Here is a 72,089-nt window from a genome sequence, read left to right as displayed (position 1 = left end):
CCCCTCTAAACCTCCCGCCCTTTACCTTGAATCTATGCCCCCTAGTTATTGACCCCTCTACTAAGGGAAAAAGCTCCTCAGCATCCATCCTATCTATGCCCCTCATAATTTTGTACACCTCAATCATGTCCCCCCTCAGCCTCCTCTGCTCCAAGGAAAACAAACCCAATCTGCCCAGTCTCTCTTCATAGCTGAAGCGCTCCAGCCCTGGTAACATCCTGGTGAACCTCCTCTGCACCCTCTCTAACGCGATCACATCCTTCCTGTAGTGTGGCGACCAGAACTGCACACAGTATTCCAGCTGTGGCCTAACCAGTGTTTTATACAGCTCCATCATAACCCCCTTGCTCTTATATTCAGTGCCTCGGCTAATGAAGGCAAGTATCCCATATGCCTTTTTTACCACCTTATCCACCTGTTCCGCCGCCTTCAGGGATCTGTGTACTTGCACACCCAGATCCCTCTGACCCTCCATCTTGCCTAAGGTCTTTCCATTCATTGTGTATTCCTTTGCCTTGTTAGTCCCCCCAAAGTGCATCACCTCGCACTTTTCCGGGTTAAATTCCATTTGCCACTGTTCCGCCCATCTGACCAACCCATCGATATCGTCCTGCAGACTGAGGCTACCCTCCTCGCTATTTACCACCCTACCAATTTTTGTATCATCCGCGAACTTACTGATCATACACTTTACATTCATATCCAAGTCATTAATGTAGACCACAAACAGCAAGGGACCCAGCACCGATCCCTGTGGTAGCCCACTGGCCACAGGCTTCCAGTCACAAAAACAACCTTCGACCATCACCCTCTGCCTTCTGCCACTAAGCCAGTTTTGTATCCAATGTGCCAAGGCACCCTGGATTCCATGGGCTCTTACCTTCTTGACCAGTCTCCTGTGCGGGACTTTATCGAAGGCCTTACTGAAATCCATGTATACCACATCCACTGCGTTACCCTCATCCACACACCTAGTCACCCCCTCAAAAAATTCAATCAAATTAGTCAGACATGATCTTCCCTTGACAAAGCCATGTTGACTATCCCTGATTAATCCTTGCCTCTCCAAGTGGAGACAAATTTTGTCCCTCAGGACTTTTTCCAATAATTTTCCTACCACTGATGTTAGGCTCACTGGCCTGTAGTTCCCCGGTTTTTCCCTACTACCCTTCTTGAATAATGGTACTACATTAGCGGTTCTCCAGTCCTCTGGCACATCCCCTGTGGCCAGAGAGGTCCTGAATATATGTGTTAGAGCCCCCGCAATCTCCTCCTTTGCCTCACACAGCAGCCTGGGATACATTTCATCCGGGCCTGGGGATTTATCCATTTTTAGGCCAGCTAAAACCGCCAATACCTCCTCCCTCTCGATGTTAATATGTTCGAGCATATCACAGTCCCCCCGCCCTATTTCTATGTCTACATCGTCCTTCTCCATAGTGAAAACAGATGCAAAAAATTCATTTAGAACCCCTCCTACATCTTCCGGCTCCACACACAGATTGCCACTTTTGTCCCTAATGGGCCCTATTTTTTCCCTAGTTATCCTCTTACCCTTAATATACTTATAAAACATCTTCGGATTTTCCTTTATTTTGCTCGCCAGTGTTATTTCATGGCCCCTCCTTGATCTCCTAATTTCTTTTTTAAGTATCCCCCTGCACTTTTTGTACTCCTCTAGGGCTTCCTCCGTCTTTAGCCTTTTGTATCTTCCAAAAGCCCTCCTTTTTTTCCTAATCCATTCTCGTATATCCCCTGACATCCAAGGTTCCCTGTGGTTTTTGGAACCACCCTTGACCTTTACGGGAACATGTTGCCATTGTATGATCTCAATCTCCCTTCTGAAAGCCTCCCATTGCTCCGATGCGGATTTTCCTACAAGTAGCTGATCCCAGTCCATTTTGGCCAGATCCTGCCTTATCCTATTAAAATCGGCCTTCCCCCGATTTAGAACCTTTATTTCTGGCCCATCCCTGTCCTTTTCCATGACCACCTTAAATCTTACCATATTATGGTCACTATCACCAAAGTGCTCCCCTACTAGCACTTTTTCCACTTGGCCGGCCACATTCCCTAGAATTAGGCCCAGTACCGCCCCCTCTCTTGTAGGACTTTCTACATGCTGGCTCAAAAAGCTCTCCTGGATGCACTTTAAGAATTCTACACCCTCTGAGCCTTTCACACTCTGACTATCCCAGTTAATATTGGGGAAGTTGAAATCCCCCATTATTATTACCCTATTATTTGCACATTTCTCTGAGATTTGCCTACATATCTGTTCCTCTATCTCCCCCTGACTGTTTGGAGGCCTATAGTACACTCCCAGCAAAGTGCTTGCCCCCTTTTTGTTTTTAAGCTCCACCCATATGGCCTCATTAGAGGACCCTGCTAATATATCATCCCTCCTTACTGCAGTAATTGACTCCTTAATTAATATTGCGACACCCCCTCCTCTTATACCTCCCCCTCTGTCTCGCCTGAAGATTCTGTACCCCGGAATATTGAGCTGCCAATCTTGCCCTTCCCTCAACCATGTCTCCGTGATAGCAACAATATCATACTCCCATGTGTTTATCAACACCTTCAGTTCATCCACCTTATTTGCAAGACTCCTTGCATTAAAATAGATGCCATTCAGCCTTGCCCTTATATATTTGCCCTACCAAGCTGACTTGTTTTTTTCTCTATAATTGGCAGCACATCCCCCCCCTATTTCAGCTCCCCTCTGTATCCCATCCCCCTGCCAAGTTAGTTTAAACCCCCCCCCCAACAGTGCTAGCAAACCTCCCCGCAAGGATATTTGTCCCGCTCTGGTTCAGGTGCAACCCGTCCGACTTGTACAAGTCCCACCTTTCCCAGAAGCAGGCCCAGTGATCCAGGAAAGTAAAACCCTCCCCCCTACACCAACTCTTTAGCCACGCATTCATCTGCTCTATCCTCCCATTCCTATACTTACTAGAACGTGGCACTGGGAGTAATCCAGAGATTACAACCTTTTGAGGTCCTGCTCTTTAATCTGTTACCTAGCTCCCTAAATTCTTGATGCAGGACCTCATCCCTCTTTTTACCTATGTCGTTGGTACCAATGTGGACCACGACCACTGGCTGTTCACCCTCCCCCTCCAGAATGCCCTGCAGCCGCTCAGTGACATCCTTGACCCTGGCACCAGGGAGGCAACAAACCATCCTGGATTCACGTCTACGGCCACAGAAACGCCTATCTGTTCCCCTTACTATAGAATCCCCTACCACTATTGCTCTCCCACTCTTTTTCCCCCCTTCCTGGGCAGCAGGAGCACCCCCAGTGCCAGGAAGTTGGCTGCTGCTGCCTTCCCCTGGTGAGTCATCCCCCTCAACAGTATCCAAAGCGGTATACTTGTTTGAAAGGGGGATGTCCGCAGGGGTTCCCTGCACTACCTGCCTGCCTTTGTTGCTCCGCCTGATGGTCACCCCCTGTGCTGCCCTACCCTGAGGCATGAACAACTCGCTAAACGTGCTATCCACGAGCCTCTCAGCATCGCGCATGCTCCAAAATTCATCCACTCGCAGCTCGAGCACCGCAATGCGGTCTGCAAGTAGCTGCAGCTGGATGCATTTCCCGCACACATGGTCGCCAGGGACACTGGCAGCGTCCCTGATTTCCCACATGGAGCAAGAGGAGCAGAACACGGGTCTGAGCTCTCCTGCCATGAATTACTCCTTTAATTAATTTAAAAATTTATTCAATACCCCAGTTACAGGTATACTCTAGGGCGCTTTATTTACCAACTGTCCCCACTACACCAGAGACCCTAGAAATTTAACACCACAGAAGTCAAGCTTGTATTGAAAAGAGAGAAATACTCACCAACCAATCACTTACCTGCTCCCTGGTGACGTCACACACATTACTTTTTACCTCTCTCCTCTGCTGTTGATTTGGTAGGCCTCTGCCTTCGCGCCGGTTTTTAAGCCGGGCTCCTCCTCCGCTGCTGCTCTCCCCCGAACTGATCGGGCCTCTGCCTTGGCGCCGGTTTTTAAGCCGGGCTCCTCCTCCGCTGCTGCTCTCCCCCGAACTGGTCGGGCCTCTGCCTTCGCGCCGGTTTTTAAGCCGGGCTCCTCCTCCGCTGCTGCTCTCCCCCGAACTGGTCGGGCCTCTGTCCTCGCGCCGGTTTTTATACCGGGCTCACCTCCTCCGCTGCTGCTCTCCCCCGAACTGGTCGGGCCTCTGCCTTGGCGCCGGTTTTTAAGCCGGGCTCCTCCTCCGCTGCTGCTCTCCTCCGAACTGGTCGGGCCTCTGCCTTCGCGCCGGTTTTTAAGCCGGGCTCCTCCTCCGCTGCTGCTCTCCCCCGAACTGGTCAGGCCTCTGCCTTGGCGCCGGTTTTTAAGCCGGGCTCCTCCTCCGCTGCTGCTCTCCCCCTCGATCAAACCCCTCCTGATTTTGAGCGCCTCTATCAATGTGATGTGGGAGTCAGTGAGCGAGCTGGAATCGCTGGCATTATGTAGAGGGTGAGGTTATAATAGCCCATGGGTGAAATTTGGTGAAATCTCTCTGCGGACACACACACAGATACAGAGCCAGCAGTGAGGTGTAGACTGATGTGAGAATGGAATGTTAATGGCTGGATGAACATCTGGGGAACAGCTGGGGAGGGTGAAAGGAGAATAAGCCTCTGTGTAATCAATATCTGAAGCAGATCAGGAAGTGAAGGTTGTGAGGGACATCTGTGGCCATTGCTGTGTGTGGAATGTCCCGAGATCAATATACAGACAGTGAGAGGACTGGGCAGTGAGCGAGGGGTCTGTGTGATGACTGACACCCTTACCTATTAACCCTGCGGACTTACACACTAATCACACGGAGTGGGAACGGAGCCACAGACTAACCTCAGGCTCACCTTCGATCAGCTCTTTAGCAAATCTAGCTGGTGTGACCCAGGGCTGGTGTGAGTGCTCAGAGGATGCAGCCCGCCAATCTCCATCACTTCATTGTTCCTGAGTTTGAGTGAGGTCCATGCCATCAACACTCCATGTGATGGGTTGGATTAGTGTGTTTATGGAGACAGATTGTTAATCAGACGTCTCTCTAACTCTCTTTGTTTCTGTTTCCCTCTCCAGGCCTCCCTGACACCGTCGCGAGTGGCCGTAAGTAGGACCTACGCTCTCTGACCTGTGACCTGCTGACCCAGAGCCCATTTCAGTATCTGGAACAAACCCTTCCCCTCAAACCCCCCTCATCTCTCACTGACCGAGGAACAGGTGTAGGTGTGAGCAGGGGCTGAGTGTGAGCAGGGGCTGAGTGTGAGCAGGAGCTGAGTGTGAACAGGGGCTGAGTATGAACAGGGGCTGAGTGTGAGCAGGTGTAGGTGTGAGCAGGGGCTAAGTGTGAGCAGGTGTAGATGTGAGCAGGGTCTGAGTGTGAGCAGGGTCTGAGTGTGAGCAGGTGTAGGTGTGAACGGGCTGAGTGTGAACAGGTGTAGGTGTTAACAGGGGCTGAGTGTGAGCAGGTGTAGGTGTGAACAGGGGCTGAGTGAACAGGTGTAGGTGTGAACAGGGGCTGAGTGTGAACAGGGGCTGAGTGTGAGCAGGTGTAGTTGTGAACAGGGACTGCATGTGAACAGGTGTAGGTGTGAGCAGGGTCTGAGTGTGAACAGGTGTAGGTGTGAGCAGGGTCTGAGTGTGGGCAGGTGTAGGTGTGAGCAGGGTCTGAGTGTGAGCAGGTGTAGGTGTGAGCAGGTGTAGGTGTGAGCAGGGTCTCAGTGTGAGCAGGTGTAGGTGTGAGCAGGGTCTGAGTGTGAGCAGGTGTGGATGTGAGCAGGGTCTGAGTGTGAGCAGGTGTAGGTGTGAGCAGGTGTAGGTGTGAGCAGGGTCGGAGTGTGAGCAGGTGTAGGTGTGAGCAGGTGTAGGTGTGAGCAGGGTCTGAGTGAGCGGGTGTAGGTGTGAGCAGGGTCTGAGTGTGAGCAGGTGTAGGTGTGAGCAAGTGTAGGTGTGAGCAGGGGCTGAGTGTGAACATGTGTGGGTGTGAGCAGGGTCTGAGTGTGAGCAGGGTCTGAGTGTGAGCAGGGGCTGAGTGTGAGCAGGGTCTGAGTGTGAGCAGGGTCTGAGTGTGAGCAGGGTCTGAGTGTGAGCAGGGTCCGAGTGTGAGCAGGGTCCGAGTGTGAGCAGGGTCCGAGTGTGAGCAGGGGCTGAGTGTGAGCAGGGGCTGAGTGTGAGCAGGGGCTGAGTGTGAGCAGGGTCTGAGTGTGAGCAGGGTCCGAGTGTGAGCAGGGGCTGGGATCAGGAGTTTGCTTGTTCCTGTATCTATGGAGTAAATTATAATCTCCTCGAGCGGTGCAGCAGATACGAAGCAGGGAAGTTGTAATATTTACGATACACATCTTAGCTGAGAGGAAAGTGCTTCTTAACTCTGTCAGTGAGAACATTCAGTGGGAAGTATATTTGTAGAAAGCTGTTTGGTTGCTGAGACCGAGATCAATGGGGACCTGTTGTAATCCCGTTATCCCAGATAAAGGAATGGGAGCTGGGTGAGTGTCTCGGCCTGAATCTGTTCCCCTTTGTTCCTGGATTTTGCATCAACTCGTTCCCGTTTATTTAACCGTTCGCATGCTGTCCATGTCATTCCAAACCATCCGTCACAGTAAACCCCCAAACCAGCATCCAGACTGACCGGGAGCAGAGTGACCATAAATCCCCACACTGAGCGGGAGTGACCATAACTCCCCATACTGACCGGGAGTGACCATAACTCCCCACACTAACCAGGAGTGACCATAACTCCCCATACTGATCGAGAGTGACCGTAACTCCCTACACTGACCGGGAGTGACCAAAACTCCCCACACTGACCGGGAGTGATCATAACTCGCCATACTGACCGGGAGTGACCATAACTCCCCATACTGACGGGGAGCAGAGTGACCATAACTCCCCATACTGACCGGGAATGACCATAACTCCCCATACTGACCGGGAGTGACCATAACTCCCCATACTGACGGGGAGCAGAGTGACCATAACTCCCCATACTGACCGGGAATGACCATAACTCCCCATACTGACCGGGAGTGACCATAACTCCTCATACTGACCGGGAATGACCATAACTCCTCATACTGACCGGGAGTGATCATAACTCCCCACACTGACCGGGAGTGACCATAACTCCCCATACTGACGGGGAGCAGAGTGACCATAACTCCCCATACTGACCGGGAATGACCATAACTCCCCACACTAACCAGGAGTGACCATAACTCCCCATACTGATCGAGAGTGACCGTAACTCCCTACACTGACCGGGAGTGACCAAAACACCCCACACTGACCGGGAGTGATCATAACTCGCCATACTGACCGGGAGTGACCATAACTCCCCATACTGACGGGGAGCAGAGTGACCATAACTCCCCATACTGACCGGGAGTGATCATAACTCCCCATACTGACCGGGAGTGACCATAACTCCTCATACTGACCGGGAGTGACCGTAACTCCACATAATGACTTGGAGTGACCATAACTCCCCATACTGACCGGGAGTGACCATAACGCCCCACACTGACCGGGAGTGACCATAACTCCCCACATTGACCGGGAGTGACCATAACTCCCCACACTAACCAGGAGTGACCATAACTCCCCATACTGACCAGGAGTGGGGGACTGGGGCACTTTGGGCATCTATGAAACGTTACACTTTGACCCCAAACCTGCCCCTTTCCTGCCCAGGGACAGCCAGAACCTACACAAAGTTAACTAAAGATAAACTAGTTCTAATGTCTGGCGATGAATCTCCATTTTGTGCTGAATTACTGAGCGTGTTGTTGCTGGATTGAGTCACGCTGAATAATAACAGGGAGACTCAGTCACATCCTGCATTACACAGTTTGCCTTTGAAACCCTCAACCTACTCGAATGTACCGAAATCCCATAATAACAGCCTGTCACCGGCCTCACCTCATTAAATCATCGGCTCCGCGGACCAGATTCCCACTAATTAGTGATCGACCCGCTTCGAGCTACAACACAGGCAGTGAGTAGACCCGGAGAAGCGACTGATTGAGTCGACATTGGCTCCCGGTCCAGCGACACCTCCAATTTATAATTCTCATCCTCACGTTCAAATCCCTCCATGGTCTCACTCCTCCCTGTCTCTGTAACCTCCTCCAGCCATAAAACCCTCCGAGATCTCTTCACTCCTCCAGCCATAAGACCTTCCAATGGTCAAGAATCTCATCACTAGAGGTTGTGAACCCAGAGCAAGGTAGGAGCTCTCATATAGTGTTCGCTCAGTACTGCCCCTCTGACAGTGCAGCGCTCCCTCAGTACTGCCCCTCTGACAGCGCAGCACTCCCTCCGTACAGCCCCTCCGACAGTGCAGCGCTCCCTCAGTACTGCCCCTCTGACAGCGCAGCACTCCCTCCGTACAGCCCCTCCGACAGTGCACCGCTCCCTCAGTACTGCCCCTCCGACAGTGCACCGCTCCCTCAGCACTGCCCCTCCGACAGTGCAGCACTCCCTCAGTACTGCCCCTCTGACAGTGCGGCGCTCCCTCAGTACTGCCCCTCCGACAGTGCGGCGCTTCCTCAGTACTGCCCCTCTGACAGCGCAGCGTTCCCTCAGTACTGCCCCTCCGACGGTGCAGTGCTCCCTCAGTACTGCCCCTCCGACAGTGCAGCGCTCCCTCAGTACTGCCCCTCCGACAGTGCAGCGTTCCCTCAGTACTGCCCCTCCGACAGTGCAGCATTCCCTCAGTACTGCCCCTCCGACAGTGCAGCACTCCCTCAGTACTGCATTAGTGTCGGTCTGGATTATGGGCTCGGGTCTCTGGAGTGAGACTTGAACCCACGACCTTCTGACTCCGAGGCGAGAGTGCTGCCCACTGAGCCACGGCTGAAAGGCCCCTAACTTGGCAGTACTGTATAAAACCCGGCACAGGACTCTATAAACCCAGGATTGGGACCATCCATTGCCATCTGTCTGATTCACTGCAAACTGTAACTAGCCGGGAGTCTGATGTTCTCCCCTCACTGCTAAAAGCCTCAGTGTTCCCTCCCTCCCATTCCAGCCATTTCCTCCCCACCTCTCATTCCTGCAGCATGTGACCCTCTCGCAGTCTGCGACCCGTCTACGTCCTGTCTACGTGCCGTCTACACTCTCTGTCTTTTCCTTGCAAGACTGCGAATGCTTTGGCCACTCGAACCGGTGCAGTTACCTCGAGCTGCTCTCCACCGCCATTTGCGTGAGCTGTAAGCACAACACTAGAGGGCGACACTGCCAGTTATGCCGGCTGGGCTTCCACCGAAACCCTTCAGCACAGCTGGACCACCACAACGTTTGCCTCGGTCAGTTCCTGTTACAATCTCCGCTCTCGCCTCCTTCCTTCACCCTTCTGCTTTCAGCCCGAAACAAGATAAAGAAACAAAGAAAATACCTTCGATAGGGCTGAGCAAAAGGGTGTCGGAAATCAGCTCCCCTTTCCCCAGTGACTCGGCCCCAACCCAGCCTTTCCCTAGCGATGAGGCCTGGTCCAGCCTTTCCCCAGCGATGAGGCCTGGTCCAGCCTTTCCGTAACGATGAGGCCTGGTCCAGTCTTTCCCTAACGATGAGGCCTGGTCCAGCCTTTCCCCAGCGATGAGGCCTGGTCCAGCCTTTCCCTAACGATGAGGCCTGGTCCAGCCTTTCCCTAGTGATGAGGCCTGGTCCAGGCTTTCCCTAGCGATGAGGCCTGGTCCAGCCTTTCCCTAGTGATGAGCCTGGTCCAGCCTTTCCCCAGCGATGAGGCCTGGTCCAGCCTTTCCCCAGCGATGAGGCCTGGTCCTTGCTTTGTTGAGGTGAATCGAAAGCCCTGTGCTTTGCCGATATAATCGTTGCCTCCCTGTCTCCAGTGTTTTTCAGGAATTTGTATGTTGTTTGTAATCTCGGTAAACGACCACACAGAATTACACAGAATGTACAGCACAGAAACAGGCCATTCATAGGAACACAGAAACAAAAATCCATCAATCTCAGTTCTGAAATTTCCAATTGACCCCCAGATTGACCCCCAGCCTCAACAGCTCTCTGGGGGAGAGAGTTCCAGATTCCCACTGCCCTTTGTGTGAAGAAGTGCTTCCTGACATCACCCCTGAACGGCCTGGCTCTAATTTTAAGGTTCTGCCCCCTTGTTCTGGACTCCCCCCACCAGAGGAAATAGTTTCTCTCCATCGACCCGATCAACTCCTTTAATCATCTTAAACACCTCGATTAGATCACCCTTTAACTCAGGGGAATACAAGCCCAGTCTGTGCAGCCTGGCCTCAGAATTTAACCCTTTTAGCCCCGGTGTCAGTCTGGTGAATCTGGGCCGCTCCCCCTCCAAGGCCAGTCTATCCTTCCTGAGGGTCGGGCCCTGAACTCATAGAATCATAGAAAGTTACAGCACGGAAGGAGGCCATTCGGCCCATCGTGTCCACGCCGGCCAACAGAGAGCTATCCAGCCTAATCCCACTTCCCAGCTCTTGGTCCGTAGCCCTGCAGGTTAGAACATCCCAAGTGCACATCCAGGTACTTTTTAAATGTGGTGAGGGTTCCTGCCTCTACCACCCTTTCAGGCAGTGAGTTCCAGACCCCCACAACCCTCTGGGTGAAGAAATTTCCCCTCAAATCCCCTCTAAACCTTCCACCAATTACTTTAAATCTGTGCCCCCTGGTTTTTGACCCCTCTGCTAAGGGAAACAGGTCCTTTCTATCCACTTTATCTATGCCCCTCATAATTTTATACACCTCAATAAGGTCTCCCCTCAGCCTCCTCTGTTCCAAGGAAAACAGACCCAGCCTATCCAGTCTTTCCTCATAGAAACATAAAAACATAGAAGATAGGAGCAGGAGTCGGCCATTCGGCCCCTCGAGCCTGCTCCGCCATTCAATGCGATCATGGCTGATCATCCAAATTCAGTACCCTGTCCCTGCTTTCTCCCCATATCCCTTGATCCCTTTAGCCTTAAGAAATATATCCAACTCCTTCTTAAATATATTTAATGAATTGGCCTCTACTGCCTCCTGTGGTAGAGAATTCCACAGGTTCACCACTCTCTGGGTGAAGAAATTCCTCCTCATTTCTGTCCTAAATGGCTTACCCCTTATCCTTAGACTGTGACCCCTGGTTCTGGACTCCCCGACCATCGGGAACGTCCTTCCTGCATCTAGTCTGTCCAGTCCTGTCAGAATTTTATAAGTTTCAATGAGATCCCCTCTCATTCTTCTAAACTCCAGCGAGTATAAGCCCAATCAATCCAATCTCTCCTCATACGCCATTCCTGCCATCCCAGGTATCAGCCTGGTGAATCTTCGCTGATCTCCTTCCATGGCAATGAATTAGCTGTGGAAATAGAGGTTAATAAATATGATCTAATTGGGATTACGGAAACATGGTTGCAGGGTGAGCAGGGCTGGGAGCTTAACATACAGGGGTATTCAGTATTTAGGAAGGATCGACAAAAAAGAAAGGGAGGAGGGGTAGCATTGCTAGTAAAAGAGGGGATAAATGCAATTGAAAGGAAGGATATTAACTCAGTTAATACAGAATCTATATGGGTGGAGCTAAGAAATAGCGAGGGGCGAAAAACATTAATAGGAGTGGTATATAGGCCTCCAAATAGTAAAATAGAGGTTAGGGAGGGCATCACGAGGGAAATTAGAGAAGCGTGCAATAAGAGCACAGCTGTCATCATAGGTGACTTTAACTTACATATAGATTGGACTAGCCTAATCAGTAAAAATAATGAGGAGGAGGAATTCCTTGAGTGTTTAAGGGATGGTTATCTGGATCAATATGTCGAGGAACCAACTCGGGAACAGGCTATATTGGACTGGGTACTGTGCAATGAGAAGGGACTAATCAGTAATCTTGTTGTACGGGGACCCTTGGGTCAGAGCGATCATAACATGATCGATTTCTCACTCGAAATGGAGAGCGAAGAAATTGACTCAGAGACTAAGGTCCTGAATTTAAACAAGGGGAATTATGATGCCATGAGACGGGAACTGAGTAGGTCTGATTGGACAACGTTCCTGAGAGGACTGGAGGTAGATAAACAATGGCAAACATTTAAAGATAGAATGACAAAATTGCAAAAATTGTTTATACCAATCTGGCATAAAAGGAAATCTAAAAAGGTGACTCAACCGTGGATAACAGGGGAAATTAGAGACAGCATAAAATCCAAAGATAGGGCGTATAAAATAGCCAAAAAAAGCGCCAGAGCGGAAGATTGGGAACAGTTTAAGATAGAGCAAAGGAGGGCAAAGGGCATGATCAAGAGGGGCAAAATAGCTTACGAAAACAAGCTGGCGGAAAATATAAAAACTAACTCCAAAAGCTTTTATAAATATATCAAAAGGAAAAGACTGGTGAAAACCAAAGTTGGTCCATTGCAGTCAGATACGGGGGAATATATAATGGGAAATAAGGAAATGGCAGATCAACTAAATGCATACTTTGGGTCAGTCTTTACGAAGGAAGACACAAAAAACCTCCCTGGGATATCGGGAAAAATAGGGACATTGGCAAAGGAGGAACTGACGCAAATCAATATCTCTAAGGATATGGTGTTAAGGAAGCTAAAGGGATTGAAGGTGGACAAATCCCCAGGGCCTGATAACATGCATCCTAGGGTACTGAAGGAGGTGGCCCTAGAGATAGCGGATGCACTAAGGATGATTTTTCAGAATTCATTAGACTCGGGAACAGTGCCGATGGATTGGAGGGTAGCTAACGTTACCCCACTATTCAAAAAGGGGGGTAGGGAAAAAGCAGGTAATTACAGACCTGTAAGCCTTACATCAGTTGTGGGCAAAATGCTGGAGTCCATCATTAAGGATGAAATAGCGGAGCACTTAGCAAATGGGGACAGGATAGGACAGAGTCAACATGGATTTACAAAGGGTAAATCGTGCTTGACTAATCTATTGGAATTTTTTGAGGGAGTAACTGGTAGAATAGATGGGGGAGAGCCAGTAGATGTGGTGTACCTGGACTTCCAAAAGGCCTTCGATAAGGTCCCACATAAAAGATTAGCATGGAAAATTGAGGCTCATGGGATAAAGGGGAAAGTTTTGGCGTGGATAGGGAACTGGCTGTCAGATAGAAAACAGAGAGTTGGAATAAACGGCTCATTTTCTGAATGGCAGGCAGTAACAAGTGGGGTACCACAGGGATCTGTCCTGGGCCCCCAGCTGTTCACAATTTACATTAATGACCTGGATCAGGGAGTCGGATGCAGCATTTCCAAATTTGCAGACGACACTAAACTAGGAGGTGGGGTGGGCTCAGAGGAAGAGACCAGGAAGCTCCAGAGCGATTTGGACAGACTGGGCGATTGGGCGGATAAATGGCAGATGCACTATAATGTGGACAAGTGCGAAGTTATCCACCTTGGGTGCAGGAACGGGAGGGCAAATTATTATTTAAATGGCAATAGATTGGGAGAGGGGGAAGTACAGAGAGACCTGGGTGTTCTTGTACACCAGTCACTGAAGGCGAGCATGCAGGTGCAACAGGCGGTCAAGAAGGCAAACGGTATGCTGGCCTTCATAGCAAAAGGGTTAGAATACAGGAACAGGGATACCTTGCTGCAGCTGTACAGGGCACTGGTGAGACCACACCTCGAGTACTGTGTACAGTTTTGGTCGCCTCATCTGAGGAAGGATGTTCTTGCCATGGAGGGGGTGCAGCGGCGATTCACCAGGCTGATACCAGGAATGGCGGGAATGACCTATGAGGAGAGACTATGTAGTTTAGGGATGCACACACTGGAGTTTAGAAGATTGAGAGGGGACCTCATAGAAGTGTATAAAATTCTGACAGGTCTAGACAGACTGGATGCAGAAGGAATGTTTCCCTTGGCGGGTGAGAACAGAACTAGAGGACATAATTTAAGGATAAGGGCTAAACCATTTAGGACAGAGATGAGGGGGAATTTCTTCACTCAGAGAGTGGTGAACCTGTGGAACTCATTGCCACAGAGGGCAGTGTACGCCAGCTCATTAAATATATTTAAGAGGGAATTAGATATATTTCTACGGGCAAAAGGGGTTAAGGGTTACGGAGAGAAGGCGGGGACGGGATACTGAATTAAAGGATCAGCCATGATCTCATTAAATGGCGGAGCAGGCACGAAGGGCCGAATGGCCTACTCCTGCTCCTATCTTCTATGTATCTATGTATCTATGTATCCTTCCTCAGATAAGGCGACCAAAACTGCACACAATACTCAAGATGTGGTCTCACCAAGGCCCTGTACAACTGCAGTAAGACATCCTTGTTCCTGTACTCAAAACCTCTCGCTACGAAGGCCAACATACCATTTGCCTTCTTAACCACCTGCTGCACCTGTATGCTTACTTTCAGCGACTGGTGCACAACGACGCCCAGGTCTCGTTGCACTTCCCCTTCTCCCAATCTATTGCCATTCAGATAATAATCTGCCTTCCTATTTCTGACACCAAAGTGGATAACCTCACATTTATCCACGTTATATTGTATCTGCCATGCTTCTGCCCAATCACCCAACCTGTCCAAATCATCTAGTGATGAACCCAGTGCTTGGTTTGCTTTTTCGGGCCTTGTTAACCTGTGTTAATTCTGTGCCGTGGCCCCAGGGAGTGGAACACGGGCCGTGTGCAGTCAGTGTGTGGGGGATTGAATCTGTTTGTAAAGTGTTGGAGACTTGTTTCACCCCCAGAGTCTGACCCTCCCTTGTCCCGGCTCGCACTCATTCCTGTGGCTGAGGTTGTGTCGATGTGTTTTATGGGGAACAGCCGTGTGCAGTGTGTGTGTTGTCTTGTTTCTGCAGACTGTAAGTGTCACCCTGATGGCTCGCTCCACCATCGCTGTAATGACACGGGATATTGTGACTGTAAGGAGGGGGCAACAGGGCCCAAGTGTGACAAGTGCCTGCCCGGATATTACTGGCACAGGGGCTGTCGAGGTAAGTAACCGTTCCAGCACCAGCCCCTCCCCTCACTCCGCCCCAGCTTCTGTGTGTCAGGGTCAGCAGAGTATCCGATAGCAGAGATACCGTGGGGGAAATCACAGAGGCTTTTAGTGAGTGAACCCTCCTGGACCCTCCTATCACCCGCCACACAATTAGTGGCACAGCTCCTCGCAAAGGGAGGTCTGGAGTTCAGTGAGGGGCGTTTCATAGAATCACACAGCACAGGAGGAGGCCATTCGGCCCATCGTGCCTGTGTCGGCTCTTTGAAAGAGCTCTCCAATTAGTCCCACTCCCTGCTCTTTCCCCACAGCCCTGCTAATCTTCCCCTTCAAATGTTTCTCGAATTCCCTTTTGAAAGTTCCTATTGAATCTGCTTCCACCGCCCTTTCAGGCAGCGCATTCCAGATCACAACAACTCGCTGTAAAAACATTCTCCTCATCTCCCCTCTGGTTCTTTTGCCAATTCCCTTCACTCTGTGTCCTCTGGTTACCGACCCTCCTGCCACTGGAAACAGTTTCTCCTTATTTACTCGATCTACATTAGAATTATAAAACAATTGTTCGGCCCCATTGGAGTATTGTGTCCAATTCTGGGCACCGCACTTTAGGAAGGATGTCAAGGCCTTGGAGAGGGTGCAGAGGAGATTTACTAGAATGGTACCAGGGATGAGGGACTTCAGTTATGTGGAGAGACTGGAGAAGCTGGGATTGTTCCCTTCGATCAGGGAAGGTTAAGTGGAGATTTCGAGAATGGTACTAGGGATGAGGGAGTTCAGTTGCGGGGAGAGACTGGAGAAGCTGGGATTGTTCCCTTCGATCAGGGAAGGTTAAGTGGAGATTTCGAGAATGGTACTAGGGATGAGGGAGTTCAGTTGCGGGGAGAGACTGGAGAAGCTGGGATTGTTCCCTTCGATCAGGGAAGGTTAAGGGGAGATTTCGAGAATGGTACCAGGGATGAGGGAGTTCAGTTGCGGGGAGAGACTGGAGAAGCTGGGATTGTTCCCTTCGATCAGGGAAGGTTAAGGGGAGATTTTGAGAATGGTACCAGGGATGAGGGAGTTCAGTTGCGGGGAGAGACTGGAGAAGCTGGGATTGTTCCCTTCGATCAGGGAAGGTTAAGGGGAGATTTTGAGAATGGTACCAGGGATGAGGGAGTTCAGTTGCGGGGAGAGACTGGAGAAGCTGGGATTGTTCCCTTCGATCAGGGAAGGTTAAGGGGAGATTTCGAGAATGGTACCAGGGATGAGGGAGTTCAGTTGCGGGGAGAGACTGGAGAAGCTGGGATTGTTCCCTTCGATCAGGGAAGGTTAAGGGGAGATTTCGAGAATGGTACCAGTGATGAGGGAGTTCAGTTGCGGGGAGAGACTGGAGAAGCTGGGATTGTCCCCTTCGATCAGGGATGGTTAAGGGGAGATTTCGAGAATGGTTCCAGGGATGAGGGAGTTCAGTTGCGGGGAGAGACTGGAGAAGCTGGGATTGTCCCCTTCGATCAGGGATGGTTAAGGGGAGATTTCGAGAAAGGTACCAGGGATGAGGGAGTTCAGTTGCGGGGAGAGACTGGAGAAGCTGGGATTGTTCCCTTCGATCAGGGAAGTTTAAGAGGAGATTTCGAGAATGGTACCAGGGATGAGGGAGTTCAGTTGCGGGCAGAGACTGGAGAAGCTGGGATTGTTCCCTTCGATCAGGGATGGTTAAGGGGAGATTTCGAGAATGGTACCAGGGATGAGGGAGTTCAGTTGCGGGCAGAGACTGGAGAAGCTGGGATTGTTCCCTTCGATCAGGGAAGGTTAAGGGGAGATTTTGAGAATGGTACTAGGGATGAGGGAGTTCAGTTGCGGGCAGAGACTGGAGAAGCTGGGATTGTTCCCTTCGATCAGGGAAGGTTAAGTGGAGATTTCGAGAATGGTGCCAGTGATGAGGGAGTTCAGTTGCGGGGAGAGACTGGAGAAGCTGGGATTGTTCCCTTCGATCAGGGAAGGTTAAGGGGAGATTTCGAGAATGGTACCAGGGATGAGGGAGTTCAGTTGCGGGCAGAGACTGGAGAAGCTGGGATTGTCCCCTTCGATCAGGGAAGGTTAAGGGGAGATTTCGAGAATGGTACCAGGGATGAGGGAGTTCAGTTGCGGGGAGAGACTGGAGAAGCTGGGATTGTTCCCTTCGATCAGGGAAGGTTTAGGGGAGATTTCGAGAATGGTACCAGGGATGAGGGAGTTCAGTTGCAGGGAGAGACTGGAGAAGCTGGGATTGTTCTCCTCAGATTGAGACAGTCGACAGCTGACGGATTCAACCTTTAAATTCCTGGCAGCGTGTCGGTGTTATCGGTCAAATGATGATTTGTGGGTCAGTGAAGGAGCCTCTGAGTGATGGAAACAGTCCATTCTGTCAGGGGCGGAAACCAAGACACTGATGTGAGAACTGAGCAGCCAAACCCAGGCCGTGACATTTACAGATTCAGCCCGTGTCGAGGACCTGGATCGCCGGCAATAGAAAGAACTCACATTTCTATAGCGCCTTTCACCACCTCAGGACGGCCCAAAGCGATTTACAGCCAATGAAGTACTTTTCTTGAAGTGTAGTCACTGTTGTAATGTAGGAAACGTGGCAGCCATTTTGCACACAGCAAGATCCCACAAACAGCAATGTGACAATGACCAATAATCTGTTTTAGATTGTCCTGGATTGAGGGATAAATATTGGCCAGGACACCAGGGAGAACTCCCCTGCTCCTCTTCAGATTATCGCCGTGCAATGTCCCGCTAATATTTTGGGGGGTGCACGGTCCCTCAGTAGTGCCCCCCCGACAGTGCAGCGCTCCCTCAGTACTGCCCCCCCGACAGTGCATCACTCCCTCAGTACTGCCCCTCCGACAGTGCAGTGCTCCCTCCCAGAGATGTCGGGGAACATAGGGTCTGATGAAAGGGAGGAACTGAAAGAAATCAGTATTTGTAGGGAATTGCTGTTAGGGAAATTGATGGGATTGAAGGCCGATTAATCCCCAGGGCCTGATAATCTACATCCTAGGGTACTTAAGGAAGTGGCGCTAGAAATAGTTGATGCTTTGCTGATCATCTTCCAGTATTCGATGGAATCTGGAACAGTACCCATGGATTGGAGGGTAGCTAATGTTACCCCACTATTCAAAAAAGGTGGTAGAGAGTAAAAGGGGAATTATAGACTGGTAAGCCTGACATCAGTAGTGGGGAAAATGCTAGAATCCATTATAAAAGATGTAATAGCAGAGCACTTGGAAAACAGTGACAGGATCGGACAAAGTCAACATGGATTTACAAACGGTAAATCGTGCTTGACTAATCTACTGGAATTTTTTGAGGATGTAACTGTTAAAATAGATAAGGGAGAAGCAGTGGATGTGGTGTATTTGGACTTTCAGAAGGCTTTCGATAAGTCCCGCATAAGAGATTAGCGTGCAAAGTTAAGGCACATGGGATTGGGGGCAAGGTATTGACTTGGATAGAGAACTGGTTGGCAGACAGAAAGCAAAGAGTTGGAATAAACGGGTCTTTTTCCGAGTGGCAGGCAGTGACTAGTGGGGTACCGCAGGGATCGGTCCTTGGACCCCAGCTATTCACAATATACATTAATGATCTAGACAAGGGAACTAGATGTAATATCTCCAAATTTGCAGACGACACAAAGCTGGGTGGGCGTGTGTGCTGTGAGGAGGATGCCGAGAAAATCCAGGATGATTTGGACAGGATGGGTGATTGGGCAAAAGCATGGCAGATGCAATATAACGTGGATAAATGTGAGGTCATCCACTTTGGTGGCAGATTATTATCTGAATAGCAATAGATTGGGAGAAGGGGAAGTGCCACGAGACCTGGGCATCCTTGTGCACCAGTCGCTGAAGGTAAGCATGCAGGTGCAGCAGGCGGTTAAGAAGGCAAATGGCATGTTGGCCTTCGTAGCGAGAGGGTTTGAGTACAGGAACAAGGATGTCTTGCTGCAGTTATACAGGGCATTGGTGAGACCACATCTTGAGTATTGTGTGCAGTTTTGGTTGCCTTATCTGAGGAAGGATGTTCTTGCTATGGAAGGAGTTCAGCGAAGATTCACCAGGCTGATACCTGGGATGGCAGGAATGACATATGAGGAGTGTTTTGGGTCGATTGGGCTTGTACTCGCTGGAGTTTAGAAGAATGAGAGGTGATCTCCTTGAAACTTATAAAATTCTGACAGGACTGGACAGACTAGATGCAGGAAGGATGTTCCCAATGGCGGGGGAGTCCAGAACCAGGGGTCACAGTCTAAGGATAAGGGGTAGGCCATTTAGGACAGGGATGAGGTGGAATTTCTTCACCCAGAGAGTGGTGAACCTGTGGAATTCTCTGCCACAGAAGGCAGTAGAGGCCAATTCATTAAATATATTCAAGAAGGAGTTGGATATATTTCTTAAGGCTAAAGGGATCAAGGGGTATGGGGAGAAAGCAGGGACCGGGTACTGAATTTGGAAGTTCAGCCATGATCGCATTGAATGGCGGAGCAGGCTCGAGGGGCCAAATGGCCTACTCCTGCTCCTATCTTCTATGTTTCTATGCCCCTCCGACAGTGCGGTACTCCCTCAGTTCTGCCCCTCCGACAGTGCGGTACTCCCTCAGTACTGCCCCTCTGACAGTGCAGCATTCCCTCAGTACTGCACTGGGAGAGTCAGCCTGGATTATGGGCTCGAGTCTCTGGAGTGGAACTTGAACCCTCGACCTTCTGACTCCGTGGCGAGAGTGCTGCCCACTGAGACACTCTGACACCTAACTTTCAACTTTCCTTTAAAAATCTCTTTCAAATTTCTGCGAACCTGTTTCTCATCGACTATCAGCCAGAAACCTGAGCAAACAATGACACCAACTGACTTCCCCAATGAAATATTTATTGCCTCTGTTGACAGGATGTCGAGTGAGAGTTAATACAAGTTGAAATAAACAGGTCAGAAAGATCAATAATTCAAAGATGTGTTTCTTATTTCTGACTGAAGTCAGGGGGAATATAAATCTCAGCCCCGGGCACCCGGGACAGGGAGAGTCTGTGGACAGTATTTGGGTTTCTGTGTTTTCACTTTCCACTGACCTTTTTATCATTGTAGATGTTTATTTGTAAACTTCTCCCTTCTTCCTCCTTCATTGTTACAACCATTTCATCTTCCCTTTCCCTCCCTCTCACTGCCCAACATTGACTGGATGGGAGGCTGGGCTTGTAACTCCCTCCCAGGCCCCTGACAGATGCTGCAACATCTGGGGAGGTTCAAACCCGCTCCTGGAATCCCCAAACCCCCCGCCCGAACCCCCCGGGGAACCGACAGAGAAAGAGGCCGCGGGGGGAGGTTCAAACCCGCTCCTGGAATCCCCAAACCCCCCGCCCGAACCCCCCGGGGAACCGACAGAGAAAGAGGCCGCGGGGGGAGGTTCAAACCCGCTCCTGGAATCCCCAAACCCCCCGCCCGAACCCCCCGGGGAACCGACAGAGAAAGAGGCCGCGGGGGGAGGTTCAAACCCGCTCCTGGAATCCCCAAACCCTCCGCCCGAACCCCCCGGGGAACCGACAGAGAAAGAGGCCGCGGGGGGAGGTTCAAACCCGCTCCTGGAATCCCCAAACCCCCCGCCCGAACCCCCCGGGGAACCGACAGAGAAAGAGGCCGAGGGGGGAGGTTCAAACCCGCTCCTGGAATCCCCAAACCCCCCGCCCGAACCCCCCGGGGAACCGACAAAGAAAGAGGCCGCGGGGGGAGGTTCTAACCCGCTCCTGGAATCCCCAAACCCCCCGCCCGAACCCCCCGGGGAACCGACAGAGAAAGAGGCCGTGGGGGGAGGTTCAAACCCACTCCTGGAATCCCCAAACCCCCCGCCCGAACCCCCCGGGGAACCTCCACCATTAGAACAATGGACACCTGTTAATGGGCCTTTTCACAATGAGCGGGAGATTAATTGGATCAGTTGGCTGGTGCAGTCAGGATCAAATAGTCTGATTAATACAAGTATTATATTCTGCAAATACAACAAGCTTTGGGAGCAGAAGGGGAGGAAGTTGCTGCAATTAAATTCATTCCCAATTACAGATAAACCGGGATGTTTCTGTCCACGATCCACACGATTAGATTAACTCCAGCTGGTTCCGACTGACACACGGAGTTTGAAATAATCATGTTTCATCAGAGAAAGATTCCATTCCTCAGAGTCAGCCGTGGCTCAGTGGGCAGCACCCTCGCCTCCGAGTCAGAAGGTCGTGGGTTCAAGTCCCACTCCAGAGACTCGAGCACAAAATCCAGGCCGATACTCCCAGTGCAGTACTGAGGGAGTGCTGCACTGTCGGAGGGGCAGTACTGAGGGAGCGCTGCAATGTCGGAGGGGCAGTACTGAGGGAGTGCTGCACTGTCGGAGGGGCAGTACTGAGGGAGTGCTGCACTGCCGGAGGGGCAGTACTGAGGGAGCGCTGCACTGTCGGAGGGGCAGTACTGAGGGAGTGCTGCACTGTCGGAGGGGCAGTACTGAGGGAGCGCTGCACTGTCGGAGGGGCAGTACTGAGGGAGCGCCGCACTGTCGGAGGGTCAGTACTGAGGGAGTGCCGCACTGTCGGAGGGGCAGTACTGAGGGAGCGCTGCACTGTCGGAAGGGCAGTACTGAGGGAGCGCTGCACTGTCGGAGGGGCATTACTGAGGGAGCGCTGCACTGTCGGAGGGTCAGTACTGAGGGAGCGCTGCACTGTCGGAGGGGCAGTACTGAGGGAGTGCTGCACTGTCGGAGGGGCAGTACTGAGGGAGCGCTGCACTGTCGGAGGGGCAGTACTGAGGGAGTGCTGCACTGTTGGAGGGGCAGAACAGTGGGAGCGCTGCACTGTCGGAGGGTCAGTACTAAGGGAGCGCTACACTGTCTGAAGGGCAGTACTGAGGGAGTGCTGCACTGTCGGAATGGCAGTACTGAGGGAGCACTGCACTGTCGGAGGGGCAGTACTGAGGGTTTCGCTGCACTTTTGGTGGGGCTGTACTGAGGGAGTGCTGCACTGTCAGAGGGGCATCTGTGATCATGGGACCGCAAGAGGAGGCCAAGATAGATCATCCACTTGGCCTTGTCTTTTGCACTCATGTGCTGCGCTCCGCCATTGATAAGGATGGGGATATTCATGGAGCCTCCTCCTCCCATTAGATGTTTAATTGTCCATCACCATTCACATCTGCATGTGGCAGGACTGCAGAGCTTTGATCTGATCCGTTGGTGGTGGGATTGCTTAGCTCAGTCTATAGCATGCTGCTTTCACTGTTTATCCTGTATTCCTCTGTTGTAGCTTCGCCAGGTTGGCACTTCATTTCTGGGTACGCCTGGTGCTCGTCCTGGCATGCTCTTCTACACTCCCCATTGAACCAGGGATTGGTCACCTGGCTTGATGGTGTTGGAAGACTGAGGGATATGCCGGGCCATGAGGTTACAGATTGTGGTGGAATACAATTCTGCTGCTGATGCCCCACAGTGCCCCATTGATGCCCAGTTTTGAGCTGCTCGATCTGTTCTGAATCTATACACAACATGATGGAGGGGGTCCTCAGTGTGAAGATGGGACTTGGTCTCCACAAGGACTGTGCGGTGATCACTCCTCCCAATACCGTCATGGACAGACACATCTGTGATGGGCTGGACTGTAAGTTTAAATTAGACAAGCGGTCTTCATGGTTTTTATGTTAATAGTTCCTGGTGATGGAAATCTGATCTCTGTCATGTCCCAGTCATATATCACTCTGGGGTCATATGATCTCTTTCATGTCCCAGTAATATATCAGTCTGGGTTAATCTGATCTCTGTCATGTCCCAGTAATATATCAGTCTGGGGTAATCTGATCTCTGTCATGTCCCAGTAATATATCAGCCTGGGGTAATCTGATCTCTGTCATGTCCCAGTAATATATCAGTCTGGGGTAATCCGATCTCTGTCATGTCCCAGTAATATATCAGTCTGGGGTAATCTGATCTCTGTCATGTCCCAGTAATATATCAGTCTGGGGTAATCTGATCTCTGTCATGTCCCAGTAATATATCAGTCTGGGGTAATCTGATCTCTGTCATGTCCCAGTAATATATCAGTCTGGGGTAATCTGATCTCTGTCATGTCCCAGTAATATATCAGTCTGGGGTAATCCGATCTCTGTCATGTCCCAGTAATATATCAGTCTGGGGTAATCTGATCTCTGTCATGTCCCAGTAATATATCAGTCTGGGGTAATCTGATCTCTGTCATGTCCCAGTAATATATCAGTCTGGGGTAATCTGATCTCTGTCATGTCCCAGTAATATATCAGTCTGGGGTAATCTGATCTCTGTCATGTCCCAGTAATATATCAGTCTGGGGTAATCTGATCTCTGTCATGTCCCAGTAATATATCAGTCTGGGGTAATCTGATCTCTGTCATGTCCCAGTAATATATCAGTCTGGGGTAATCTGATCTCTGTCATGTCCCAGTAATATATCAGTCTGGGGTAATCTGATCTCTGTCATGTCCCAGTAATATATCAGTCTGGGGTAATCTGATCTCTGTCATGTCCCAGTAATATATCAGTCTGGGGTAATCTGATCTCTGTCATGTCCCAGTAATATATCAGTCTGGGGTAATCTGATCTCTGTCATGTCCCAGTAATATATCAGTCTGGGGTAATCTGATCTCTGTCATGTCCCAGTAATATATCAGTCTGGGGTAATCTGATCTCTGTCATGTCCCAGTAATATATCAGTCTGGGGTAATCTGATCTCTGTCATGTCCCAGTAATATATCAGTCTGGGGTAATCTGATCTCTGTCATGTCCCAGTAATATATCAGTCTGGGGTAATCTGATCTCTGTCATGTCCCAGTAATATATCAGTCCTGATTAAGCAGAAATGAGTTCAATAATCCTCACTTATTGCCTCATAATTGTCTGAGTGCCGACACATTAAGAACAGATTCAGTCCAGTTATTTTGTGTGAATACAAATCACCTCACTGTACACTGGGTGACTGCTAATCTAAACCAGCCTCCCATTAAACACCACCCGTGCCTTAAGTACATTTTGCTGACATCCCATAATGACCCTGCTCTCACTGTGTTTCTGTCCCACGTCCACCGTCAGTGAGTGAAGCCCACTGCAGGCGATCAGCTCGAAAGTCCTCAGTCTAGAAAGTGCGGCCGGAATCTGGAGCCCCGGGATTGTCCCAAACACCGACTCCCTTTTTAATGTTGGGACATAGAAACATAGAGATAGGAACAGGAGTAGGCCATTCGGCCCTTCGAGCCTGCTCCGCCATTCAATGAGATCATAGCTGATCTTACCAGTTCAGTACCCCGTCCCCGCCTTTTCTCCGTAACCCTTAATCCCCTTAGCCTTCAGAAATATATCCAATTCTCTCTTGAAAATATTTATTGAATTAGCCTTCACAGCCCTCTGTGGCAGGGAATTCCACAGGCTCACCACTCTTTGAGTGAAGAAATTCTTCCTCATCTCTGTTTTAAATGATTTGCCTGCTATTTTTAGACTGTGGCCCCTGGTTCTGTGCTCCCCTGCCATTGGAAACATTCTCTCTGAATTCAGCCTGTCCAGGCCTGCCATAATTTTATATGTTTCGATGAGATCCCCTCTCAATCTTCTAAACTCCAGTGAGTACAAGCCCAAACTATTCAATTTCTCCTCGTAGGTCATTCCCGCCATTCCAGGTATCAGCCTGGTGAATCGCCGCTGCACTCTTTCCATGGCAAGAACATCCTTCCGCAGATGGGGCGACCAAAACTGTACACAATACTCCAGATGCGGTCTCACCAGCACCTTGTACAGCTGTAGTAAGGTATCCCTATTCCTATACTCGAACCCCCTTGATATGAAGGCCAACATACCATTTGCCTTCTTAATCGCCTGTTGCACCTGCATGCTCTCCTTCAGTGACTGGTGCACAAGAACACCCAGGTCCCTCTGCACTTCCCCATCTCCCAATCTATTGCCATTTAGATAATAATCCACCCTCCTGTTTTTACCCCCAAAGTGGATAACCTCGCATTTATCCACATTATAGTGCATCTGCCACGTATCCGCCCATTCCCCCAACCTGTCCAAATCGCACTGTAGCCTCCTGACATCCTCATCAGAGCCCACCCCTCCTCCTAGTTTAGTGTCGTCAGCGAATTTGGAAATATTGCATCCAATTCCCTGATCCAGATCATTTATATATATTGTGAACAGCTGGGGTCCCAGGACAGATCCTTGCGGCACCCCGCTGGTCACTGCCTGCCACTCCGAAAACGAGCCCTTTATTCCAACTCTCTGTTTTCTATCCGCCAGCCAGTTCTCTATCCACGTTAATACTTTGCCCCCAATCCCATGAGCCTTAATTTTGCATGATAATCTTTTGTGTGGAACCTTATCGAAGGCTTTCTGGAAGTCAAGGTACACCACATCCACTGGCTCTCCCCCATCTATTTTACCAGTTACTTCCTCAAAAAATTCCAGCAGATTAGTCAAACACGATTTACCCTTTGTAAATCCATGTTGACTCTGTCCGATCCTTTCCCCATTTGTCAAGTGCTCCGCTATTTTATCCTTAATAATGGACTCTAGCATTTTGCCCACAACCGATGTAAGGCTTACTGGTCTATAATTCCCTGCTTTCTCTCTACCCCCCTTTTTTAAATATTGGGGTAACATTAGCTACCCTCCAATCCACGGGTACTGTTCCCGAGTCAATGGAGTTCCGGAAGATGATCCTTAGAGCATCTGCTATCTCCAGGGCCACCTCCTTAAGTACCCTAGGATGTAGTTTATCAGGCCCCGGGGATTTGTCGGCCTTCAGTCCCCTCAACTTACCCAACACCATATCCCTAGAGATACTAATTTCTGTCAGCTCCTCCCTCTCATTAGTCCCTATGTTTGCCGATATTCCTGGGAGGTTATTTGTGTCCTCCTTTGTGAATACAGAACCAAAGTATGAGTTTAATTGGTCTGCCATTTCCTTATTCTCCATTATATATTCTCCCGAATCGGACTGCAAGGGACCGACTTGGGATTTTACCAGTCTTTTCCTCCTGATATACCGATAAAAGCTTTTGCAGTCTGTCTTTATGTTTGCTGCAAGTTTACTTTCGTATTCTATTTTCCCCTTCCTGATTAATCCCTTTGTCCTCTTTTGCTGTATCCTGTACTGCCCCCAATCTTCCGGTCTGGTGCTTTTTTTTGCCAGTTGATATGCCCTTTTTTTGATTTTATGCTGTCCCTAATTTCCCTCGTTATCCACGGTTGAGTCACCTTTTTAGGTTTATTTTTATGCCAAACCGGTATAAACATGTTCTGGAATTCTTCCATTCTATCTTTGAATGCTTGCCATTGTCTATCCACTGTCAATCCCCCCAGAAACACCACCCAATCAATCTTACCCAATTCCCGTCTCATACCCTCGTAATTCCCTTTATTTAAGTTCTGGACCTTAGTCTCTGATTCAATTTCCTCACTCTCCATCTCGACTGAGAGCTCGATCATATTATGATCGCTCTGACCCAAGGGGCCTCGTACAAGAAGATTGCTGATAAGTCCCTTCTCATTGTACAATACCCAGTCTAAAATGGCCTGATCTCGAGTCGGCTCCTCGACATATTGGTCCAGATAACCGTCCCGAAAACATTCCAGGAATTCCTCCTCCTCAGAATTTTTACTAATTTGGGTAGTCCAATCAATATGTAAATTAAAGTCACCCATGATGACAGCTGTGCTCTTATCGCACGCTTCTCTAATTTCCCTTTTTATGCCTTCCCTCACCTCCATATTACTATTTGGAGGCCTATATATCACACCCACTAACGTTTTCCTCCCCTTGCTATTTCTCATTTCTACCCATACAGATTCCGTTTCATCCGAGTTAATATCCTTCCTTTCCATTGCATTAATCCCCTCCTTTACCAGCAATGCTACCCCACCTCCCCTACCTTTTTGCCGATCCTTCCTAAATATTGTATATCCCTGGATGTTAAGTTCCCAGCCTTGCCCACCCTGCAGCCACGTTTCTGTAATCCCAATCAAATCATACTTGTTTACCTCTATTTCCACAACTAATTCATCCACCTTGTTCCTAATGCTTCTAGCATTAAGATACAAAGCCTTCAGGCTTGCTTTTTTCACACTCTCATTATGAATTAGTTTGGCCCTTTGTGTTTCTCTCCTTTGCTTATTGCTTCTCACCTTTCTACCATCTATTTCTGACTTCATATGACTTCCCTCTTTTCCACTACCTAGGTTCCCATCCCCCTGCCAAATTAGTTTAAATCCTCCCGAACCGCCCTAGAAAATATTACCCCGAGGACATCGGCTCCCTCACAGTTCAGGTGTAGACCGTCCCCTTGGTACAGGTCACTCCTCCCCAAGAACTGGTTCCAATGCCTCAAGAATTTAAATCCCTCTCCCTTGCACCACTGCTCAAGCCACGTATTTAGCCTATCTATCTTACTCTCTCTAAACTTATTAGCTCGTGGCACTGGTAGCAATCCAGAGATTACTACCTTTGAGGTCCTACTTTTCAATTTAGCTCCTAACTCCCTAAATTCAGCTTGTAGGACCTCCTCCCTCTTTTTACGTACATCGTTGGTACCTACATGTACCACGACAACTGGCTGATCCCCCTCCCCCTTCAGAATGCTCTGCACCCACTCCGAGACATCCTTGACCCTTGCACCAGGGAGGCAACATACCATCTTGGAGTCTCGGTCTCGGCCACAGAAACTCCTATCTATCCCCCTTACAATTGAATCCCCTATCACTATAGCCCTATCCCTCTTTTTCCCGCCCTTCTGTGCAGCAGAGCCAGTCATGGTGCCCTGAACCTGGCTGCTGGTGCCTTCCCCTGATAAGTCATCTCCCCCAACAGTACCCAAAACGGTAAACCTGTTTTGGAGGGAGATGACCGCAGGTGACTCCTGCACTACCTTCCTGCCTTTACCCTGCCTTTTGGTCACCCATTTACTGTCTGAGCTAGCCTTTACCTGCGGTGTGACCAACTCACTGAATGTGCTATCCACAACATCCTCAGCATCGCGTATGCTCCAGAGTGAGTCCATTCGCAGCTCCAGCGCCGCCATGCGGTCCGCTAGGAGCTGCAGCTGGACACACTTCCTGCACACATAGTTGTCAGGAACAGTGTCCCTGATTTCCCACATGGCACAGGAGGAGCATGACACGGGTCCGAGCTGCCCTTCCATGACTTAACCCTTACAATACCCTTCTATTTACTACGATTTAGCTTAATTATTGAATTCTACTTAGAATAAGTTTGTGAAAGTACTCACCAACCAGTCACCTACCTGTTTTCTGGTGTTGTATTTTCACTGCCGCCTCCTGTCCTGGAACCTTTTCCACCTAGGTTAGGCTCCTGAAATAAAATAAATTGAACCTACCTTTTCAACTTCCCCTAACCCCTAAAAGGTTAGAGGAGGTGGAAGGGTGGGAGACACTACACTGTAGTGTTTCGGGTTTAGCAACAGCTCCACCTATATAAGAGTTACTGGCCTCCTGCTCTCCCGACTGCACCAGCAGTTACTGGCCTCCTGCTCTCCCGACTGCACCAGCTGACATTAAGAGACTCTTTGTTACGACAACAATCCCAGCAAAGTTTAACTTTGCACCAATCAGGGTGTTTGAGAACAGATCCAGCCCATAATATACAGGACAGGAGAGAATTAGAGCTTCAATTCCAATAAATAACATCACATCAAATAATCGGCACTAACAAGCTGGAGTGATTAGCATCGATCGTGCCCAGCAGCTGAATGATTAATGCTGGGAAATGATATACACAGCTCCTCATTGGCAATAAAACATCTCCAGTTATTAGTTCATTTTAGCAGCTTCGTTACATTAGAACTGGAAACTTAACCTGACTATTACCATTCACCCTGGCTACTGCCTCTCCTAACCTGACTATTACCATTCACCCTGGCTACTGCCTCTCCTAACCTGACTATTACCATTCACCCTGACTACTGCCTCTCCTAACCTGACTATTACCATTCACCCTGACTACTGCCTCTCCTAACCTGACTATTACCATTCACCCTGACTACTGCCTCTCCTAACCTGACTACTGCCTCTCCTAACCTGACTATTACCATTCACCCTGACTACTGCCTCTCCTAACCTGACTATTACCATTCACCCTGACTACTGCCTCTCCTAACCTGACTATTACCACTCACCCTGACTACTGCCTCTCCTAACCTGACTATTACCATTCACCCTGACTACTGCCTCTCCTAACCTGACTATTACCATTCACCCTGACTACTGCCTCTCCTAACCTGACTATTACCATTCACCCTGACTACTGCCTCTCCTAACCTGACTATTACCAGTCACCCTGACTACATTTGGAGTTTAAAATCGCTGAGTGTTTTGCAGCGATGGGGAAATTCTGCTGAAGGTTCTTTCCCAATGCCTCCTGTGTTAAAGACCCTGTACAGCTCGATTGCAATGTTAGAATCTCACTAGTTTTACATTACACTGACATAACGTGAATTTAATCAGCATCCCAGCAAACTGCAGAGTAAAAGAGCAATGAGCTGGGCAGGAAACGATATCTAAAGCTGTCTGTGGGTCATCAACACAAGGGACCTAGGCCGAGAATATTAATCCTCAAAAATAATTAAATCCTGTTCACCCTTAATAAATGTCCATCATTTCTTGTAAATTAATTATATTCCTTATAAAAATTACTGATCTAATCCCCTCCAATATCTAATCCTTTCTGATATCACGATTATAAAAACCTGATCCTCTTTCCCCAAATATGAAATCTCAGTAATAGGTTGTGTCTCGAAGGCCCCAATCTTTGCTCCTTCTGTCTCCTGTCTGGACTCAGATGCTGCAATGTGGTCTGTGTTTAATTTCTCCTGGTATTTGTGAATGAAAGATTTCTCCCCTCATTAATCTAATGATGGGCCTGAGATCAGAGAGTCCAGCATTCCAACCCAGCGACCTTTCCCCGATATCAACCTCACATCAAAGCGGCTCCCACACTTTCTCACTTTACTCCCTGGGCTTTGCAGCTCGCGACCTCCTTCCCACCGATCTCCCATCATTAGGAAATGGCCGTGTTGATCTCTGTAACTGCAGGGAGCAGAGTTCAGGATTCCGCCTCTCTTTAAATGTGAAAAGAAACCAGATTCTAATCGTGGGTTCAGTATCCAGGGTCAGTGTGAGTGAAGTATAAATCAGAACATCGCTGGCACCGGATAATAAGCAGCAATAATCCCAACCTCAACCACAAACCCTGACCCCAATCCCCAAACCTAACCCCAACTACTCTGATGGACACCACTCAGTCCAGGGGGTCAAAGGTCATTCTCATGGACACCATTCGGTCCAGGGCTCAACGGTCAATCTGATGGCCACCACTCTGTCCAGGGGTAAAGGGTCAGCCTGATGGATACCACTCGGTCTACGGGTGAAGGGTCAGTCTGGACACCAGGGTCGGACATGTTGATTGGACAGGGAATTGTTGAAAGGAAAGTAATTGTTATATCACATAGAAACATAGAAGATAGGAGCAGGAGTCGGCCATTCGGGCCCTCGAGCCTGCTCCGCCATTCAATGCAATCATGGCTGATCATCCAAACTCAGTCCCCGGTCCCTGCTTTCTCCCCATATCCCTTGATCCCTTTAGCCTTAAGAAATATATCCAACTCCTTCTTGAATATATTTAATGTATTGTCCTCTACGGCCTTCTGTGGTAGAGAATTCCACAGGTTCACCACTCTCTGGGTGAAGAAATTCTTCCTCATTTCTGTCCTAAATGGCTTACCCCTTATCCTTAGACTGTAACCTCTGGTTCTGGACTCCCCGACCATCGGGAACAGCCCTCCTGCATCTAGTCTGTCCAGTCCTGTCAGATTTTTATAAGTTTCAATGAGATACCCTCTCATTCTTCTAAACTCCAGCGAGTACAAGCCCAATCGACCCAAACTCTCCTCATACGTCATTCCTGCCATCCCAGGTATCAGCCTGGTGAATCTTCGTTGAACTCCTTCCATGGCAAGAACATGCTTCCTCAGATAAGGCGACCAAAATTGCACACAATACTCAAGATGTGGTCTCACCAAGGCCCTGTACAACTGCAGCAAGACATCCTTGTTCCTGTACTCAAACCCTCTCGCTACGAAGGCCAACATACCATTTGACTTCTTAACCGCCTGCTGCACCTGCATGCTTACCTTCAGCGACTGGTGCACAAGGACACCCAGGTCTCGTTGAACTTCCCCTTTTCCCAATCTATTGCCATTCAGATAATAATCTGCCTTCCTGTTTTTGCCACCAAAGTGGATAACCTTGCATTTATCCACATTATATTGCATCTGCCATGCTTCTGCCCAATCACCCAACCTGTCCAAATCATCCTGGAGTTTCTCGGCATCCTCCTCACAGCACACACGCCCACCCAGCTTTGTGTCATCTGCAAATTTGGAGATATTACATCTAGTTCCCTTGTCTAGATCATTAATATATATTGTGAATAGCTGGGGTCCAAGGAACAATCCCTGCAGTACCCCACTAGTCACTGCCTGCAACTCAGAAAATAACCCGTTTATTCCAACTCTTTGCTTTCTGTCTGCCAACCAGTTCTCTATCCAAGTCAATACCTTGCCCCCAATCCCATGTGCCTTAACTTTACATGCTAATCTCTTATGCGGGACCTTATCGAAAGCTTTCTGAAAGTCCAAATACACCACATCCACTGGTTCTCCCTTATCTATTTTACCAGATACATCCTCAAAAAATTCCAGTAGGTTAGTCAAGCATGATTTAGCTTTTGTAAATCCATGTTGACTTTGTCGATCCTGTCACTGTTTTCCAAGTGCTCTGCTATTACATCTTTTATAATGGACTCTAGTATTTTCCCCACTACCGATGTCAGGCTTATCGGTCTGTAATTCCCCGTTTTCTCTCTGTGGTGTAAGTAACCTGTTCCACCTTAAGAGAACTTAAGCCTGTTCCACCTTAAGAGATGTACTACTTTCTCTGGCTGCTGTATACGTAATACCGGTGGTGACCACCGGTATATAAGTACTGTGTAGTGATATTGTATTTAGTATAGTCCTGACCTCCAACTAGTAAAGACCTGTTGAAACTTTATTCTTGTTGTCTGTGTCAGTAATTAATCTTAATACAACTGGAACACACAAACTTAACAGTGGCGACGAGTCCGATTCTTTCCCTGCGGCAGTTTATATCCACGGCGGCTTCGTCCACAGAACGGGCGTCGAAGAGAGGCATCCACCCTTATCACCCTGCTGGAAGACACATCGCGCGGCAGGCATCGAGAACCCGGAGTGCAGAAGACATCCTGAACTCGAAGCCTCCATCAGCGGCAGTCAGCTATCTTCTTTCTACCTCGGTGGTGGGTAAGCCGGTCAGCAACGCGAGCAGAAAGTCGGCCGCGTTGGCTGTACAGATGGGGGGAGGAAGACGGAGGAATAAGGGCGGTGAGATCGATCGCGACTGGAGATAAGGGCCGGGCCGCATTCGGGCCGAAAGGCGCAGCGTGGGGACATCGATCGCGGCTGGTGATAAGGGCCGGGCCGCTTTCGGGCCAAAAAGGCGCAGCGTCTGGGGCGACTGAAGGCGCAAGAGCCGCGGTGAAGGAGAACGCAGCCGGTGCTAATAACCGGGCTGCAAGAAGGGCTGCGAGGCGCGACATCGGGGAAGCGCGAATGCCCGAGGGAGCCGCGGTGAAGCGGAGACAGCGTCGGGGGAGTTACTAACCGCTGGGAAAGGGGAGCAGCAGCGGCACGCCAAACGCCATTGCAGCCAGTGGGTGAAGACCGCCAAGCACGGGAAAACCGCCATTTTGTTGGCGGAGGACGAAGACAAGAGCGGGAAGCTGCCATCTTGGGATAAAATAAAAAAATAAATAAAATAAATTGCAACGATGCCTAAACATGGGAACATTAATACCTTTGATAGCGACATCGAAGATTGGGCCATGTATGCAGAACGCATACAAAATTATTGTAAAGCAAATAACATCCCAGATGCAGAGAAAGCACTAACTTTATTGAACTTAATGGGTGCGAAGACATACGGGCAATTACATAGATACATAGAAGATAGGAGCAGGAGTAGGCCATTCGGCCCTTCGTGCCTGCTCCGCCATTTAATGAGATCATGGCTGATCCTTTAATTCAGTATCCCGTCCCCGCCTTCTCTCCGTAACCCTTAACCCCTTTTGCCCGTAGAAATATATCTAATTCCCTCTTAAATATATTTAATGAGCTGGCGTACACTGCCCTCTGTGGCAATGAGTTCCACAGGTTCACCACTCTCTGAGTGAAGAAATTCCCCCTCATCTCTGTCCTAAATGGTTTAGCCCTTATCCTTAAATTATGTCCTCTAGTTCTGTTCTCACCCGCCAAGGGAAACATTCCTTCTGCATCCAGTCTGTCTAGACCTGTCAGAATTTTATACACTTCTATGAGGTCCCCTCTCAATCTTCTAAACTCCAGTGTGTACATCCCTAAACTACATAGTCTCTCCTCATAGGTCATTCCCGCCATTCCTGGTATCAGCCTGGTGAATCGCCGCTGCACCCCCTCCATGGCAAGAACATCCTTCCTCAGATGAGGCGACCAAAACTGTACACAGTACTCGAGGTGTGGTCTCACCAGTGCCCTGTACAGCTGCAGCAAGGTATCCCTGTTCCTGTATTCTAACCCTTTTGCTATGAAGGCCAGCATACCGTTTGCCTTCTTGACCGCCTGTTGCACCTGCATGCTCGCCTTCAGTGACTGGTGTACAAGAACACCCAGGTCTCTCTGTACTTCCCCCTCTCCCAATCTATTGCCATTTAAATAATAATTTGCCCTCCCGTTCCTGCACCCAAGGTGGATAACTTCGCACTTGTCCACATTATAGTGCATCTGCCATTTATCCGCCCAATCGCCCAGTCTGTCCAAATCGCTCTGGAGCTTCCTGGTCTCTTCCTCTGAGCCCACCCCACCTCCTAGTTTAGTGTCGTCTGCAAATTTGGAAATGCTGCATCCGACTCCCTGATCCAGGTCATTAATGTAAATTGTGAACAGCTGGGGGCCCAGGACAGATCCCTGTGGTACCCCACTTGTTACTGCCTGCCATTCAGAAAATGAGCCGTTTATTCCAACTCTCTGTTTTCTATCTGACAGCCAGTTCCCTATCCACGCCAAAACTTTCCCCTTTATCCCATGAGCCTCAATTTTCCATGCTAATCTTTTATGTGGGACCTTATCGAAGGCCTTTTGGAAGTCCAGGTACACCACATCTACTGGCTCTCCCCCATCTATTCTACCAGTTACTCCCTCAAAAAATTCCAATAGATTAGTCAAGCACGATTTACCCTTTGTAAATCCATGTTGACTCTGTCCTATCCTGTCCCCATTTGCTAAGTGCTCCGCTATTTCATTCTTAATGATGGACTCCAGCATTTTGCCCACAACTGATGTAAGGCTTACAGGTCTGTAATTACCTGCTTTTTCCCTACCCCCCTTTTTGAATAGTGGGGTAACGTTAGCTACCCTCCAATCCATCGGCACTGTTCCCGAGTCTAATGAATTCTGAAAAATCATCCTTAGTGCATCCGCTATCTCTAGGGCCACCTCCTTCAGTACCCTAGGATGCATGTTATCAGGCCCTGGGGATTTGTCCACCTTCAATCCCTTTAGCTTCCTTAACACCATATCCTTAGAGATATTGATTTGCGTCAGTTCCTCCTTTGCCAATGTCCCTATTTTTCCCGATATCCCAGGGAGGTTTTTTGTGTCTTCCTTCGTAAAGACTGACCCAAAGTATGCATTTAGTTGATCTGCCATTTCCTTATTTCCTTATTTCCTTTTATCACCAGATGAACCGGCGGATAAGACGTTCGAGGAGATTGTTACTGTCCTGAAAAATCATCTAAACCCCACGCCGCTGATGCTAGCGGAACGATTTAAATTTTACAGCAGAAGGCAGCTGAAGGATGAAAGCAATGCTGAATATTTAATGGAATTGCATAAGCTAGCAAAGTACTGTCAGTTTGGAACGGGACTAACAGACGCGCTAAGAGATAAATTTGTGTGTGGATTATTAAAAGAAGATACACAAAAGCGACTGCTCGAGGAGAATGAGCTGACGCTTGAGAAAGCGGTCACACGAAGCCGCAGCGAGAGGCATGGCAGTAATGCAGCTACGGTCACCGGAACTCAGTACAAATAAATTGGGTTTGAGTACTGTAAAATGTTATCGTTGTGGAAAGACAACACACGATCAGAACCAGTGTTGGTTTAAAAACCAAGAATGCAGAACGTGTGGCAGGCTTGGCCACATAGCTAAAGTATGCCGGTCAGGAAAGAAGACCAGCAACAAAAAGTCACCGCAAGGAAAATACATAAAGGTGCACAAGGTGACAAAGACCAGTTCGAACGAACAGAAGTCAGATTCAGACGCTAGCAGTAATGAACTGGGTAGCTTAAGAGTACACAACGTTGGTAAGGATGCAGATCTCCAGACAATTTGGGTCACTCTTCAGATAGCAGGAGTCCAAGTAAAGATGGAATTGGACACTGGATCGGCATTGACGGTCATGAATAAGAAAGATTACAAAAGGTTATTCCAACATATTCCCCTACGGGATACGGAGATTATATTGAAAACATACACGGGGCAAAGAGTGTACCCCATCGGAAAGATAGAGGTAAAAGTGGTCCACAAGGGCGAAGAAAGCCAAGTAATGGACTTATATGTGCTACCTGAAGGAGGTCCACCACTACTGGGACGGGAGTGGATTAGGAAAATGAATATGGACTGGCACTCCTTGAAGGCACTAATGGTAGATTCCAGGGAAACAGATGTCAAACCTAAACGATTGTCCAAAATATTGGATGATGCTAAAGAGGTGTTCCAGCAAGGACTGGGAACACTGAGAGGAATTACGGCAAACATCAAGATTGATGAACATGCACAACCAAAATTTTTCAAAGCCAGACCGGTACCCTATGCAATACGACCTACTGTAGAAGTGGAACTGGAAGCGCTAGAACGTTCAGGTGTACTGTCTAAGGTAGATTGGAGTGAGTGGACTACGCCCATTGTTCCCGTTATGAAACGTCCTTCGAGCAACAAACCAGGAGAACCAGGGAAGGTTCGCATCTGTGGAGATTTCAAGATCACCGTTAGTCCGGTGCTTCACACGGTGCAGTATCCACTTCCGCGGATTGAGGATATTTTTGCTTCGTTGTCTGGCGGGAAACACTTCACCAAGATAGACCTGGCGCAGGCGTACTTGCAGATGGAGGTTGAAGAAGAGTCATGCCAGTACCTCACGATCAACACGCATAGAGGTTTGTACCGGTATAATAGGCTGGTTTTTGGAGTGGCATCGGCTCCGGCAATTTGGCAGAGGGCCATGGAGCAGGTATTACAGGGAATTCCAGGCACACAATGTTACCTGGACGATATTCTGATTACAGGTGATGGTGATGAAGAACACCTCGCAAACTTGGAACTGGTGCTCAACAGACTGAAAGAGTATGGACTTAGAGTTAATCGGCAGAAATGTGAGTTCTTTCAGAAGCGGATCTCGTACTGTGGTCATGTCATTGACCGGGAGGGGCTTCATAAGTCTCCTGACAAGATAGAGGCAGTTGTAAAGGCTCCCGCTCCGGATAATGTCTCTCAGTTGAGGTCGTTTCTGGGATTGATTAACTATTACCATAAGTTTCTACCGAATCTATCCACGGTACTGCACCCGCTGAACGCTCTTTTACAGAAGGGGGTACCATGGGAATGGAGCGAAAACTGTAAGAAGGCATTTCGCAAAAGCAAAGAATTGATCACCTCAGAGGAAGTGTTGGCTCACTTCAACCCGACACTGCCTATTCGGTTGGCTTGTGATGCTTCTCCATATGGTATTGGGGCAGTACTCTCACACAAGTTGCCAAATGGCACAGAAAGGCCAGTCGCGTTTGCATCCAGATCATTGACCTCCGCTGAGCGCAACTATGCGCAGATCGATAGGGAGGCTCTCAGCCTTGTATGGGGAGTGAAGAAGTTTAATCATTACCTGCAGGGCCAAAAATTCACACTTCTGACAGACCATCAGCCGTTGGTATCCATTTTTAACCCTAAGAAGGGTGTTTCGGTGATGACAGCACAGCGACTCCAGAGATGGTCCCTTTTCCTAGGGGCACATCAATATCAAATAGAATTCAAAGGTACAAAGCAGCATGGCAATGCTGATGGGCTGTCGCGCCTGCCACTACCTGAAGCAGAAGAGACGATGAAAGTTGACCCTGTTGAGTTATTTCATTCGACCATCATCGAGTGTTTACCAGTCACCAATGCAAGTATTGAAAGAGAAACCAGGAACGACCCGACACTGTCCCGAGTTTACGAGGTGACAGTGAAAGGATGGCCAACACATGGTGATCCTCTGTTACCGGCATTCTCGGCAAGGCGAGACCAGCTGTCCATCTGCCATGGTACTTTGATGTACGGGACAAGAGTGATTATTCCTCCCAAGTTACGGGAAAGAGTTCTAAAGGAACTGCATGAAGGTCATCTGGGGGGAGTTAAGATGAAAAGTCTTGCTAGGGCTTATGTATGGTGGCCGGGCATTGACCAACAGATAGAGGAGTTGACAAAAAGCTGCGCTGGGTGCCAAAAAGTGCAAAATGCACCTCCGATCGCACCGCTACACCCATGGGAATGGCCTTCAGCCCCATGGCAATGCATACATATTGACTTTGCTGGTCCATTCATGGACTCCATGTTCCTAATTGCGGTGGACGCACATTCCAAATGGCCAGAAGTGATCAAGATGAATACCACTACTTCAGAAAAGACAATTGCGGTGTTAAGAACAATATTCGCAAGGAACGGATTGCCAGAACAGATATGTTCGGACAACGGACCACAGTTCGTGTCGGAAGAATTCCAAAAATTCTTAAAGAAGAATGGGGTGAAACATTATACCTCTGCCCCATATCATCCAGCGACAAACGGGTTGGCTGAGAGATTTGTACAAACATTCAAAAAGGCAATAAAGGCCATGAACGATGATCAGATTCCGTTACAACACAAGGTGGACAATTTCCTAATGGCATATCGAAACGCCGCTCATGCAGTGACTAACCAAAGTCCTGCCATGATGTTTTATAACAGGAGGTTGCGGTCCAGGTTGGACTTGTTAAAACCAAATGTGTGGAGGGAAGTGGAAAAAAAACAGTTCCGGCATATTAATAACAAGTCCACTCGAAGTTTCGACGTAGGACAACCAGTGTTGGCAAGGGGCTATGGAAACGAAAAATGGCAGTCCGGAACAATTCGGGCCAGACAAGGACCTCTGATGTACACAGTAGATATTGGTAACAATGTGATAAGGCATCATGCGGATCAACTGGTAGAATCAAGAGCAAGGGTCGAACCCATGGTTGCGACAGAGACAACTCTGGAAGACGTTAATGAACCTGAAGCATCTACCTCGGCAGGGCTGTACCTGATGATGACGTCCAATACATAGGAAACCAACAAGAAGAGTCACCTCAGCAACAAGAATCAGAGACCACTGAAAGGCGTTATCCAAACCGAATCAGAAGGCCTCCTGAGAGACTGAACCTTTGAACTGTTTATACCTGAAGTTATATATGTATATATGTTATTATGTTATGTTAAATGGGGATATGACTGTTAAGCTAAAAAGGGAGGATTGTGGTGTATGTAACCTGTTCCACCTTAAGAGAACTTAAGCCTGTTCCACCTTAAGAGATGTATTACTTTCTCTGGCTGCTGTATACGTAATACCGGTGGTGACCACCGGTATATAAGTACTGTGTAGTGGTATTGTATTTAGTATAGTCCTGACCTCCAACTAGTAAAGATCTGTTGAAACTTTATTCTTGTAGTCTGTGTCAGTAATTAATCTTAATACAACTGGAACACACAGACTTAACACTCTCTACTACCTTTTTTGAATAGTGGGGTAACATTAGCTACCCTCCAATCCATGGGTACTGTTCCAGATTCCATCGAATGTTGGAAGATGATCAGCAATGCATCTACTATTTCTATGGCCACTTCCTTAAGTACCCTAGGATGCAGATTACCAGGCCCTGGGGATTTATCAGCCTTCAATCCCATCAATTTCCCTAACACCATTTCCCTACAAATACGAATTTCTTTCAGTTCCTCCCTTTCATCAGACCCTATGTTCCCCGACATCTCTGGGAGGTTATTTGTGTCCTCCTTTTTGAAGACAGAATCAAAATATGTATTTAATTGGTCTGCCATTTCTTTGTTCCCCATTATAAATTCCCCTGACTGCAATGGACCTACGCTTGACTTCACCAATCTTTTTCTCTTCACAAAGCTTTTACAGTCAGTTTTTATGTTCCCAACCAGCTTACTCTCATATTCTATTTTCCCTTTTTTAATTAATCCCTTTGTCCTCATTTGTTGAATCCTAAACTGCTCCCAATCCTCAGGTTTACTGCTTTTTCTGGCCAATTTATATGTCCTCTCCTTGGATCTTATGCTATCCCTAATTTCCCTTGTTAGCCATGGTTGAGTCACCTTTTTTGTTTTATTTTTATGCCAAACTGGAATGAACAAATTCTGTAGTTCATCCATGCGGTCTTTGAATGTTTGCCATTGCCTATCCACCATCAACCCTTTGAGTGACATTCCCCAATCAATCCTACCCAACTCGCGCCTCAGACCATCGTAGCTTCCTTTATTTAAATTCAGGACCCTAGTCACAGTTTAATATCGGGAGTGAAATAAAATTGAAATCCAGAGAATAGAAGCAGGATGGGAACCTTGATAACCCGTCAGTTTGCAAACACTGAAATCTCTGATCCTTTGTGTGTAGGAAGCTCTTTATAGAATAATCCCAGGTATTAGAGGAATGAAACAGACATTGTACCTGCCCGGCCTCATTTCATTCTTCAATCTCCACATCGACCTCGTTTCCTCATTCGATGTTTCAGCGAGAAAACAATTTCAACAACAGCTCAGAGTCAGCCGTGGCTCAGTGGGCAGCACTCCAGAGACTTGAGTCCTTAAGCCAGGCTGACTCTCCCAGTGCAGTACTGAGGGAGCGCTGCACTGTCGGAGGGGCAGTACTGAGGGAGCGCTGCACTGTCGGAGGGACGGTACTGAGAGAGAGCTGCACTGTCGGAGGGGCAGTACTGAGGAAGCGCTGCACTGTCGGAGGGGCAGTACTGAGGGAGCGCTGCACTTTCGGAGGGGCAGTACTGAGGGAGTGCTGCACTGTCGGAGGGTCAGGACTGAGGGAGTGCTGCACTGTTGGAGGGTCAGTACTGAGGGAGTGCTGCACTTTTGGAGGGTCAGTACTGAGGGAGCACTGCACTGTCGGAGGGGCTGTACTGAGGGAGCACTGCACTCTCGGAGGGGCTGTACTGAGGGAGTGCTGCACTGTCCGAGGGGTGGTACTGAGGGAGCACTGCACTGTCGGAGGGGCAGTACTGAGGGAGTGCTGCACTGTCGGAGGGGCAGTACTGAGGGAGCGCTGTACTGAGGGAGTGCTGCACTGTCGGAGGGGCAGTACTGAGGGAGCACTGCACTGTTGGAGGGGCTGTATTGAGGGAGTGCTGCACTGTCGGAGGGGCTGTACTGAGGGAGTGCTGCACTGTCGCCGGGGCAGTACTGAGGGAGTGCTGCACTGTCGGAGGTGTTGTCTTTTGGATGAGACTTTAAAGCCTCTCAGGTGGATGTAAATCATCACATTGAAATATTTTGACGAGGAGCAGGGGAGTCTCCCCAGTGTCGTGTCCAATGTTTATCACTAAATCGGATTATCCGGTCAAGTGTCCCAGACCTGAAACTTTAACCCTGTTTTTCTCTCCACGGATGCTGCCTGGCCTGCTGAGTATTTCCAGCATTTTCTGTTGTTATCTGGTCATTATCACATTGCTGTTCATGGGAGCTTGCTGTGCATAAATTGGCTTCCTCATCTTTTACAGGACAACACTTCATAAAGTACTTGATTGGCTGCAAAGTGCTTTCTGAATGTCCTGAGGTTGTGAAAGGGGTTATAGAAATGCAGGAGGAAGAAAGGGATCTCGGAGTACAAATACACAAATCACTAAAAGTTGCGACACAGGTTAGCAAGGCCATATAAAAGCAAACCAAGCACTAGGGTTTATTTCTAGAGGGATGGAATTGAAAAGTAGGGAAGTTATTCTAAACCTGAATCGAACCTTGGTTAGACCACACTTGGAGCACTGCGTACAGTTCTGGGCACCTGTTATAAAAAGGATATCGAGGCACTGGAGAGGGTGCAGAGAAGATTCACAAGGATGATACCAGAAATGCGAGGGTATACCGATCAGGAAAGGATCAACAGGCTGGGTCTCTTTTCTCTTGATAAAAGGCTGAGGTTCCAATAGAGGTCTTTAAAACGAGGGAGAAGGGAATAGAGGGTTACACTGATAGAGTTAGATGGGGAAAGACGGGAGGAGGCTCGAGTGGAGCATAAACACCGCATGGACTGGTTGGGCCGAATGGCCTGTGCTGTATATCCGGTGTAATCCTGTGTAATCCTATATCACAGCTCCCAGACAGTTCAATGTTATTATATTGTTTCATCTCAGACCAGCTGACCCTCAATAATCTGTTTAAAGCTTCTGGTTAAACGCAACAACACTCAACATCTGAACATTTTCTTTAAGGACCTTCTTTGAGAAAGATTTCTGCCTCTAGCAGCTAATTAACCCTGAGCTCCCAAACAGCCCATAATCCCTGGGCTCCGCTCTCTCGCTCTGAGGCTCAGTTCTGCTCCGGGGCCACATTTGACTAATAGTGATCTGTTCATCGCACTAATTAATGTCTAATTGTGTTAACCCGGCTCCCACAATCCAGGGGATTTGGGGCAACACTCGATACCTGAGATCCTCAGACACAGCTCAGTGTGTGAAGAGAACATCAAACTCCACAGAAACTGAACCCTGATTCCTGCCTCCTTCGGACAGTCTCCTTCTGCCTGATATTTCTGGGGATCAATCGATGTGATGAAGCCCAGGGCGGGCCGGGACACTAATGAGACAATTGGGCCAGTAATCTGTCAATCAGCCTCGCTAATTGAGATCAAGCGGCTCACTGTTGGGGAAGGAGTTCTCACTGACTAACAAACGGAACATGGCCTGGAGCAGAAACTGACTCTATCGGGGCCATCATCTCTGCTGCTGGTTCTGTCCCTGAGAGATGGGAATCTCAGCCTTTAACCCCATTGGGATTTCTCTCCTGCTTGGAGCAGTAGAGATGGCGAGGGAGGAATGGGATCTCGCCCAACACACACACAACTTTCTGGAACCAAGAGGGAGCAGCGAGATTCCACCCTCATTAAAAGGCAAACCCAATTCTAGTGATGTCGACAGGCTAGAAACAGGACAGCATCTGGGGGCCGCAGCATTGCTGAGAGGGCGGAGGAAGGAGAGGAGTTTCTCGGAGTGAGGTTAGAGAGTGAGAGGGAGTCAGTGCCCTGAATTACAGCCAGCGCCCGATTGATGGGCCAACTATCCTGTGGGCAGCTTGGATCATCCCTCGGGGGCTGGTTACTGTTCTCTTCACAGCGGAGAATGATCTGAATGCCCCACAACCCCGAGTTATTGCTCCATGAGCTGCCTGGCCCAGCCATTTCCCAATATAACCTTGCTGACTCTGAGAATATCCAGTCAGCTCATTACAGTCCCGCATCAAGTCAACAAGCGACAGAAATTAAAGTACTTTCACTTCAAGGAAGACTGAGAGCGATTCTCTGAAACTCCCTCCAGCACCTGTTCAAAAACAGCAACCTGCATTTATATAGCGCCGTTGACTAGCAGAACCTCCCAAGGTGCTTCACAGGAGCGGAAATCACACAAACTGACACCGAGACACATGAGATATTAGGACAGGTGACCAAAGGCTGGGTCAAAGAGGGAGGTTTTAAGGAGCGTCTTAAAGGAGGAGAGAGAGGCGGAGAGGTTTAGGGAGGGAATTCCAGAGCTTAGGGCCCAGGCAGCTGAAGGCACGGCCACCAATGGTGGAGCGATTAAAATCAGGGATGGACAAGGGGCCAGAATTGGAGGAGCGCAGAGATCTCGGAGGATTGTAGGGTGGGAGCAGGTTACAGTGATGGGGAGGGGTGAAGATGGGGAGGGGTGAAGGGCGGGAGGGGGTTACAGAGATGGGGAGGGGTGTAGGGTGGGAGGGGGTTACAGTGATAGGGAGGGGTTTACAGAGATGGGGAGGGGTGTAGGGCGGGAGGGGGTTACAGAGATGGGGAGGGGTGTAGGGCGGGAGGGGGTTACAGAGATGGGGAGGGGTGTAGGGTGGGAGGGGGTTACAGAGATGGGGAGGGGTGTAGGGTGGGAGGGGGTTACAGTGATGGGGAGGGGTGTAGGGTGGGAGGGGGTTACAGAGATAGGGAGGGGTGTAGGGTGGGAGGGGTGTAGGGTGGGAGGGGGTTACAGTGATGGGGAGGGGTGTAGGGTGGGAGGGGGTTACAGTGATGGGGAGGGGTGTAGGGTGGGAGGGGGTTACAGAGATGGGGAGGGGTGTAGGGTGGGAGGGGGTTACAGTGATGGGGAGGGGTGTAGGGTGGGAGGGGGTTACAGAGATGGGGAGGGGTGAAGGGCGGGAGGGGGTTACAGAGATGGGGAGGGGTGTATGGTGGGAGGGGGTTACAGAGCTGGGGAGGGGTGTAGGGTGGGAGGGGGTTACAGAGATGAGGAGGGGTGTAGGGCGGGAGGGGGTTACAGAGATGAGGAGGGGTGTAGGGCGGGAGGGGGTTACAGAGATGGGGAGGGGTGTAGGGCGGGATGGGGTTACAGAGATGGGGAGGGGTGTAGGGCGGGAGGGGGTGACAGAGATGGGGAGGGGTGTAGGGCGGGAGGGGATTACAGTGATGGGGAGGGGTGTAGGATGGGAGGGGATTACAGTGATGGGGAGGGGTGTAGGGCGGGATGGGGTTACAGAGATGGGGAGGGGTGTAGGGCGGGAGGGGGTGACAGAGATGGGGAGGGGTGTAGGGCCGGAGGGGGTTACAGAGCTGGGGAGGGGTGTAGGATGGGAGGGGATTACAGTGATGGGGAGGGGTGTAGGGCGGGAGTGTGTTACAGAGATGGGGAGGGGTGTAGGGCGGGAGGGGGTGACAGTGATGGGGAGGGGTGTAGGGTGGGAGGGGGTTACAGTGATGGGGAGGGGTGTAGGGTGGGAGGGGATTACCGTGATGGGGAGGGGTGTAGAGTGGGAGGGGGTTACAGAGATGGGGAGTGGTGTAGAATTGTGAATTGGGACAGGGACAGAGCGTGTGAGGGAGGGTGTGTGTGAGAGAGAGAGAGTGAGTGAGTGGGACAGAGACAGCGTGTGAGGGAGGGTGTGTGAGAGAGAGACAGAGAGTGAGTGAGTGGGACAGAGACCGAGCGTGTGAGGGAGGGTGTGTGAGAGAGAGAGAGAGAGAGTGAGTGAGTGGGACAGAGACCGAGCGTGTGAGGGAGGGTGTGTGAGAGAGAGAGAGAGAGTGAGTGAGTGGGACAGAGACCGAGCGTGTGAGGGAGGGTGTGTGAGAGAGAGAGAGTGAGTGAGTGGGACAGAGACAGAGGGTGTGAGGGAGGGTGTGTGTGAGAGGGACAGAGACAGAGCGTGTGAGGGAGGGTGTGTGAGAGAGAGACAGAGAGTGAGTGAGTGGGACAGAGACCGAGCGTGTGAGGGAGGGTGTGTGAGAGAGAGAGACAGAGAGTGAGTGAGTGGGACAGAGACAGAGCGTGTGAGGGAGGGTGTGGGTGAGAGAGAGAGACAGAGTGAGTGAGTGGGACAGAGACAGAGCGTGTGAGGGAGGGTGTGTGTGAGAGAGACAGTGAGTGAGTGGGACAGAGACAGAGCGTGTGAGGGAGGGTGTGTGAGAGAGAGAGAGACAGAGAGTGAGTGAGTGGGACAGCGACAGAGCGTGTGAGGGAGGGTGTGTGAGAGAGAGAGAGAGTGAGTGAGTGAGTGGGACAGAGACCGAGCGTGTGAGGGAGGGTGTGTGTGAGAGAGAGAGAGTGAGTGAGTGGGACAGAGACCGAGCGTGTGAGGGAGGGTGTGAGAGAGAGAGACAGAGAGTGAGTGAGTGGGACAGAGACCGAGCGTGTGAGGGAGGGTGTGTGAGAGAGAGAGAGTGAGTGAGTGGGACAGAGACCGAGCGTGTGAGGGAGGGTGTGTGAGAGAGAGACAGAGAGTGAGTGAGTGGGACAGAGACAGAGGGTGTGAGGGAGGGTGTGTGTGAGAGGGACAGAGACCGAGCGTGTGAGGGAGGGTGTGTGAGAGAGAGACAGACAGAGAGTGAGTGAGTGGGACGGAGACCGAGTGTGTGAGGGAGGGTGTGTGTGAGAGAGAGAGAGTGAGTGAGTGGGACAGAGACCGAGCGTGTGAGGGAGGGTGTGTGTGAGAGAGACAGAGAGTGAATGAGTGGGACAGAGACAGAGCGTGTGAGGGAGGGTGTGAGAGAGAGAGACAGAGAGTGAGTGAGTGGGACAGAGACAGAGCGTGTGAGGGAGGGTGTGTGAGAGAGAGAGAGACAGAGTGTGAGTGAGTGGGACAGGGACCGAGCGTGTGAGGGAGGGGGTGTGAGAGAGAGAGAGTGAGTGAGTGGGACAGAGACCGAGCGTGTGAGGGAAGGTGTCCGAGAGTGAGTGAGTGGGACAGAGACCGAGCGTGTGATGGAGGGTGTGTGAGAGAGAGAGAGAGTGAGTGAGTGGGACAGAGACAGCGTGTGAGGGAGGGTGTGTGAGAGAGAGAGAGACAGAGAGTGAGTGAGTGGGACAGAGACCGAGCGTGTGAGGGAGGGTGTGTGAGAGAGAGAGAGTGAGTGGGACAGAGACCGAGCGTGTGAGGGAGGGTGTGTGAGAGAGAGAGAGAGAGAGAGTGAGTGAGTGGGACAGGGACAGAGCGTGTGAGGGAGGGTGTGTGAGAGAGAGACAGAGAGTGAGTGAGTGGGACAGGGACAGAGCGTGTGAGGGAGGGTGTGTGAGAGAGAGAGAGAGTGTGAGTGAGTGGGACAGAGACAGAGCGTGTGAGGGAGGGTGTGTGTGAGTGACCCAAAATAAATTTCACAGTAGGAACAACCAAAATTGAACAAACCACTAACTACACATACTTGGGCTTAAAAATCAGTTCTACGGGAAACTTCAAACTGGCTGTGAATGAACTGAAAGAGAAAGCAAGAAGGGCTTTCTATGCCATCAAAAAATCAATCCAAATAGAAATCCCAATTAGCATTTGGCTCAAAATTTTCAAATCAGTAATTGAACCAATTGCACTCTATGGCAGTGAGGTATGGGGACCGCTAACTCAACAAGAATTTGCAAAATGGGACAAACACCCAATTGAGATCCTACATGCAGAATTCTGTAAAAGTATCCTCCGGACTCAAAGGAAAACAGTAAACAATGCATGCAGGGCGGAACTCGGCCAATATCCATTAATAATCACTATCCAAAAAAGAGCCACCAAATTTTGGAATCACCTACAAATGAGCACTCCCCAATGCTATCACTACGACGCCCTGAAATGCCAAGAGCTGACCATAAAGAAGAATACCCTCAGTCAACTAGTCCTGGGACTCAGTGAAGTAACTACTAACAATACTAACAATAACCAGCCCCAGGACAGTGACAGGGTAACACAAAGAATTCGACCCAACACAATCGTCGCTAAGCAAAAGGAAAAATATCTGACATATTGGGCAGAAACAACAAAAACCCAAAGCAAACTCAATTGCTACTTGGCCCTAAACAGACAATACAACATAGCTGATTACCTGACCATGGTAAAGGATAACAAACTGAGAAGAACCTTGACAAGGTACAGACTTAGCGAACATAGCCTAGCGATAGAAAAAGGCAGACACAGGCAGACCAGGCTGCCAAGAGAGGAAAGGATATGCTCGCACTGCTGTCAGGGAGTGGTGGAGACAGAGATGCACTTCCTCACAGCTTGTGGAAAATATCAGGGCATCAGGGAGAATTTCTACCAAAAATTCTCACAAATATGCCCTGATTTCAGAAATCTGAATGACAACCAAAAACTCCCATTCCTACTGGGAGAGGAGAGAAGCTGTATAACACTGGCGGCACGCTATGTTACAGCTTGCCATGAACAGAGAGCCAACCAGTAAACTAAGAAAAGAATATATATAAACGATGCGAATGTATATTTATACACTCAGGGATATACCGGTTTATACACTGTATGAATGGAACTGCGTTTATGTGGTAAACCATAGATGTATTTTGATGCTTTGGCAACATAAGATGTAACTTATCATGCCAATAAAGCGATTTGAATTGTGAATTGTGAATTGTGAGTGGGACAGAGACCGAGCGTGTGAGGGAGGGGGTGTGAGAGAGAGAGAGAGAGAGTGAGTGAGTGGGACAGAGACCGAGCGTGTGAGGGAGTGTGTGTGAGAGAGAGACAGAGAGTGAGTGAGTGGGACAGAGACAGAGGGTGTGAGGGAGGGTGTGTGTGAGAGGGACAGAGACCGAGCGTGTGAGGGAGGGTGTGTGTGAGAGAGAGAGAGTGAGTGAGTGGGACAGAGACCGAGCGTGTGAGGGAGGGTGTGAGAGAGAGAGAGACAGAGAGTGAGTGAGTGGGACAGAGACCGAGCGTGTGAGGGAGGGGGTGTGTGAGAGAGACAGAGAGTGAGTGAGTGGGACAGAGACAGAGCGTGTGAGGGAGGGGGTGTGTGAGAGAGACAGAGAGTGAGTGAGTGGGACAGGGACCGAGCGTGTGAGGGAGGGTGTGTGTGAGAGAGACAGAGAGTGAGTGAGTGGGACAGAGACCGAGCGTGTGAGGGAGGGTGTGTGAGAGAGAGAGAGACAGAGTGTGAGTGAGTGGGACAGGGACCGAGCGTGTGAGGGAGGGGGTGTGAGAGAGAGAGAGTGAGTGAGTGGGACAGAGACCGAGCGTGTGAGGGAAGGTGTGAGAGAGAGAGACAGAGAGTGAGTGAGTGGGACAGAGACCGAGCGTGTGATGGAGGGTGTGTGAGAGAGAGATACAGAGAGTGAGTGAGTGGGACAGGGACAGAGCGTGTGAGGGAGGGTGTGTGTGAGAGAGAGAGAGTGAGTGAGTGGGACAGAGACAGCGTGTGAGGGAGGGTGTGTGAGAGAGAGAGAGACAGAGAGTGAGTGAGTGGGACAGAGACCGAGCGTGTGAGGGAGGGTGTGTGAGAGAGAGAGAGTGAGTGGGACAGAGACCGAGCGTGTGAGGGAGGGTGTGTGAGAGAGAGAGAGAGAGAGAGTGAGTGAGTGGGACAGGGACAGAGCGTGTGAGGGAGGGTGTGTGAGAGAGAGACAGAGAGTGAGTGAGTGGGACAGGGACAGAGCGTGTGAGGGAGGGTGTGTGAGAGAGAGAGAGTGAGTGAGTGGGACAGAGACAGAGCGTGTGAGGGAGGGTGTGTGAGAGAGAGAGAGAGTGTGAGTGAGTGGGACAGGGACAGAGCGTGTGAGGGAGGGTGTGTGAGAGAGAGAGAGACAGAGAGTGAGTGAGTGGGACAGAGACCGAGCGTGTGAGGGAGGGGGTGTGAGAGAGAGAGAGAGAGTGAGTGAGTGGGACAGAGACCGAGCGTGTGAGGGAGGGTGTGTGAGAGAGAGAGAGACAGAGAGTGAGTGAGTGGGACAGAGACCGAGCGTGTGAGGGAGGGTGTGTGTGAGAGAGACAGAGAGTGAGTGAGTGGGACAGAGACCGAGCGTGTGAGGGAGGGTGTGTGTGTGAGAGAGAGAGAGAGAGAGAGTGAGTGAGTGGGACAGAGACAGAGCGTGTGAGGGAGGGTGTGTGAGAGAGAGAGAGAGAGAGAGTGAGTGAGTGGGACAGAGACCGAGCGTGTGAGGGAGGGTGTGTGAGAGAGAGAGACAGAGAGTGAGTGAGTGGGACAGAGACCGAGCGTGTGAGGGAGGGTGTGTGAGAGAGAGAGAGAGTGTGAGTGAGTGGGACGGAACCAGAGCGTGTGAGGGAGGGTGTGTGAGAGAGAGAGAGAGTGTGAGTGAGTGGGACAGAGACAGAGCGTGTGAGGGAGGGTGTGTGAGAGAGAGAGAGTGAGTGGGACAGAGACCGAGCGTGTGAGGGAGGGTGTGTGAGAGAGAGAGAGTGAGTGGGACAGAGACCGAGCGTGTGAGGGAGGGTGTGTGAGAGAGAGACAGAGAGTGAGTGAGTGGGACAGGGACAGAGCGTGTGAGGGAGGGTGTGTGAGAGAGAGAGAGAGTGTGAGTGAGTGGGACAGGGACAGAGCGTGTGAGGGAGGGTGTGTGAGAGAGAGAGAGACAGAGAGTGAGTGAGTGGGACAGAGACCGAGCGTGTGAGGGAGGGTGTGTGAGAGAGAGAGAGTGAGTGGGACAGAGACCGAGCGTGTGAGGGAGGGTGTGTGAGAGAGAGAGAGTGAGTGATCGAAAAAGGCAGACACAGGCAGACCAGGCTGCCAAGAGAAGACAGGATATGCGCTCACTGCAGTCAGGGTGTAGTGGAGACAGAGATGCACTTCCTCACAGCTTGTGGAAAATATCAGGGCATCAGGGAGAATTTCTACCAAAAATTCTCACAAATATGCCCTGATTTCAGAAATCTGAATGACAACCAAAAACTCCCATTCCTACTGGGAGAGGAGAGAAGCTGTATAACACTGGCGGCACGCTATGTTACAGCTTGCCATGAACAGAGAGCCAACCAGTAAACTAAGAAAAGAATATATATAAACAATGCGAATGTATATTTATACACTCAGGGATATACCTGTTTATACACTGTATGAATAGAACTGCGTTTATGTGGTAAACCATAAATGTATTTTGATGCTTTGGCAACATAAGATGTAACTTATCATGCCAATAAAGCGATTTGAATTGTGAATTGTGAATTGTGTAGGGTGAGAGGGGGTTACAGTGATGGGGAGGGGTGTAGGGTGGGAGGGGGTTACAGAGATGGGGAGGGGTGTAGGGTGGGAGGGGTGTAGGGTGGGAGGGGTTTACAGTGATAGGGAGGGTTGTAGGGTGGGAGGGGGTTACAGTGATGGGGAGGGGTGTATGGTGGGAGGGGATTACAGTGATAGGGAGGAGTGTAGGGTGGGAGGGGGTTACAGAGATGGGGAGGGGTGTAGGTTGGGAGGGGGTTACAGAGATGGGGAGGGGTGTAGGGTGGGAGGGGGTTACAGGGATGGGGAGGGGTGTAGGGTGGGAGGGGGTTACAGAGATGGGGAGGGGTGTAGGGTGGGAGGGGGTTACAGTGATAGGGAGGAGTGTAGGTTGGGAGGAGGTTACACAGATGGGGAGGGGTGTAGGGCGGGAGGGGGTTACACAGATGGGGAGGGGTGTAGGGTGGGAGGGGGTTACAGTGATAGGGAGGAGTGTAGGTTGGGAGGGGGTTACAGGGATGGGGAGGGGTGTAGGGCGGGAGGGGGTTACGCAGATGGGGAGGGGTGTAGGGGGGGAGGGGTGTAGGGTGGGAGGGGGTTACAGTGATGGGGAGGGGTTTAGGGTGGGAGGGGGTTACAGAGATGGGGAGGGGTGTAGGGCAGGAGGGGGTAGCAGAGATGGGGAGGGGTGTAGGGTCGAGGGGTTTACAGAGATGGGGAGGGGTGTAGGGTGGGAGGGGGTTACAGTGATGGGGAGGGGTGTAGGGTGGGAGGGGGTTACAGTGATGGGGAGGGGTGTAGGGTGGGAGTGGGTTACAGAGATGGGGAGGGGTGTAGGGTGGGAGGGGGTTACAGAGATGGGGAGGGGTGTAGGGTGGGAGGGGGTTACAGAGATGGGGAGGGGTGTAGGGTGGGAGGGGGTTACAGAGATGGGGAGGGGTGTAGGGTGGGAGGGAGTTACAGTGATGGGGAGGGGTGTAGGTTGGGAGGGGGTTACAGTGATGGGGAAGGTTGTCGGGCGGGAGGGGGTTATAGAGATGGGGAGGGGTGTAGGGTGGGAGGGTGTTACAGTGATGGGGAGGGGTGCAGTTTGGGAGGGGGGTTACAGTGATGGGGAGGGGTGTAGGGTGGGAGGGGGTTACAGTGTTGGGGAGGGGTGTAGGGTGGGAGGGGGTTACAGTGATAGGGAGGGGTGTAGGGTGGGAGGGGTTACAGAGATGGGGAGGGGTGTAGGGTGGGGGGGTTACAGAGATGGGAGGGGTGTAGGGTGGGAGGGGGTTACAGTGATGGGGAGGGGTGTAGGGCGGGAGGGGGTTACAGTGATGGGGAGGGGTGTAGGGCGGGAGGGGGTTACAGAGATGGGGAGGGGTGTAGGGTGGGAGGGGTTACAGAGATGGGGAGGGGTGTAGGGTGGGACGGGGTTACAGAGATGGGGAGGGGTGTAGGGTGGGAGGGGGTTACAGAGATGGGGAGGGGTGTAGGGTGGGAGGGGGTTACAGAGATGGGGAGGGGTGTAGGGTGGGAGGGGGTTACAGAGATGGGGAGGGGTGTAGGGTGGGAGTGGGTTACAGAGATGGGGAGGGGTGTAGGGTGGGAGGGGGTTACAGAGATGGGGAGGGGTGTAGGGCGGGAGGTGGTTACAGTGATGGGGAGGGGTGTAGGGTGGGAGGGGGTTACAGAGATGGGGAGGGGTGTAGGGTGGGAGGGGGTTACAGAGATGGGGAGGGGTGTAGGGTGGGAGGGGGTTACAGAGATGGGGAGGGGTGTAGGGTGGGAGGGGGTTACAGGGATGGGGAGGGGTGTAGGGTGGGAGGGGGTTACAGAGATGGGGAGGGGTGTCGGGCGGGAGGGGGTTACAGAGATGGGGAGGGGTGTAGGGTGGGAGGGGGTTACAGAGATGGGGAGGGGTGTCGGGTGGGCGGGGGTTACAGAGATGGGGAGGGGTGTAGGGTGGGAGGGGGTTACAGTGATGGGGAGGGGTGTAGGGTGGGAGGGGGTTACAGAGATGTGGAGGGGTGTAGGGTGGGAGGGGGTTACAGAGATGGGGAGGGGTGTAGGGTGGGAGGGGGTTACAGAGATGGGGAGGGGTGTAGGGTGGGAGGGAGTTACAGAGATGGGGAGGGGTGTAGGGTGGGAGGGGGTTACAGAGATGGGGAGGGGTGTAGGGTGGGAGGGGGTTACAGAGATGGGGAGGGGTGTAGGGTGGGAGGGGGTTACAGAGATGGGGAGGGTGTAGGGTGGGAGGGGGTTACAGAGATGGGGAGAGGTGTAGGGTGGGAGGGGGTTACAGAGATGGGGAGGGGTGTAGGGTGGGAGGGGGTTACAGAGATGGGGAGGGGTGTAGGGTGGGAGGGGGTTACAGTGATGGGGAGGGGTGTAGGGTGGGAGGGGGTTACAGAGATGGGGAGGGGTGTAGGGTGGGAGGGGGTTACAGAGATGGGGAGGGGTGTAGGGTGGGAGGGGGTTACAGAGATGGGGAGGGGTGTAGGTTGGGAGAGGGTTACAGAGATGGGGAGGGGTGTTGGGTGGGAGGGGGTTACAGAGATGGGGAGGGGTGTAGGGTGGGAGGGGGTTACAGAGATGGGGAGGGGTGTCGGGTGGGAGGGGGTTACAGAGATGGGGAGGGGTGTAGGGTGGGAGGGGGTTCCAGTGATGGGGAGGGGTGTAGGGTGGGAGGGGGTTACAGAGATGGGGAGGGGTGTAGGGTGGGAGGGGGTTACAGAGATGGGGAGGGGTGTAGGGTGGGAGGGGGTTACAGAGATGGGGAGGGGTGTAGGGTGGGAGGGGGTTACAGAGATTGGGAGGGGTGTAGGGTGGGAGGGGGTTACAGAGATGGGGAGGGGTGTAGGGTGGGAGGGGGTTACAGAGATGGGGAGGGGTGTAGGGTGGGAGGGGGTTACAGAGATGGGGAGGGTGTAGGGTGGGAGGGGGTTACAGAGATGGGGAGAGGTGTAGGGTGGGAGGGGGTTACAGAGATGGGGAGGGGTGTAGGGTGGGAGGGGGTTACAGAGATGGGGAGGGGTGTAGGGTGGGAGGGGGTTACAGTGATGGGGAGGGGTGTAGGGTGGGAGGGGGTTACAGAGATGGGGAGGGGTGTAGGGTGGGAGGGGGTTACAGAGATGGGGAGGGGTGTAGGGTGGGAGGGGGTTACAGAGATGGGGAGGGGTGTAGGGTGGGAGAGGGTTACAGAGATGGGGAGGGGTGTTGGGTGGGAGGGGGTTACAGAGATGGGGAGGGGTGTAGGGTGGGAGGGGGTTACAGAGATGGGAAACCTTCGATCAGACTTCACTAAAGCCGCTGTCTCCAGTACAACAGCTTATCTGTAACGATCTGTCGCCCTCGACCTACACACAGAGCAGCTGCTACAGGAATCTGGGACTTTAATGTAATATTGAGGTGTTGTGATGTCTGGGCCAGAGGAATTAATGGATTATCGTGCTGTTGATTGGTTTATTCATGTCTGGAAGATCGCCCTGGTAACAACATGGAGACAGTAAAGATGTAATGTGTCTCTAAATCGCTCAGAACAGGACGAACATTAAGGAAGATGAGTTGAATTTGTACATTTCATAGAATCATAGATTGATAGAATGATACAGCACAATATCATGTGACCATCTTCAAGAAAGGTGACAAGTCCGATTGAGGTAATTACAGAGGAGTTTCCCTGCTGTCTGCCACAGGGAAAGTCATCGCAAGAATCCTCCTCAATCGCCTTCTCCCAGTGGCCGAAGAGCTCCCCCCAGAGTCGTAATGCTGATTCCGCCCACTAAGGGGCACAATGGACATGATCTTCACCGCACGTCAATTGTAAGGGAAATGCAGGGAACAGCACCAACCACTGTACATGGCCTTTGACCTCACAAAGGCCTTCGACACTGTCAACCGTGAGGGATTATGGAGTGTCCTCCTCAAATTTGGCTGCCCTCAAAAAATTTTCACTATCCTCCGCCTGCTTCACAATGACATTCCAGCCATGATCCTGACCAACGGTTCCACCACAGACCCAATTCACATACGAACTGGGGTCAAGCAAGGCTGTGTCATCGCACCAATGCTCTTCTCGATCTTCCTTGCTGCAATGCTCCATCTCACCCTCAGTAAGCTCCCCACTGGAGTGGAGCTAATTTACAGAACAAACGGGAAACTGTTCAACCTCCGTCGCCTCCAGTCCAGATTCAAGGTTGTCTCATCGTCTGTAATCGAATTACAGTATGCAGATGACGCTTGCGTCTACGCTCACTCGGAGGTCGAACTCCAAACCATTGTCAGCACCTTCACCGAAGCGTATGAGAAGCATGGGCCTTACACTAAACATCCGTAAGACAAAGATCCTCTACAAGCCCGTCCCGCCACACAGTACTGCCCCCCAATCACTAAAATCAACGACAAGGCCTTGGATAACGTGGACCACTTTCCGTACCTCGGGAGCCTACTGTCAACAAGGGCAGACATCGATGACGAAGTCCAACACCACCTTCAGTGTGTCAGTGCAGCCTTCGGTCACCTGAGGAAGAGAGTTTTTGAAGACCAGGACCTCAAACCTGGCACTAAGCTCATGGTCTACAGGGCAGCAGTGATACCTGCCCTGCTGTATGCCTCAGAGACATGGACCATGTACAGCAGGCACCTCAAAGCACTGGAGAGGTACCACCAATGCTGCCTCCGCAAGATTCTGCACATCCATTGGCAGGATAGGCGCACCAACGTCAGTGTTCTTGCTCAGGCCAACATCTCCAGTATCGAAGCTTTGACCACGCTCGATCAGCTCCGATGGACGGATCACCTTGTCCGCATGCCCGATACGAGACTCCCAAAACAAGCGCTCTACTCGGAGCTCCAGCACGGCAAGAGAGCCCCAGGTGGGCAGAGGAAACGCTTCAAGGACACCCTCAAAGCCTCCTTGAAAAAGTGTAGCATCCCCACCGACACCTGGGAATCCCTGGCCCAAGACCGCACAAAGTGGAGGAGAAGCATCTGGGAAGGCGCCGAACCCCTCGAGTCTCTTCGCCGGGAGCAAGCGGAAGCCAAGCGCAGGCAGTGCAAGGAGCGCACATCAACCCAAGCATCCCACCCACCCGCCCCTTCAACCACCGTCTGCCCCACCTGTGACAGAGACTGTAGGTCCCGCATTGGACTCATCAGTCATCTGAGAACTCATTTTTAATGTGGAAGCAAGTCATCCTCGGTTCTGAGGGACTGCCTAAGGAGAAGAAGAAGAGATTGATAGAATGATAGAGCACAGGAGGAGGCCCTTCGGCCCATCGTGTCTGGGCCAGCACTTTGAAAGATCTCTCCAATTAGTCCCACTCCCTGCTCTTTCCCCAGAGCCCTGCAAATCTTTCCCTCCAAGTATTTCTCCAATTCCCTTTTGAAAGTTCCTATTGAATCTGCTTCCACCGCCCTTTCAGGCAGTGCATTCCAGATCACAACAACTCGCTGTAAAAACATTCTCCTCATCTCCCCTCTGGTTCTTTTGCCAATACTTGAAAAGGAAAGAATTTGCAGGGCTGTGGGGAAAGAGCAGGGAGTGAGGCTAATTGGAGATCTTTCAAAGAGCCGGCACAGGCACGATGGGCCGAATGGCCTCCTTCTGTGCTGTGAGATTCTGTGAAGAAACATAAACTACGGTTGACTTGTGGCACCTGGAGGCTCCGTGAGGGGGAGACACGCTCAGAACTTGAAGTCGAGATCTATTAACTGAACGAGTCTCAGAAATGTCAAGTGTTCCTCAGAGAAAATGGCTAATGATCCATTTCATTCACAAGTGTCTCCTTATTCAGCGAGGACAAGGAGCTGGTGGGTTTCTCCGAGGCAATAAGAAGATGTGAATGAAAGAGAAGTGGAGGGTGATCGGAGGGAGAGTGAAGGAGGGGGCTTTAAAGAATGAGTTTGGAAAGTGCTGAGAGTGCCTGGAATGTGGGAGGAGGCGATTGTCTTATTCCAGGAAGGATGAGTAACCGAGCTCTCAATGACTGCCGTCCATACTGTGAGCTCTCGCACTCCAGCACAGGCCAATCCCAGCTTTATTCTTCCCCTAAAGCTCTGCCTCTGTTCTTTCAGGAACCTTGTCAGGGGAGAAGAGCTGAGAGAGACAGCGGGGCAAAGACTGTGAACTGTTGAGAGATTCTCCAGCTCTCAGGCTCTGATGAGAAGGGCAAATAGAACAGGATGTGGGGACAGAGCGGGAAATAGGATTTCGAGCAGACAGCCCCAGTGGAAGAGCTAGCGCCGGAGCAGGCACGATGGGCCGAATGGCCTCCTTCTGTGCTGTGATTCTAGAATGGAGCTAATGAGCCACCAGTGTCAGAATCTATTGGAATGACTGGGATTGAGCCCGGGATTAGGGGAGCTGTGTTGTGAGGATCACAGGACTTTATGTGGGTTCAGGAGTTTAATTCCAGGGTTGTTAGAAAGAAAGGACTTGCATTTCTATAGCGCCTTTCACCACCTCAGGACGTCCCAAAGTGCTTTAGAGCCAATGAAGTACTTTTGAAGTGTAGTCACTGTTGTAATGTAGGAAACACGGCGGCCAATTTGTGCACAGCAAGCTCCCACAAACTGCAATGAGATAAATGACCGGATAATCTGTTTTACTGATGTTGGTTGTGGGAGAAACATTGGCCCCAGGACACGGAGGAGAACTCCCCTGCTTTTCTCTGAATAGTGGCCGTGGGATCTTTTACATTCACCCGAGAGGGCAGATGGTGTCTTGGTTTAATGTCTCATCCAAAAGATGGCACATCTGACAGTGCAGCACTCCCACCGTACTGCCCCTCCGACAGTGCAGTGCTCCCTCAGTAAGAGCAAACCCTGCACCAGTAACTAGTAGCCCCTGCACCAGTAACTAGCAGCCCCCGCACCAGAAACGAGCAGCCCCTGCACCAGTAACTAGCAGCTCCTGCACCAGTAACTAGCAGCCCCTGCACCAGTAACTAGCAGCCCCCGCACCAGTAACTAGCAGCCCCTGCACCAGAAACGAGCAGCCCCCGCACCAGTAACTAGCAGCCCCCGCACCTGTAACTAGCAGCCCCCGCACCAGTAACTAGCAGCCCCCGCACCAGTAACTAGCAGCCCCGCACCAGTAACTAGCAGCCCCTGCACCAGTAACTAGCAGCCCCTACACCAGTAAATAGCAACCCCTGCACCAGTAATGAGCAGCCCCTGCTTCAGTAACTAGCAGCCCCTGCAGCAATAACTAGCAACCACTGCATCAGTAACTAGCAGCCCCAGCACCAGTAACTAGCAGCCCCAGCACCAGTAACTAGCAGCCCCAGCACCAGTAACTAGCAGCCCCTGCACCAGTAACTAGCAGCCCCTGCACCAGTAACTAGCAGCCCCTACACCAGTAACTAGCAGCCCCTACACCAGTAACTAGCAGCCCCAGGACCAGTAACTAGCAGCACCTACACCAGTAACTAGCAGCCCCTACACCAGTAACTAGCAGTCCCTGCACCAGTAACTAGCAGCCCCTACACCAGTAACTAGCAGCCCCCACACCAGTAACTAGCAGTCCCTGCACCAGTAACTAGCAGCCCCTACACCAGTAACTAGCAGCCCCAATGTGATGAAATATATTCCATTCATCTCTGCCTGTGACTGTGGTCGGTTTCAGTGTCATTTCCCTTCCCCCAGTCCTCATTGTATTATGTATTGGAATGTGCTGGAATGTGCTGTGTGTAGGGCTCCGCCCATACCTGGCCCCTTTTGTAAGCTGGCTCAGTGTGGCCTCAGCCTCCAGAAGGAAGACATCTCTCTCTTTTACGTGTTACTTTCTAAGTTAATAAAAGCCTTATTTTGTTTCGCTAACATCGAGTCTCGGAACTTATTGAGGCACATCACACTACACGAGTAACTAGCAGCCCCTACACCAGTAACTAGCAGCCCCTACACCAGTAACTAGCAGCCCCTACACCAGTAACTAGCAGCCCCTACACCAGTAACTAGCAGCCCCTACACCAGTAACTAGCAGCCCCTGCACCAGTAACTAGCAGCCCCTACACCAGTAACTAGCAGCCCCTACACCAGTAACTAGCAGCCCCTACACCAGTAACTAGCAGCCCCTACACCAGCCTTTCATTGATCCACCAGCTCAGTGCCGGTTCAGTCCCGCTCCCACTCACCAGCTCACTAATAAATCCCCATCCATGTGGGCGGGAGCTTCGCTAGAATCCGGTTTCCATTTGAATTATTCTCGGTGTTCCTGAGACTCCGACAGATGAATTTTTCGAGGAATGAGCAGTTCTCCTCGATCTGGAGCCAGGATTCATCCCCAGATTTCTCTCTCTCCAGAATTTCAAAGCTAAAACAGGGCAGCTGATTGAAAATGTAAGAAAGAGATAAATTCTGTTTGTAAAACCCAGTCTGCTGTGGAACGGTGAAGCGATGGAGGTGATGCTGGGAATCTCTCTCTCTCTCTCTCTTGTTTTAGTCTGTTTCAAGTGGGACAGTGATGTTTGTGGAGGTGAATTGTGTGGATTATTTATAGAAGGACCCAGTGACTAGATTGACACTGTCACCTGTGACCTTTACTGCGAACCAATGGTGGAGAAATGAGCTCATTCCCTCCGTTAATCATCTCTCCGACTAGTAGCTGAAAGGCAGCCACTCCGACAGGGCAGTGGGACTAATTGGACAGCTCTCTCACAGGGCCAGCACAGGCAGCGCATTCCAGATCCTGACCACGCGCTGCGTAAAGAGTTTTTCCTCATGTCGCCTCTGGTTCTTTTACCAATCACCTTAAATCTGTGTCCTCTCGTTATCGTCCCTTCACCCATTGGGAACAGTTTCTCTTTATTTACGCTAACTCAACCCTTCAGGATTTTATTAAATCTCCTCTTAGCCTTCTCTGCTCTAAGGAGAATAATCCCAGCTTCTCCAGTCTATCCACGTAACTGTATTCCCTCATCCCTGGAACCATTCTAGTAAATCTCCTCTGCACCCTCTCCAAAGCCTTCATGTCCTTCCTATCGTGCGGTGCCCAGAATTGGACCCAATCCTCCCGCTGGGGACGGACCAGTGTTTTATGCGGGTTGAGCTCAGTTTCTCAGCTCTTGCGCTCGGTGCCTCTATTTATAAAGCCCAGGATCCCATCGGCTTCATGAACTGCTTTGTTAACCTGTCCTGTCACCGTCACCTGCCTCTGTGCACAAACTCCCCCAGGTCTCTCTCTTCTTCGACCCCCTTTAAAATTGTACCATTTAGTGAGTATTGTCTCTCCTCATTCTTCCTACCGAAATGTATCGCCTCACCTTTTCTGTGCTGAATTTCATCGGCCACGTGTCCGCCCATTCCACCAGCCTGTCTCTGTCCTCCTGAAGTCGATCTGTGCCCTCCTCACTGTTGACTTCCAGGTTTCGGGTCAGCTCCAAGTTCAAAATTGAGCCCAGTACCCACAAGTCCAAGTTATTACTATAGATCAAAACCAGCAGTGGTCCTAGTACTGAACCCTGGGGGACACCAGTGTACACATCCCACCTTCCGAAAAACAGCCATTCACCACAACTCACTGTTACCAATCACTGAGACAATGGCCCAGAAATTCAGGTCTCCACGGGTGAGTACGCACGGGGTACACGCCCGTAGGCCCAACGAAAGTGCCGGTTTCGTGCATACACTGCGCATGCACGGAAACCAGCACTACTGTTCCCCTGAAAGAAGGGGTTGACAGGTGGAACGCGTGTGCTGGAGAGGCAGCACGTGCGCATCGAACTTAGGTTTATTTTGCAGGTTTTCCCATGAGGGTAAGTCTCCAACAGTTACACTTTTAAAAAGCAGGCGCAAGGCCTGCTTTTAACAAGGTAAGTGGTGAATTAATTAAAATTAAAACATTTTTTCCACAGGTTTATTATTTTTAAATACTTTAAATAAAGGTAAGTTTATTTTTAGCCCCGTTTGATATAACATATGTGTAGGTATGCTCTATAACTTTTGAGTTTACTGCACGCATACACACAGACAGACAGACTCATTTATATATATGTTGATGATGATGAAGATAGATGATAGATGATAGATGATGAAGAAGATGTAATAGCAGAGCACTTGGAAAGCAGTGACAGGATCGGACAAAGTCAACATGGATTTACAAAAGGTAAATCATGCTTGACTAATCTACTGGAATTTTTTGAGGCTGTAACTGGTAAAATAGATAAGGGAGAACCAGTGGATGTGGTGTATTTGGACTTTCAGAAGGCTTTCAATAAGGTCCCACATAAGAGATTAGCGTGCAAAATTAAGGCACATGGGATTGGGGTCAAGGTATTGGCTTGGATAGAGAGCTGGTTGGCGGACAGAAAGCAAAGAGTTGGAATAAACGGGTCGTTTTCCAAGTGGCAGGCAGTGACTAGTGGGGTACCGCAAGGATCGGTCCTAGGATCCCAGCTGTTCACAATATATATTAATGATCTGGACGAGGGAATTGGATGTAATATCTCCAAATTTGCAGACGACACAAAGCTGGGTGGGAGGGTATGCTGTGAGGAGGATGTCGTGAAACTCCAGTACGATTTGGACAGGTTGGGTGATTGGGCAGAAACATGGCAAATGCACTATAATGTGGATAAATGTGAGGTTATCCACTTTGGTGGCAAAAACAGGAAGGCAGGTTATTTCTTGAATGGCAATAGATTGGGAGAAGGGGAAGTGCAAAGAGACCTGGGTGTTCTTATGCACCAGTCGCTGAAGGTACGCATGCAGGTGCAGCAGGCGATTAAGAAGGCAAATGGTACGTTGGCCTTCGTAGCAAGAGGGTTCGAGTACAGGAACAAGGATGTCTTGCTGCAGTTGTACAGGGCCTTGGTGAGACTGCACCTTGAGTATTGTGTGCAGTTTTGTTCACCTTATCTGAGGATGGACGTTCTTGCCATGGAAGGAGTGCAGCGAAGATTCACCAGGCTGATACCTGGGATGGCAGGAATGACGTATGAGGAGAGATTGTGTCGATTGGGCTTATACTCATTGGAGTTTAGAAGATTGAGAGGGGATCTCATCGAAACCTATAAAATTCTGGCAGGCCTGGACAGACTAGATGCAGGAAGGATGTTTCTGATGGCCGGGGAGTCCAGAACTAGGGGTCATATTCTAAGGATAAGGGGTAAGCCATTTAGGACTGAAATGAGGAGGAATTTCTTCACCCAGAGAGTGGTGAACCTGTGGAATTTTCTGCCACAGAGGGCGGTGGAGGCCAGTTCATTAAATATATTCAAGAAGGAGTTGGATATATTTCTTAAGGCTAAAGGGATCAAGGGATATGGGGAGAAGGCAGGAACAGGGTACTGAACATGAATGACCAGCCATGATCTCATTGAATGGCGGAGCAGGCTCGAGGGGCCGAATGGCCGACTCCTGCTCCTATCTTCTATGTATCTGTGTATCTATGTCCTGAGTTGGTGAAAGGCGCTATAGAAATACAAGGGCCTAGAAATTCAGTCTGGACACTTTTGGGGCGCTAAAGTCGGGCGTTCGCTAAAGTTAGCGCCCGCCGGAAAGTTTAGGCCACTTCGCCGAAATTCAGTAGATTTGGCCAAGAGTTTGGGCGAGCGCTGAAACTGGCGTTGCAATGCTATCTTCAGGCGCTAAGCCGGAGATGCGGCCTGATAACGCCGAGGCCGGGCGCAGCGCAGGTGCGGGCATGTTTTGATTGACAGCAGACACCCTGACGCCGGCCAGCTCTTAAAGGGGGAAGGGTCGACTTTGACTGCTGCCACGCCCTGCATAGTGGAGCCCTGCAGCTAGGCCTCAACACTGCTGGTGGGCCAAAATAGCGCCTGAAGCCATGGAGAGGGCCCGTGAACGAGCGCAGCGCTTCTCAGAGCATGCTCTGAGGGTGCTGGTTGATGGTGTGGAAAACAAAAGAGAGATCTTGTGCCCGGACAGTGGCAAGAAGGCTCCCAGGAGGCAGTACAGGAAAGCCTGGAAGAAAATCGCCCGCAGGGTGTCATCCACCTGCGATGTCCCCAGGAGTGCGGACCAATGCCGGAAGAAGTACAACGACCTCACTCGGTTGGTCAGGGTGAGTACCCTTTCCAGTGTCCTCCTCATCCTTGCATGTGCACCTCACATTATGGGCAAAGGGACCTCAAAGGCCTAATGGGCAGCCCTCCTCCCGCAGCTATGGCACTGGCATGATCATCAATAGCACTTTCTGCACTTAACACACTGGCCAAGCTATTTGACCATGGAAGGCAGTGCACACAGCAACAGGGCACCACACTGGCCAAGCTATTCCACCATGGGAGGCAGTGCACACAGCAACAGGGCACCACACTGTACTTACAGGCTGTCCTTTCTCTTGCAGGCCAAGCTGGCGCGGAATTTGAGGAGCCAGTCTGTCACCGGTGGAGGCCGTCCCGAGTACCAGGCGCTCAGTGAGCTGGAGGAGAGCGTGGCTCGACTCATGCGTGGCCGGGTGACTGGCCCTGTTGCCATTGGAGATGCGGACCCTGTACTGGGACCCACTGGTAAGGACATGACTGGTTGGACCTCTCTCGTTGCCCTTGCGCTTCAGATCTACATCCTTTCCCACTGTCCGACAAATGCGCATAATGCCACCACTCATGCCTCCCTCGCTGACGCCCTGTCCTCACTCTAAAGCTACTCTTGTGCCTTCCTGCTTTCAGCTGGTGAGGAGGAGGTGGTCCCTGAAGCTCAGAGTGCCAGGCCCTTGGAGGAGGAGGACGACGAGGACCAGGAGGAAGGCGGCACATTGGGGGAACCCTCATCCGCGCCAGGGGATGGCAATGGAGGGGAGACGTCTGGCCTGCAGGAGAGCCAGGGGGAAGTGTTGCAGGGGAGGGCAGTTCCTGGGCCCAGTGGTGTTGATGCACGCGGGAAGGGTCGGGCAGCACGGCGGCCTTCTCCCCAGAGGGAGAGTCCGCCCTCCAGTCCGGAGACGGTCCTCGCCCAGGAGGTGCGCCTCCTCGATGAGATGTCGGCAGCGTCAGAGCGGCGCCACCAGGAGTTCATGGGGGTTGTGCAACAGATGCCTCAGGCCATTGAGTCCCTGGCTCATAGTGTGGTCGCTTTCGGCGACACAGGCCAGGGGGGTCGAACAACTCGCGGCAGTGCACGACAGGGGTGTCCAGCAACTCGCGGCAGCGCAGGACGCGAGTCGCGAGTACATGAGTGGTGCCGTCCAGACACTGGCAGAGCTGATGCGGGCACATACCAGGGCAGTTCGGGCACTCACTTCTGCCACACTCGCTGTGGCGCGGAAGCATCGCCAGGGCACCCGCCGCCCTGCTGCAGCACAGCGATCTGGCCTCCACCAGCTTGCTGCGCTTTCTGCACTGCCAGCCCGGCCGAGTGCCAGTGTCTCTGGCGAACAGCGCGCGCCTGCCATCAGCCAGCTTGCCCCCATTGGTGCAGCCGACACTGCCACTACCCCAGCCAAGGTGCGACGAGCTGCTGCTGAGACTGATGCTGGCCAGCCACAGCTGCAGCAGTCACCAGCCGGCCCCTCCCGGGCCGGGCCTCGTCTCGGCCGACCCCCAAGGGCATCTGCCAACACGCATTGTCGCCCTCATGAGCCTTCCCCCAGCCTTGCCACAGCCACAGGGCCCAGGTTGAGGTGGAGCAGCAGGGCGGGCAGGGGCCGGAGAAGCCTGTCTAAGGACTCACCCTCTCGGCACACCCAGTAGAGTGTGGTGATAGTGGGTTTTTTTATATGGGGGGGCTTGTGTTCTGGGGGGGGGATTATTTTGGTAAGGCCGAAGATCAAGGCATTTTTTGTTTTTATGGGGGTGTTTGTGTTGTGGAGGGGGGGGCTTATTTTTGTAAGGCCGATGATGAAGTCCATTTGGATGGGCAAGTTTTGTTAGTCCTCCCCAGGTTTTGGGAGTGACAGATGTTTTGACTGTTTTTTGGGGGTCTTGTCTGTTTTTCTGTTTCATGTGGGAAGGGCCCTGAGTTTGTGAAATAAAGCTTTTTATTTATTCAGCATGTCCAGGTGTCATGTTTCAAGTGGTTGTTGCGTTAACCGGCTGAGGGCTTGCGGAGCGGCTGCCTTCAGGTGCGTTCATTGCCACAGGCCATTCCCTGACAGGGGGCCTAGAAGTGTCGTTCAATAAGCCGCCGGCGGACGGCCCTTGGACCTTGTGGCTCCCTCCTGGGCTGGTACTCCTCCTCCTCCTCCTCCTCCTCCTCATGGTCCTCCTGCTCGTCCTCCTGAGGTGGTGGTGCAATGTCAGGTGGCAGTGCCTGAGTCCTGCGGATAGCCAGGTTGTGCAGCATGCAGCACACGACGACGAACTGGGAGACTCTATCCGGCGAATACTGTAGAGATCCGCCGGAACGATCCAGGCAGCGGAACCGTTGCTTGAGGACGCCTATCGTTTGCTCTATGATGTTCCTTGTGGCTTGATGGCTTTTGTTGTATGCCTCCTCCGCTGGGGTCCTGGGCGCGCGGAGCGGGGTCATGAGCCATGTACACAAAGGGTAGCCCTTGTCCCCGATAAGCCATCCCCTTGGTGGAGGCTGTGCCTCGAACATGTCAGCCACAGTAGTCTGGCGCAGGATAAATGCATCGTGGCTGCTTCCTGGAAAGCGGGCATTGACAGCTAGGATGCGCTGCCTGTGGTCACACACCAGCTGTACATTGAGGGAATGGTAGCCCTTCCGGTTGCGGTAATCCTCGGCATTGTCGATAGGTGCCCGCATAGCCACATGCGTGCAGTCAATGGCGCCCTGCACCATGGGGAAGCCCGCGATCCTGCCAAATCCGACTGCACGCTGCTCCTACCTCTGTAGGGTCATGGGGAAGGAGATGAATTGGTGTCTCCTCGCGAAAAGTGCATCGGTGACCTGCCGGATGCAGCGATGCGCGGCGAACTGGGAGATGTTCGCTATGTCCCCAGCAGCGGCTTGGAAGGAGCCGCTTGCATAAAAGTTCAGAGCCACCGTGACCTTCACTTCCACCGAGAGAGACGTCCTGCTCATCAGCTGTGGACGCAGATCTCTGTGAAGCAGCTGGCAGATCTCTGCAACCACCTCCCTTCTGAAGCGCAGCCTCTTAACACAATGCGCCGCAGTCATGGTGAGATAGGACACCTGCTGCCGGTATTGCCTGAGTGGGTAAGGCCTACGTTGCCGACGCCTGATGGCCCCTCTGCGTCTAGGCATGGCTGGCCCTCTCTCACAGCGTCTGCGAGCCCTTCGCACATAATGCTGCAACTGAGGGTTACAGCCCCCATAATAAAGTTGCAAACAGTGAAATCACAATGATTCAAATGTCAAAGCTCTGGCCAGAAGCCAAAAATACCTCTCCTATGTTGTCCCAAATCAGTAACCTCTGTCCCTTGGTCTCTGTCCAGAAATCCAAAGCAGTAAAGTCATTGCAGAAAAATGGCTGGGCTTTATAGGTCAGTGTAAGTGCCCTTTAATTAGCACTCCCCGAGGCCCACAGGGCCTCTGTTGCGTTCCACTTCACAGTTCTTAACAGCGCCACGCCCACATTGGGCGGGCGCCACTGAATTTCCGGTTTGGGGCGCACAAACAGCGTTGCACGACGAAATGACGTCATAAGCTGCGCGCGCAGCTGAGCGGGCGCAAACACTTTGCGCCAGCGCTAAATGTCAACTGAATTTGGGCGTAGGCGCAGATCGGTCTGCGCCCGGGCGCTAAGTGCCTAGCGCTGGAAATATACCCCTCTTATGGCGTTAACGGCTGGCGAACGCAACTGAATTTCTAGGCCACGGTCTTTGATTCTGAGCTGAACATGTTAATCATTTCTCCCAAACTACCAATTTAGGATCGATTTCCCCCAGAAAATCACATTTTGTGCTCCAGTATCTGAGTAATTGGAGACATGAGGTGTGGTGAGTGTAGCGAGCTCGGGAGGAACAGGGGAGTTTGGACCTCTGGTTCCCAAACCTCCCCACCACTGGGGTTTAGCTCACCTCATGTCTGGGTCTGTTGTAGACTCATTGATCGAGATCGATCGCTGTGATTGGTCAATAACTCCATTATCGTTGTATCATGTGACTGCCAGGATGGTCGAGAGTGAACTCGATGGGCCCGGGATGGTCCAGGGTGAACTCGATGGACCCGGGATGGTCGAGGGTGAACTCGATGGACCCGGGATGGTCCAGGGTGAACTCGATGGACCCGGGATGGTCCAGGGTGAACTCGATGGACCCGGGATGGTCCAGGGTGAACTCGATGGACCCGGGATGGTCCAGGGTGAACTCGATGGACGCGGGATGGTCGATGGTGAACTCGGACCCGGGATGGTCCAGGGTGAACTCGATGGACCTGGGATGGTCGAGGGTGAACTCGATGGACCTGGGATGGTCCAGGGTGAACGCGATGGACCCGGGATGGTCCAGGGTGATCTCGACGGACCCGGGATGGTCGAGGGTGAACGCGATGGACCCGGGATGGTCGAGGGTGAACGCGATGGACCCGGGATGGTCCAGGGTGAACTCAATGGACCCAGGATGGTCCAGGTTGAACTCGATGGACCCGGGATGGTCCAGGGTGAACTCAATGGACCCGGGATGGTCGAGGGTGAACTCGATGGACCCGGGATGGTAGAGGGTGAACTCGATGGACCCGGGATTGTCGAGGGTGAACTCGATGGACCCGGGATGGTCCAGGGTGAACTCGATCGACCCGGGATGGTAGAGGGTGAACTCGATGGAACCGGTCTTTTAAACAATTCCTATGTTCCTAAATCAGGGCCTGAAATTGGTCCCTCCCGCGATGGAAACTTTTAGCGAGAGACCCATTTCTCGCCGCGTGTTCTCTTGTGAACGGCCCAGTTAGAGGCCACCTGAGATCAGCGGCACCTGTCTGGCCTCTCGCTCATCCCACTATTTTCATCGCCCCACCATTGGTGGCCGTGCCTTCAGCTGCCTGGGCCCTAAGCTCTGGAATTCCCTCCCTAAACCTCTCCGCCTCTCTACCTCTCTCTCCTCCTTCTAAACGATTCTTTAAACCTCCCTCTTTGACCAAGCTTTTGGTCACCTGTCCTAATATCTGCTTATGCGGCTCGGTGTCAGTTTTTGTCAGATTACGCACCTGTGAAGCATCTTGGGAAGTTTTACTCTGTTAAAGGCGCTATATAAATGCAAGTTGTTGCTGTTGTTGTTGATCAGAGTTTTATTGTTGAAAAGCCCAGCTCGGGGACACTAAGGAGTGACTGCGGAGTGCGGAGAATCAGTGGATAGGGAAATGGTGATGAGGTGGAGAGGGGCAGACACCGAGATGGTGATGAAGTGGAGATGGGCAGAAACCGAGATGTTGATGAGGTGGAGAGGGGCAGACACCGAGATGGTGATGAGGTGGAGAGAGGGACAGACACCGAGATGGTGATGAGGTGGGGAGAGGGGCAGACACTGAGATGGTGATGAGTTGGGGAGAGGGGCAGACACTGAGATGGTGATGAGGTGGAGAGGGACAGACACCGAGATGGTGATGAGTTGGGGAGAGGGGCAGACACCGAGATGGTGATGAGGTGGAGAGAGTGGCAGACACCGAGATGGTGATGAGGTGGAGAGGGACAGACACCGAGATGGTGATGAGCTGGGGAGAGGGACAGACACCGAGATGGTGATGAGGTGGGGAGAGGGGCAGACACCGAGATGGTGATGAGGTGGGGAGAGGGGCAGACACCCAGATGGTGATGAGGTGAAAAGGGGCAGACACCGAGATGGTGATGAGTTGGGGAGAGGGGCAGATACCGAGATGGTGATGAGTTGGGGAGAGGGGCAGACACCGAGATGGTGATGAGTTGGGGAGAGGGACAGACACCGAGATGGTGATGAGGTGGGGAGAGGGGCAGACACCGAGATGGTGATGAGTTGGGGAGAGGGGCAGACACTGAGATGGTGATGAGGTGGGGAGAGGGGCAGACACCAAGATGGTGATGTGGTGGAGATGGGCAGAAACCGAGATGGTGATGAGTTGGGGAGAGAGGCAGACACCGAGATGGTGATGAGGTGGGGAGCGGGGCAGACACCGAGATGGTAATGAGGTGGAGAGGGGCAGACACCGAGATGGTGATGAGTGGGGAGAGGGGCAGACACCGAGATAGTGATGCGTTGGGGAGAGGACCAGACACCGAGATGGTGATGAGGTGGAGAGGGGCAGATACTTGTAGTGTATGTGCCTTTAAGAGCCCCAGGTGTGCTGTAATGCCGGTAATGGCCACTCGGGCTATATAAGCCTGTATATTGTGTATATCCGTTAGAACCCCCCCATACTTTGCTTAGTAAACACCTATGAACCAACTCCTGTCTTCAGTGTCTTTATCAACACACGGACACTACAGTGGCGACGAAGTGGAAACGGACTTACCTGCAATTCGGCAGCACCTCAAGGACATCGATTCCTCGGGCGTCCAGAAGACTCAAGAAAGTGAGAGAAGCTGTGGTTTCACCAGCGGGCCAAGCTGGTGTCAAGTACTGTGCTAATCCTTCCTGGGCATCAGGCTGGGGCTCCAGCGGCTGGCTCTACAGCTGAGACAGGCAGCGAAATCGGAGGCAAGCAATAACGGACTGGGGGGGAGCACTCGGGAGACGGCCGGCGCGGCAAGCAGGTCAGCGTTCAGACCTGGAGAGAAAGGCCCGCGGGAACGAGCCTCCCACTGTAAATAAATTTTAAAAAAGAACGGGAACCGCGGGAAACAGCGGTGTCATCGGCAGCAGCGGCGGGAAAGCGCGGGAAGTGCCATATCTTTTCTGAAATGCCTATGTCTGGCAATATTGATGCTTTTGATAGCAAAATAGAGGATTGGACCACATACGTGGAAAGAGTAGAAGTATATTGCACTGCAAATGGAATAGAAGATGAAAAAAAAGCTTCAGTACTGCTGAATCTAATGGGCGCAAAGGCATACGGACTGTTACGAAATTTAATCACTCCAGCCAAACCAAAGGACAAGAATTTTAAAGAAATTGTTGATACCCTACAGGAGCACTTAAACCCAACACCGCTGCTGATAGCGGAACGATTCAAATTCTTCAAGAGAAATCAACACAAGAATGAAAGTAACGCTGATTACCTAACCAAATTAAGAAAGCTATCAAAGTACTGCCAATTCGGGGCAGGACTAGCAGATTATCTTCGAGACAAATTCGTTTGCGGTCTCTTAAGTGAAGGAACACAAAAAAGGCTGCTTTCTGAAAAAGATTTAACATTGGACAAAGCTTTCAGTATGGCTGTATCATACGAAGCAGCAGCAAGATGAGCTGCAGAGATACAATAAAAGACACAGGACTTCGGCACCCATGAAATGACACAGGGTTTCGAAAGATGTTACCGCTGCGGCAGATCCACCCATAACCAGAAGGACTGCTGGTTCAAGGACAAAGCATGCAGGCAATGCGGAAAAATTGGACACATTGCACGGGTATGCCGATCTGGACAAAATAAATCCACGGACAGAAAAAAAAAAATCAATAAAGGAAAGTACAGGAAGGTACAAATGTTGACGGACAGTAGCTCCGAAGACCAGAAGAGCGATAGCAACTCCAAAAACAAGAGACTAAGCTGTCTCAAATTACATAATGTACTTGCCAAAGATGATCACCAAACCATTTGGGTTACCCTCACGATAGCAGGGTCCCCAGTTAAAATGGAGCTAGATACAGGATCAGCTCTAACCGTAATAAATCGACGGGAATACGAGAGGCTATTTTCGCATATACCTCTAAAAGACACATCCATTATCTTAAAAACATATACAGGGCAGAAAGTATACCCCAAAGGAAAAATAAGGGTGCCTGTTGTATACAATGGCAAAGAAATACAAAAGTTGTATTTATACATTCTACAAGATGGTGGTCCACCGTTGTTGGGACGTGAATGGATCAGAAAGATACGTTTAGACTGGCACTCCATTCAGGCACTGACGGTGACCAATAAGAAAAAAAACAATGATGACATCATACCTGAACGATTAAAAGACATCTTGGCCAACACCAAAGAAGTGTTTCAGGAGAAACTAGGAACCTTGAAAGGCATCATCGCTTCAACAAAAGTGGAAGATGCAGCAATTCCCAAATTTTTTAAGGCAAGACCGGTGCCATACGCAATTCGTCCAGCAATCGAGGCAGAGCTGGAGAATTTGGAAAAGGCAGGCGTATTATCCAAAATAGATTGGAGCGAGTGGGCAACACCCATCGTTCCAGTCATGAAAAAAGCATTGAATAATGATAAATCTGAAGAACAGAGAAAAATTCGCATCTGTGGAGACTTCAAGGTGACTGTAAACCCGGTCCTTCACACAGTACAGTATCCTCTTCCGAGGATAGAAGATATTTTCGCCTCACTATCCGGAGGGAAACGTTTCACCAAAATTGACTTGGCACAGGCATATCTACAGATGGAGGTTGAGGAAGCCTCTAAAAAGTATCTCACGATAAACACACACAAAGGCCTGTACCAGTACAATCGACTGGTTTTTGGAGTAGCATCAGCTCCAGCTATCTGGCAAAGAGCTATGGAGCAAGTCCTGCAAGGGATTCCGGGGACTCAATGCTGCCTAGACGACATCCTTGTAACAGGAGAAAATGACAACGAGCACCTTGCCAATTTGGAGCAGGTGCTCACTAGGCCGAAAGAACGGGGCCTACGAGCAAATCGCCCCAAGTGCGAATTTTTCCAAAATCAGATATCATATTGTGGCCACATAATTAATAATGAAGGGTTGCATAAGTCACCTGAAAAAATTGAAGCGGTCATAAAAGCCCCAGCACCTGAAAATGTTTCACAATTAAGGTCGTTCCTGGGATTAATAAATTACTATCATAAATTTTTACCGAACTTATCAGCTCTTCTACACCCTCTTAATGAACTTCTACAAACAGGAGTGATTTGGAAATGGAACGAAGACTGTAAACGTGCCTTCCATAAATGCAAAGACTTAATCACATCCGAAGAAGTTTTGGCTCATTACAACCCATCACTGCCAATCAGACTGGCGTGCGATGCATCCCCTTACGGCATAGGAGCAGTATTATCCCATAAATTCCCTGATGGCTCAGAACGGCCGATAGCTTTTGCGTCACGCTCATGAAACCCAGCTGAGCGTAACTATGCCCAAATCGACAGGGAAGCACTCAGCCTGGTATGGGGAGTGAAGAAATTCAAGCATTACCTACACGGACAAAAATTTACCTTGTTGACTGACCATCAACCCCTCATCTCCATATTCAACCCTAAAAAGGGTGTTCCCATTATGACAGCGCAAAGGCTACAGAGGTGGTCCCTTTTTCTAGGGGCACACCAATACAACATAGAATACAAAGGATCAAAACAGCATGGGAATGCTGACGGTTTATCGCGCCTACCATTGCCAATGGTAGAAGAGGCACCTACAGTAGACCCCGTAGAGATGTTCCACTCTACCATAGTGGAATGTCTACCAGTAACAAATTCTGCCATTGAAAGGGAGACGAGAAATTACCCGTCTCTCCCACAGGTCTACGATTTAACAGTGAAGGGATGGCCAGCACATGGCGAACCACTGTTGACAGCATTCTCGCAAAGAAGAGAACAGCTGTCAGTGTGCCGAGGAACCTTGATGTGTGGAACCAGGGTGGTGATTCCACCCAAACTCCAGGATAAAGTGCTAAAGGAGCTTCACGAGGGGCATCTGGGTGGAGTGAAAATGAAGAACCTAGCTAGGGCGTTTGTATGGTGGCCAGGTATTGATGGAGACATCGAAGAAATGACCAAGAGCTGCCTAGGATGCCAGAAGGTCCAAAACGCTCCACCACAAGCCCCTCTACATCCATGGGAGTGGCCCTCATCTCCCTGGCAAAGGGTGCACATCGACTTTGCTGGTCCATTTATGGACTCAATGTTCTTAATCGCGGTCGATGCACACTCCAAGTGGCCGGAGTTAATAAAGATGTCCTCCACCACCACGGAAAAAACCATCACAGTATTAAGGACCATATTTGCCAGGAATGGGCTGCCGGAACAGATATGTTCTGATAATGGACTGCAATTTATGTCCGAAGAATTCAGAAAGTTCTTAAAAAACAATGGGGTTAAGCACTACACGTCCGCTCCATACCATCCCACCACCAATGGATTGGCTGAAAGGTTTGTCCAGACCTTCAAGAAGGCCATAAAGGCCATGGGTAATGAAGACATAAAACTTCAGCACAAGGTGGATAACTTCTTATTCGCATACAGGAATGCAACACATATGGTTACCAACCAAACTCCCGCCATGATGTTCTTCAATAGAAACCTAAGATGCCGGCTGGATTTGGTCAAGCCCAACATCAGAAGGGACGTGGA

This window comes from Somniosus microcephalus, chromosome 3 (assembly GCF_052327205.1).
Source record: "Somniosus microcephalus isolate GS21.2 chromosome 3, FLI_Smic_1.0, whole genome shotgun sequence".
NCBI lineage: Eukaryota > Metazoa > Chordata > Chondrichthyes > Squaliformes > Somniosidae > Somniosus > Somniosus microcephalus.
Note: the sequence above shows the minus strand (reverse complement) of the source record.